General features: G+C 39.1%; 4 protein-coding genes across 9 annotated transcripts in view; 3 read left to right on the top strand and 1 right to left on the bottom strand.

The window, feature by feature from the left end:
* Nucleotides 1–4,838: 4,838 nt before the first annotated feature.
* LOC132148871 (MHC class II regulatory factor RFX1-like) lies at nucleotides 4,839–31,544 on the bottom strand. Of its 6 annotated transcripts, none has more exons than XM_059557625.1 (18): nucleotides 31,204–31,544; nucleotides 30,905–31,014; nucleotides 27,160–27,255; nucleotides 26,553–26,888; nucleotides 25,891–25,988; nucleotides 24,524–24,920; nucleotides 15,956–16,137; nucleotides 15,086–15,205; nucleotides 14,873–14,997; nucleotides 14,599–14,717; nucleotides 14,366–14,475; nucleotides 12,401–12,552; nucleotides 12,118–12,215; nucleotides 11,365–11,514; nucleotides 10,045–10,253; nucleotides 9,505–9,658; nucleotides 8,887–8,932; nucleotides 4,839–5,599 (listed from the first exon to the last, which is right to left on the bottom strand). In XM_059557625.1, exons 1-18 carry the CDS (start codon nucleotides 31,538–31,540, stop codon nucleotides 5,439–5,441), a joined length of 3,000 nt encoding a protein of 999 aa, XP_059413608.1. In that variant the 5' UTR covers nucleotides 31,541–31,544; the 3' UTR covers nucleotides 4,839–5,438. The 6 variants fall into 6 exon arrangements, with proteins under 6 accessions (XP_059413608.1, XP_059413607.1, XP_059413606.1 ...); XM_059557624.1 differs by having other exon boundaries at nucleotides 15,956–16,155; XM_059557623.1 differs by having other exon boundaries at nucleotides 15,956–16,155; nucleotides 24,473–24,920.
* A 4,320-nt stretch (nucleotides 31,545–35,864) lies between these two features.
* LOC132148519 (relaxin-3-like) lies at nucleotides 35,865–37,656 on the top strand. The gene is made up of 2 exons (XM_059557211.1): nucleotides 35,865–36,164; nucleotides 37,145–37,656. Exons 1-2 carry the CDS (start codon nucleotides 36,002–36,004, stop codon nucleotides 37,432–37,434), a joined length of 453 nt encoding a protein of 150 aa, XP_059413194.1. The 5' UTR covers nucleotides 35,865–36,001; the 3' UTR covers nucleotides 37,435–37,656.
* A 1,088-nt stretch (nucleotides 37,657–38,744) lies between these two features.
* il12rb2l (interleukin 12 receptor, beta 2a, like) lies at nucleotides 38,745–49,080 on the top strand. The gene is made up of 15 exons (XM_059557630.1): nucleotides 38,745–39,118; nucleotides 39,262–39,543; nucleotides 40,588–40,723; nucleotides 40,822–40,973; nucleotides 41,196–41,338; nucleotides 41,786–41,930; nucleotides 42,366–42,442; nucleotides 42,547–42,781; nucleotides 43,094–43,282; nucleotides 43,382–43,483; nucleotides 43,861–43,992; nucleotides 46,952–47,095; nucleotides 47,252–47,330; nucleotides 47,983–48,058; nucleotides 48,139–49,080. The coding sequence occupies exons 1-15, from the start codon at nucleotides 39,055–39,057 to the stop codon at nucleotides 48,505–48,507; spliced, it is 2,325 nt and encodes a 774-aa protein (XP_059413613.1). The 5' UTR covers nucleotides 38,745–39,054; the 3' UTR covers nucleotides 48,508–49,080.
* A 13,629-nt stretch (nucleotides 49,081–62,709) lies between these two features.
* The window catches only part of LOC132148873 (transcription activator BRG1-like), a 24,851-nt gene continuing 15,471 nt past the window's right edge, over nucleotides 62,710–72,089 (top strand). The window contains exons 1-7 of the mRNA XM_059557631.1: nucleotides 62,710–62,867; nucleotides 65,449–65,735; nucleotides 68,679–68,811; nucleotides 70,379–70,837; nucleotides 71,105–71,203; nucleotides 71,343–71,595; nucleotides 71,720–71,846. Coding sequence (XP_059413614.1) covers nucleotides 65,514–65,735; nucleotides 68,679–68,811; nucleotides 70,379–70,837; nucleotides 71,105–71,203; nucleotides 71,343–71,595; nucleotides 71,720–71,846 — 1,293 coding nt within the window. The 5' untranslated portion in view covers nucleotides 62,710–62,867; nucleotides 65,449–65,513. The remainder of the gene's footprint in view (nucleotides 62,868–65,448; nucleotides 65,736–68,678; nucleotides 68,812–70,378; nucleotides 70,838–71,104; nucleotides 71,204–71,342; nucleotides 71,596–71,719; nucleotides 71,847–72,089) is intronic.

A 72,089-nucleotide genomic window follows, 5' to 3' on the forward strand; every position in this document is an offset into this window, starting at 1 on the left:
GATCAAGAGGAGGCAGAGAAGCACGTGCGTGTGAAATCCGCACACGAAAAGCGCGTGTTCTTCCGCGTCGTGTGGAAAAGTTGGTATTATATTGAAAATGTGACTTGTCTTATCTAAAGTAACTTCTTGTAATTGCTCTTTGTCAGGTGATACCTGTGCAGATGAACACCTGTGCTTCTAGGTCATGTGACCACATGTCCTTTTTGAAGCGATACGCTTCTGACGCTGTCTGTTGTTCAAGAGTGGCTTGACACAAGGAATCCGACAGCTCATATCAAAACTCTACAGGTTGACCCTGCTCTTTGTGTGTGATCCCCTTATCTCTCCCCACATCTATCACCAGTCTAGATGTTGATACTAATTTTGTATTGCCTGGCCAGTACACTGCTATGTTAACTGGTACTGTATGTGATTGTATTGTACTCTAATTTATTTATTTTATTTTATTTGTTTTGAGGGGAAAATAATTCTCAGTGCATCTTCTTTCTGTAATGTTTTGTGTATTTTCATCTTCCCCTTTTTCTGTAAATGTTGTATTTTTTATTTATTTTTTATTACCAATTTTGTTTTATTTTTTTTGTAATTGTTTAAAGTATATAAATAAATCATAAAAAAAGGAATGCGACAGCTGAAACCCATGTCTTGCATACGTCTGTGCGTAGTGGTTCTTGAAGTACTGACTCCAGCTGCAGTGCACTCTTTGTGAATCTCCCCCACATTTTTGAATGGGTTTTGTTTCACAATCCTCTCCAGGGTTCAGTTATCCCTATTGCTTGTACACTTTCTTTCCACCACATCTTTTCCTTCCCTTCGCCTCTCTATTAATGTGCTTGGACACAGAGCTCTGTGAACAGCCAGTCTCTTTTGCAAAGACCTTTTGTGTCTTGCCCTCCTTGTGCAAGGTGTCAATATTCGTCTTTTGGACAACTGTCAAGTTAGCAGTCTTGCCCATGATGGTGTAGCCTACAGAACTAGACTGAGAGATCATTTAAAGGCTTTGCAGGTGTTTTGTGTTAATTAGCTAATTAGAGTGTGGCACCAGTCTTCAGTATTGAACCTTTTCACAATATTCTAATTTTCTGAGATACTGAATTTGGGATTTTCTTTAGTTATCAGTTATAAACATCAAAATAAAAAGGAATTAAATTGTGAAATATATCAGTCTGTGTGTAATGAATGAATATAATATACAAGTTTCACTTTTTGAATGGAATTAGTGAAATAAATCAACTTTGTGATGCTATTCTAATTATATGACCAGCACCTGTATAGCATTCAGTCTACAGACTGCCATTTTGAATTTGCCCTGAAGAAGGCCACAGAGGCTGTAACATGTTGGCATATTTTTAATGGATAGCCAAGCTTAAATAAAGGCTTTTTAATTTATATTCCTTGTGAGTGCCTCAGAACTATTGTTTATTTGGGAAACATTTTGGATCTCCTAGCTGAAGAGCACCAGAGGAATACATCTCTCAATACCCAAGTGGCACTCCTGGTAACTAGTTTGTGGATTATTAGTCAGGGATTGATGGAAAACGAGAAAAGGAGGGGGGGGAGTGAACTTGGCACGGACCAGATCTCAGGGGAGACATCCAAATATAGGCAGAAGTCTCGGAGTATTGAACAGCAGCTCAGTTTACGTCCTCAAACCTGCCCCTTCCTCTCTCCGATGCCCTCTTCCTCTATTCTGCAACTCATCTTTGTTTTTCCTCAACATTTAACATTTGTTGAGCTGCATCTACAGTACCACTTTTCATCCAGGTTTATCAATTTAGTTATTGATAATAACCCTGAAGTACAGCTATAATAAAAGACACTGGTTCAGAAGCTGTCTGGTGTACTGTTCTCTTCAAGATGATTAACATCTACTATCTGCAGGTGTTGTGACAGAGACTGTTGGTCAGTGTCACGTTTCTCAGGTTCAAGCACTTTCATCCAGTCCTGAGGAATAGAAATCAGTTATGTTATTAAACAGCTGTGCGAACAGCTGCAGCCAAGCACTGGAGCTGTTTGATGGTGCCAGACCAGATGATACTTCATCTGTGCACTTCTTTAAACTTGGTGTACACTCTCAAGGGCTGGCCACACTACACTTTTCATTCCAGTGACTTGCATTCATATGCACGCGAATACAGGAGACCTGAAACGCAAGCTCATGCAAAGAAGTTGCACTTTGCACCAAGTGAAGTCAAATAAAAAAAATTTAAAAAATCCCCATTCCACAATTCCAAAACGAAAAAGTGCACTTCAGATCCCTGGATAGTGCACCAGTTTAACTGGGTAAACAAATTGTGGAATGTTGGACCCTTTAGTCAACTGTTTTATCTTGATTCATACACTAGACAGCTGATTACATATAGTACAGAATAAGTGCATAGTGTATAGTGCTTCATTTGGGAACTTTAGTGTGAAGAATATTTAATAAAATAAAATGACACCACTATAAAGAATGTTTTATGCAATGAAAGAGTTCAAGGTTCTTCATTGATGCCAATAAAGAACCTTTATTTTTATGAGTGTACAATTCAAATAAAATACACCAGCTCACTGTGGTGTCTGCTGTCTGATAATAATGTCCTGCTACTCGCTGATGTGCGTGCCAACGTTGAAAACAAAACAAAAAGCAGTATTATTCTGCCCCCTATTGATGGCACATTGAAGCTCCCCTGAGTACCTGTGCCAAACGTGTATGGATGAAAAATGAGTTTTTAGATTCCAGAACACCTTCCTCCTAACAACTATTAAGAACCTTAAGTTGACCGGCCTGGGAAATATACAGGCGAGCAAACAGCGAAGGAAACCACTAATGTCAGGGTGAACTGTTTGGAAGACTGCAGATTTTCAAAGCAAGCTCTTTGTGGTCTGACTGAAAGTTTCCACCTGACCTTCTGAACATCTGTCTATACTGCAATCATTCCTGCAGTCCTAACCACAAAGGTATCTAGAGGGAACAAGTCCCTTTGCATTGCAAACTGAGTTGCATCTTTGTTACTTTCCTTTTTAATACCATCAAGCTGCTTAGAAACTGTTTCTGTTGTATAAAGTGCTATAAAAATAAAGATGATGCTGTTTTTTTTTAAATCTTTGTTCTTTCTTTTCATCAATGAATCCTGAAGAGAAAAAAAAACAATTGCATCCATAAATATATTAAGCAGCACAACTGTTTTCAATATTTAAAATAAGATAACGTTTCTTGAGCTCCACATCAGCACATCAGAATGATTTCTGAAGGATCATGTGACACACAGAAGACTGAAGTAATGATGCTGAAAATTCAGCTTTGTATCACAGGAATAAATTACATTTTATTTAGTTATTTTAAATTGTAATGCTTCCTTATATTACTGTTTTACTGTAATTTGAATCAAATAAATGCAACCAAACTTTTGGAGTAGTAGTAGTATATATGCAACACATAATTCATAAATATATATAAACATACATTTAATTCATTTCTGAAAGGAAGTCACTTTTCTTTTTGTCGGTTCTTTGTACCATCAAGGGTACAAAGGCTTTGCCTTTTCTCGATATTGATGAGCTGCTTTTCTCAGAAATGTCTAAGAGGTACATAATGTGACAGTCTGACAGGAAAGTACCTTGGCAAGTAAATGCATAAACCTCTCATTACCACATGTGCTGTCTCCTCGTCACTTTTGATGGTTTTCAACAGGATGTCACACACCAAGGTTAAGAAACTGCAGTTAGTATGGCACCGACAACTCATCACAATGAGGTGTGAAACCCCACAGGTTTCAGTAGTTCACACACACACACACACAAATGCAACTAGATCCAACTACATATATGAAACAATTCACAATTTTAGAAATGATTAATTTATTTTAAATTAAAAACATCTGGATTTTATTTGATAACTGCAAAGGCACAACTATTCTGGTGGTTCAGATTACTCAAAACACTGCCACACTTGTTTTTGTTTTGCTTTTCTTTCTTTTTTTTTTGAGCAGGAAATGGAAACGATTTCAAAAAAATGTGAACAGGGAAATTCATTTTGTTATGAAAATGGCTGTCATAAAGAGAGCATCTCCAGATCTTCTGATATGTTTCCTGTGGGAAAGAAAATCATCATGCTGGTCTGAGATCAGTCAGCATCTTGTGCAATGCTCAGATATACAGCAGAAATAATCATAGTTTATATATGTTTATAGATGAGATTATTAATGTACTGTAGGTCTCTCAAATTGATCATTGAATACGCCACAAAACAAGTAACTAATTCAACCAAAGAGTCTTGAGAAGGAAATGGCTGAAAGTTCGTTTCACTCTCTACTTTTTACATCTTCTAGCTACCATGGGCAGTGGTGTCAGGTTTGTCTGAAGGGTTCTAGTAAAACATCTTGACCCAAATCTCAAATACACAGCAAACCATCAAATATGCACTATACAGTGTGAGACAACGCAACACATCAAGATTGTCACTTTGTGACCATAGAAAAAAGTATGTAAGCACAGAAACATTTAATGTCTTGTACCAATCTCAGGACGACATTTGGCAAGAGGAAAAAGTGCAACAAAATAGGTCAATTAATGTTAGAAAAACCATTAAAAAAAGAGAGAGGAAAAACATACTGGAAAAAAACCTCCCCTCTTATTTCTGGCAAACTGCTGTCATTTGCAGAGGTATGTATAGACTAGCCCTAAAAATCAACAATATACAGCCCAGCTGCGTACACCTATAGACTCAAGGGAAAGAGCCGGGCTATAATATGCTTAAAACAATTAATGATATGGCAGTCGCTGAAGGCATCAAGAACTAAAAAAGGTACCACTGACGAAAACAACTATCAACACTTCTTGAGAGCCACAGACGGTCGTTCACACATAAAAACGGTAAGGTCCCGGGTCACTGACAATCACACAAACATCACACAGATAGGCAGAAAAGTATACATCAACACACAACAAACACACTTACAGTCCATCTTTTCTCACTAACAACCCTTTTAGTTAAAAAAAAAACCTTGACAGATATTTTCGTTCAGGTTTCAGTAGCCAATCAGAGTTCAGTCCATCGCGAACGACTCTTAGGATCCAGTTGCAGCAGGTTTCATTCATGTTCCTGGGTCTTAATAGCTATTAGAGACAGAATCAGATCCAAGAGCTATTCTTAGTGGTCTCTACACCCAGTCTAAGATCTTGATATGATACGAGTGTGTGAGGGCGAGGGCAGCTATATTAGTGTCTCTGTGTTTCAGTGAGCACTTGTGTATCTCTGCATTTGAGACATCGACAGGCTTGGAAATGTACATACAAACATCTGAAATGTTGTGATAATGTAAGCTGCAGCATTTGTTTTTTAGATGCATGTGTTGGTTTAAGTGCATGAATGATAGATGAGTATTATGTGGAGTGTGTGCTTGTATGTGCAAATGTGTGTTTGTGTGTGTGTGTTTATGTGCGTGTATGTATTTAAGTTCTTAGTTATCCATGCTTCCTGTGGTGAACAGCACTCTCTGGTCGGTTCGAGCCAGCTTAGCGGGTGGTTCTAGAGATTCATCCCCAATAGCGCCCCCATCAGACTGCAGAGACAACTCCTGACACTCATCGTCGCTGTCTTCTTCTTCCTCCTCTTCCTCTTCTGAGAAACAAAGACAAATAGAGACTGTCAGTTATAAACAGTGTAGGGGAAAGTTACTTTTAAAAGTAATGCACTACAATATTGTGTAACTCCCTGATAAAGTAACTAATTATGTTACTTAGTTTAATTTTATGGAAAGTAATGCGTTACGTAATTTTTTTCGTTACCTTCACATTACTTTTTAAATATGAGCAGGGCTTGATTGTTTTTAATGTAAGAAGTTCTGTTTATAGCAAATGTAAAAGCCCTTTCACACTGAAAAGTGTAATGAATAAACCTCAGGCTGAAGGAAAAGTACTGTACTTTCAGGTCTGTACAGTAGAACGCAGTAGAAGAAGGTTCAACACTCTTCAGCAATAAAAAAAAAACAATGAAGCACAATTGTTAGTTTATCTAAAGTGATTTTTGCTTATTAGTATGGTTGAACTGGATCATCAAGGGTAAGCAGGAAAGACATTAGTTCAGGAAATGGGATTAGATACATTTGTGTTATTTAACATATTTAATTACTGCATGTGTGCGTCATAGTTTTAATTTATTTTGATGAATACAAAATCTTTTTTTTTTTTTTTTGTGAGTGGGATGAATAAATGTACATTCACATTTAGAGCTACATCATGTTCACACAGTGCACACAATGCCTCTGTACTTCCCATTTCTTCCAACATGAGGACAGGAGACTTGTCAGTCAATAAATGGGAGAACAAAGATATTTTCTTCTAAATTAAAAAGTAATGCGTTACTTTACTAGTTACTTGAAAAAGTAATCTGATTACATAACTCAAGTTACTTGTAATGCGTTACCCCCAACACTGGTTATAAAAATACAGATTTTTCAGTAGTGAAACAACATTTGTGACCTGTGTTGGCAAAATGAGTCACAATGAGCAAAATTTGAAAAATGTGTTATTTTTATCTAATTTGTATACTACACCCATTTGAAGTTGACAGAGTCCGCAAAGTTAAATTTTAGAAAAATCGAGTTTTCTAATATAATGTAATGTTACATAATTGATTTTTTCTGTTTTTCTCCAACAGTTCCCCAAATGTTCACTTAAGACGTAACATATTATGTTTGCGCGAATAGTCAAATTATATAAGTAGGGGAGAGCAGGGGCCAAAGTACCATTTTTCAGAAAAACATCATTTTAAAAGATAATGTTGTAGACAGATATATATTTCTGCTGTGACCAGTAACTCAGAAGTGTGGTCTATCAATACCAGGTGGTATTTTGTAGAAATGTAAAAAGGCTTCAGTATAATTTCAATTTGAACATAAGTTGCACATTGTTACTTTTGACCCCATCGGTTGGGACGAAAGTAACACACAGGTGGGTTAAAAGTAACACAACAATATAAGCTAGATTTATTTTCTGTTACTCTTATTTTTATTAAGTATACCTGACTATGACCTTGTTAATATGTAACTGCAAACATATTCTGTCTTTTATTTTTGCAAAAAGAAAATTTAAATTACATATTTATATTTATATTTTTATTTTAAATTTAAGTTTCATCAAATGTCTCAAAACCCGACTGTACAAACGTTATTTTTTTATTTTTTATTTCAGTGTATTTTTATAAAACATTTTTTTCAACAGAATGAACAATATAATAATTAAATTACATTGGCATAATATACATTCTAAACGTAACAGTAGGCCTATTCATGTTTCCTTCCAGTTGTTTTTATGCATAAATTCGAAATGTGCATTAAAACATCTGGAAACACTGCAAATTCATAGCTGGAGGTGTAAAAGCTAAGGTATGGCTAAAACCTAAATATAACTAAGGTAAATGCGAGGTAGGAGCTGCCCAGATGTTCCTCTATGTCCAGAAACGCTCTCTCATAAACATCTGGATAAAACCAGACCACTGTTTGTCTTTCTGACCCTCACTCAGACATATTCATTTGGTATAATATGACATAAACATTTTAATAAATGATGCAAGAGACAGAAATTCACAGAATAGCATGTACCGTAACAACTGTTACTTTCGTCCCGACAGGAACTCCTGGCATTTAAACCTGATTTACTTTTATACTAAAAAACTTTGATAATGCAAACTTAAGGATGTGTTAAAGCACTAAATAACCTGTAGATTGATCATTACTGTGACACATGAAACAAAAAAACAACACAACTAATTAAAAAAAATTACCGCTTCAATAATTTACTTTTTGTTCTCGAAAACAGTTTTACCGACCTAACTGCGGGAAATGATGAGGAAATCACGTGATATTTCTCAGCTCCATCAAGGATTGAATGCTGAATATACCGTCATAGCTGGGAATGCAAATGCAGTAATAGGCTCTGAGAAAATCGCTTTGTTACTTTCGTCCCGCGTTACTTTCGCCCCGGTTCTCCCCTATATATGAATATTTATCGGAATCGCACGCGCTTCTGATGACAGTCTGAAAAGCGAGTGGAGAAAATGTACAAATAAAGGTAATTTAAAATCTAAAATTATTACCTGGAGCATTGGGATTGCTAGACGAGGGCTCAATGAATTCATTTTTGTAGAAACCTTAAAATAAAAATAAAAACTTTAAAAAATCTACTTTTTTGCCTGTAGCTCAAAAGCCTGTGCGCATTCTGACTCATTTTCCAGCACTGGTCACATTAATAATCCACGTGATATTTTTTAATTATTTTAAAATGAACAATAAAGTTAAAATGACATTATACATTAGTGAAAATAATAATTACTTCAAAAATATATATATTTATTACTATTACCAAATCAATGTATTTTTGTACACAATATATTTTTTTATATTGATAATACATTTGATATTTTTTATTATTACATTAAAATTTAACTTAAATTATTAATTTCTGTAAATAAATCACTTAATTTTAAATACACTTATTATTTTGTATTATTATATTCTAAATTAAATGTATTTTTTTTTATATTTTTTTATCTTCCTTAAAAAATATTGATAATCCATTTGATATTTTCTAATTTATTTTAAAATTACAGTAAAAATTACTGAAAATAATTATTACTTCATTTTAAACATGTGTACATTTTATTATTACAAATTCAATGCGTTTTTATATTTACTTTTACTTATATTTATTTACATTTTTTTACATTTAATTTAATTTAAATTTTTAATTGGTTGGTTAAATTGTGGTTAGTTTCTCGTCTGTTTGTGTGTGGATTTCTTAGTTTTTAGTGCATTCCTATGTGGGTTCTAGGGTGCCTTAGGTGCCTTTTTTTTGAATGAAGAAGAAACCATTATTATGTATTTGGTGTTTGTGTGCAAAATGACTTACCTTTATCAGGATCTAGTGGATTCAAACTCCGACCAAGACTTGCAAACTTAGAGAGCAAAAGAGATAATTTATGCAGAAAGTGACGTTTAACCCATTTAACCCATCTGAAGTGCACACACACAGAGCAGTGAACACACACACACTGTGAGTGTGAACACACACCCAGAGCAGTGGGCAGCCATTTATGCTGCGGCGCCCGGGGAGCAGTTGAGGGTTCGATGCCTTGCTCAAGGGCACCCAAGTCGTGGTATTGAAGGTGGAGAGAGAACTGTACATGCACTCCCCCCACCCACAATTCCTGCCGGCCCGAGACTCGAACTCACAACCTTTCGATTGCCAATCCGACTCTCTAACCATTAGGCCACGACTTCCCCATCCCCTATGACGTTTAAGACACTACAGTCAGAATCTGTCTTTCACAGTTCCTCAGTTTAATATCCTGTTATGAGAAGAGTGATGCACTTCTGTGTGTCTCACTCACTAAAGGGAGAAGTGTGTCTGAGATTAGGTAAAGAATTGTGTGTGTGTGTGTGTGTGTGTGTGTGTGTGTGTGTGTGTGTGTGTGTGTGTGTGTGTGTGTGTGTGTGTGTGTGTGTGTGTGTGTGTGTGTGTTTGTACCTCTCCCATGACAGCAATGGGAGTTTCGCCCTTGGCCTGGGCAACTCTGTGCTCTATCAGATAGTACATGTACTCATCATAAAGCAGCCGGATTAGGTGAAATGAGCCGAAGCTTGCAGCACTGCGGAGAGTCAGGTCTCTGATCACCATAGAACTAGAGAGAGAACCAAGAAAAGATACAGGAAGTGTAAGAACGAAGAGAGCAGTGGGGTGGGTGAGACGCAGAAAAGGATGAGTAAAAGAGAGAAACATATTTGACATTACAGTTACTGGCTCCATCAGTCATTACAACTTTTGTAAAACCTAGCACGCAATGTGAAGACGGTTACAGCAAACAGCAAAATTAACTAAACACTCAGTATTGTGCTATGCATCATGTTGTTAGCTTAGCGACATGCTAAGATCAGACTCTACTGGAATCAACTGTAGATAGTAGATGTTGTAGACTGCTGTGTCACATCATGCTCTAGTCTTTCCCAAAGAACAAATCCCATGTGGTGTCCACAAACCTAGTGTTAGTACAACCTTTTCGAGACTCACCTGTAAAAGCTCCATTTCAGCAGGAAGAGTTTAGCTGCTTTTGGAAAGGCAGTGCTAGACTGGTATGGCTTTAAGAGCTGCGAGACCACGCCGTCCAGCCAGGCTGCCCACTGCTCCAGAGAGTTCTGCTGCTGGAGGGTCAGTTTGAAGTCCTGCTCCAGCCGCTGCACCACCCGATCCTCACACCGGCACACCCAGGACGCCTGCTCCTAAAGTGAGAGTGCATGGGGATTCACAAACAAATACCCATTAACCTGTGTGCTGTGCTGAGAATCCTCTACCTAATCAAGTGTCCCCAGTCAAAAATCAACAGCCTTTTAAAAATGGCTTGTGCTACATTATTACCAAATCTCGGATTTAATCATTTTGTCAATTTGTTTTCTTTCAATTAGCACAGGTTTTGTATTTCTTTTTGGAAGTGATTGGTCGTTTTTAGGGGGAAGCTGTTATACCCCGTGTGAGCAAAGTCAGTAAGTTTGAGACCAATGCAATGACATTAACTAGCATTTTTTTGGGAAAAGAAAATCCTCTGACTGGAAGACAACATACAGTAAAATAATCTAGACTTTTTACATTACTCCCATATCTTCATGATATTCTGGCCTTTAGATATGGCTCAATATGGCCCCTTTTTTGGTACGGCCAAGCGGTTAAAGCTATGACTAAAATTTAACCAAAAAATATTTTGAATCCCACAAGGGTTGATCCAAATCTAAGACACCTTACCTAGAATTGTTCCCTTATAAACAGGGATATTCCAGCCAAATTAAAAAATCATTTTAGCATTTTACTCACTCCCATGTTGTTCCAAACCTGTGTATGAATTACTTTTTAGTGTGGAAAATGAAAAAATATATTGTAAATCAATGCTGGTAACCGAACAGTTTCAGTTCTAATTGACTTTCAGTGGAAATCAATGGGAAATCAATGGGAACAGAAATGGTTTGGAACAACATTCTTCAAAATATTTTTATGTTGTGCAGGCAAAAAGTCATACAGGTCTGAACAACATGAGGGTGAGTAAATGATAAAAATAATTTTCATTTTTGGGTGGACTATCCCTTTATCATCTACTAAATGACTACTGACATACTCAGCATAAACCTTTTAAATGACTTTCAAGGAAACAAATTGCTGGTTATGCTAAACCCTTACATGTTTTTTACCGTTCCCCTGACAGCTGCACAGACCACAAACACCTACATGCATGCTAAAATGTGAGTTCATCTCAGAGGGTGACAGATGAAAGCTCTAGTTCAGCCCTCGTTAATACAGTGTTCTGACTGGGGATGTGAGGGATTCGTCCAGTCACACACACACCTGCACATTGGCAAAATCCACTCTGTTGAGGTCGCTGAGCATCTGGTTGATCTGTGCCGTGTTTTGCAGTACAGCACGAGCTGCCTGGGCCAGATGGTTTAGAGAGGTGTACCTGCGCAGGGTCTGAGCAAACGCACTTGCAGACGTCACCTAAACACAGACCAGAGAAAGGAGGCAATTAGAAGCAGATTAAATATTCAAATCTTTAATATTCTAAGATGTATCTAACTAGGGATTTTGTGTTGCTATTAAAAATGATTTAAAAGATAGCAGTAAAAAAGAACTTTCTTAATGCAGATGATATGACCTTTGCATTTATTCCAAACAAAATTAATTAGGGAAAGTTTTCAAGTCTATAAACACTCTCAAACTCCCCTAGTTGAGTACTGAGCACCTGACTGTATGTCACAAGCACACTTTTAGCTTTCAGTCAGCACTAACTATCATTAGTCATTCATAAAACAGAAGTTTTGTGGTATTGACTGTAGTGGTTGAGTAATGTAGAAAATGCAGTGCAGATGGTGTAGATAACCAGAATTAAAGGTGGTTGATCAGTGATATAATGTAACATACTGTAACATTTTTTTTTTAATGAAAACAAATGAGGCATACACTACCATTGCTAAGTTTAGGGTAGTAAGATATATATATATATCGGTATATATATATCGGTATATATACATTTTCAGCAGACTTTCATTTTTGGATGAACTATTCGTTGCTAAACGTTAATAATTTGTTGTGATCACTGACCTTCACGCGAACCATCTCTTCAGGAATGTTCATCATGGCGTTAGTCAACCAGCTCTCAAGACTTTTCGCAAAGTTTCGGATGGCTTGTGTTAAGGCACCTGGAGAAACAATTAAGATACTTCAGCAAAATATATGGACGATTCACCCCAGCAGCCTGAATGTTAACCCACATCCAAAATAGACCACTCTTGGGAAAATGTGACTCACCCGATGGATCACCACCAGTGGTCTCTGGCACATACTGCTGCATAGTAATAAGTAAATCTGTATTGAAAGAACTCACTGGGAATAGGTCTCAGGACGTCTGGGATGAGCATCTCCACCAGGCCCTGGTACAGTGTGTTGTCGCAGTCACGACTCCAGCGGAGCACTGGATCATATTTACAGAGTACTACCAAACATGACTTGGGCAGCCTCTTCTCAGACTCATCATGCCTAAGATAGCCAAAGAAAACAGATCAAGTGTGTTGTTTTATTATTCATTAACCCTATAAAGCACACTCTATCAAATTTGATAAGCAAATTTATAAGGCCTCTAAATTATCAACATGATCAAACCATGAGAAACCAAATTTTTCTTGATCTTTTGACATAGAAGAGGCCTTTCCTGCTTATACATCCTGCAAGTTTCATCACTTAAAATGTCCTCATCATCAATAAAAAAACATTTATGTAATAAGTCTCAGAAAGCGGCTTGTTTTGGATCAGAGGGACGAGGTGATGTCACCTGGTCGTTTGCATATGACCACCTCCAGAGCAAGACAAATACGCCTATTTTTTACGCCTATTTTATTTCCGTGTTTGTAGATACTGCAGAAGGATCCCGATATCAGAAAAAAAATGCTGGCTTGGAAAAAATACTTTTGCTCAAAGATCAGGCTATGCCAACTGTTCTGGACCCAACAACGACGACACAAACTGTAATTAACATATTTAATGTAAAAACTATTTCTAAAACAGTAATGGCAGTAATGGATGTTAATAAATCATAAAAGTAGGTGGCTACACTGACCTCCTAAAGGGAAAACACCCAAAACAGATTGTTTCAGTCAGCGGATGAGTAACAGAGTCGGAAAAGGTCACAAATCACTCAAATTTGAATGTTTTTCATCCAAAAAACTTAATAGTATATTATTATTACAATTCAGGGAACAGAATAAATTGAAAAACCTCATGGACCCTTTAAATATCATCTTACTAAGGGAGATATACTGATATACAACTGATACTGATATGCATTTTATGTAAAAATTGTGCTATACCATTATAAAGATCTCAATGATTTAACATGACAGTCTATCAGAATTTTCTTGTGTTTCAGCTATAAAAATAACAGCAACTGTACCAAAATGCTTTTTTCCCCCTTCTTGAATATGAGCTCCATATTCACCTAAATCATACTATATGAGCCATATGCATAAAAACACCTTTTTTAGATTTCTTAATTTTTCATATAAAGTTCAATAAACTCTTACATTAAAAAAAAAATAATAATAAAAAAAAAATACATATATACAGTACAGACCAAAAGTTTGGACACACCTTCTCATTCAAAGAGTTTTCTTTATTTTCATGACTATGAAAATTGTAGATTCACACTGAAGGCATCAAAACTATGAATTAACACATGTGGAATTATATACATAACAAAAAAAGTGTGAAACAACTGAAAATATGTCATATTCTAGGTTCTTCAAAGTAGCCACCTTTTGCTTTGATTACTGCTTTGCACACTCTTGGCATTCTCTTGATGAGCTTCAAGAGGTAGTCATCTGAAATGGTCTTCCAACAGTCTTGAAGGAGTTCCCCGAGAGATGCTTAGCACTTGTTGGCCCTTTTGCCTTCTGTCTGCGGTCCAGCTCACCCCTAAACCATCTCGATTGGGTTCAGGTCCGGTGACTGTGGAGGCCAGGTCATCTGGCGCAGCCCCCCATCACTCTCCTTCTTGGTCAAATAGCCCTTGATGCCTTCAGTGTGACTCTACAATTTTCATAGTCATGAAAATAAAGAAAACTCTTTGAATGAGAAGGTGTGTCCAAACCTTTGGTCTCTACTGTATATACATACATACGTAGGACAATTATTTCATATGTTTGGCTTTACAGGTTTACTTGATGCTCTATTGCTCAGTAGAAACAACCGAGAACCATCTTGATAAAATCCTCCTGAAAGCACAAAACTGTGAAAACCTTGATATGTACTGTAGTGCTGGTCTAAAGGAGTTTGTTGCGCTGACAAGCAAACATACACAGCTAGTGTTGTTGAGTCTCCTGCCTGACTTTCACTGAACCTCCAAAATGTTTTCCAAAGAGTCTCCACCAAAGGGAACTGAAGGTTGACCATCACATCCAGAATGGCCTGCAGATAAACACAAGACCAGTAAAAAAAAAATCAACCTGAAAGGATATTTAGCTTCTACACAGATATTCATTGTGATGCCGACAGTCTGGTTTTTAAACAAGAAAAAGGGAGAAGACTTACTTCGCAGTGTTCTCTGTAGAGCAACTGAAAGCTTTTAAGATGTTCCAGCTCAATGCCCTCTGGTAAAGCTCTACCCTGCAGGTCAACATCAGGGAATTCTGGGAGAGCGCGGGACGCATCTAAACATCAATGATAACAGCAACCATATAAGTTAAACCCACATTGTGGTGGCAAACAAAGCGCACTTGAATGGTACACATTAGCGTTTCCTTTAGAACATGCATTTCAGGTTACGCTTCTGACATTAAAGGTTCAAACTGATGTCATGACTCACCTAGAAACTGCTGGTACTGCTGGACCTGGGTGCTGATGTCCGACAGACCCGAGCTCTGCTGCTGCTGTCCGGATCCGGACGACATGCCGTTCGTGATTCCCTCCACCTTATGTACTGGCTTCAACCTGCAGGGAGACGGAACCAGTCAGACTGAGAAACACAGGAACCGGAGTGACTGACAGAGCAAGATATGAAAGAGAGCACGTGTGTCACCTCTGTTTCTGGGAGAAGGGCTGCTGCCTCATGGCCAGGTGTTGCTGGTCCTCCATCAGACGGAGCAGAGATGAGCTCGCTTTGATCCGCAGTCCATAGTAGTGATATTTGGAATTCCCTCTGGAACAAACACCACACAAAAGCTTTAGTGCACCTGCGTGACCTGAACCAGAGGATTACGGAGGCATCTAACCACATATGCATGAATATGATTCTCAACATTACCATTCAAATGTTTGGAGTCATTAGGGTTTTTATAAGATTTTTTTATGTTTCTTATGCTCACCAAGGTTGCATTTATTTGATCAAAAATGACACTTAAAATACAGTAATATAGTAAAATATATCACCTATTCCTGTGAATTTTGAGCATCATTCCTCCAGCACAGTGTCACATGATCCTTCAGAAATCATTTTAATATGCTGATTAGCTGCTCAAGAAACAATATTAATATTTTGGAAGGTATTATAGTTGTTTAATATTTTTGTGGAACCCATTATACTTTTTTAGGATTTTTTTGAATATAAAGTTGTTTATTTAAAAACAAAAAAGACCGAAATGTTTTATAAAAGTCACTTTTGATCAATTTAATGCATCCTTGCTTAATAAAAGTATCGATTTCTTTTAAGAAAAAGCCAAAGTAATTTACTGTCACTTGATGTTTGTGAGTGAATTATTCATATGAACCAACACTTTTTAAACGATTCAGTCCATATGATTTGAACATATAATCAATAAAACATCTGACAATCTATTTAACTTGGACAAAAATGCTAAAATACATTTCTTTTCTGAATGAACTGATTCATTAAAATAAAATGCGAACTCCCAGTTAGAGAGTACATGTCATGTGACCTGCTTTCTCTCACCGTGTGCCCAGGCGTCTGGTCCTTAACCCCATGAACACCGAGCGGATGAGTTTTCCGAAGGACGCCGCGTTGACTGGTTCCAGCTTTTGCTCCTGACAGTGCAGCAGGTAGTGACAGTAGAGAGTAGATCGGGGCAAACTCACCCCTTCCGCTGTCTCATAATTATCCAACAACCACTGCACCTGAGGGCCAGAGGACAGCTGCCGGGATAAGACACACACACAGCCACACACACACACTCTCAGACAGAGAGTCCAAGCTAAAAGATGCCCTAAAATAGACAGCACGCAAACACCCAAATGCAAACCCATGCATATGCTTTTGCATGCATACACTGTAATTATACACTCTTGCATGGTGTAAATCATTTAAAGTCAACAGCAAACTCCATTCACTAACCCATTTTACTTCATTTAAAAGTGGAAAAAAATGTTGGACAGTGCTTGATTTTATTATCATTAATTGACTGGATAAGTAGAAGTAGTTTTGGACCTGAAATGGGGGTTTGCATTGACTTTAAATGTGAAACTGTGTACTAAAATTTGCAACAAATGGCACAATTTAGCAATGTGTACACATATGGATATTGTCATTTTGACAGCTCAGAAAACATACAATGCTGTGAACAGGTCTTTTTTAATATTGTATGTAGATTGTGTTAGCGTATTTTTTAGAGGTAAAATGATAAGTTTCTGGTCTTGCATTTCTTTGGAGTTCAAGGTTTCAGTTATGTTCAGGTTGGCAGAAAACGTCTAAGGTTACGTATGTAACCCTGGTTCCTCGAAGGAACGAGACGCTGCGTCGAGAACGTTTGGGGAACGCATCCAGCGTGACGTTTCTGAATAATGTGTATAATCAGTCCAAAGGAAGGGCGAGACGTCATAGGCAGTGTTGGGGAGTAACTAGTTACATGTAACGGCGTTACGTAATTTAATTTCTACGAAAAAATTAGTAATTAAATTACAGTTACTTATGAAATTTTTAACGATTACAAAAGGGATCACATTTGAATATTTACACACATCCACATACAGATTTAACTGATTTATTTCCCAAATTGCACTGACTATTCTGAGACATACCGCCCTAATAATTTCCGGGATGCGGAAACACAGTCTGGTTCGTAGAATCCAGTCATAAAAACGAAATGCCTAACGCGGACGGAATATGCCACATTTTGGATGACTAAATCAAAAGTAGGTCAGTACACTTGAATCAAAACATGACATCGACTAGTGTCTGTGAATATAAAGCCCCAAAAATGCAATATATGACTTCCACATTCTGCGTGTCTGTGGAAATCAGGCGCGAACTGGACACCGGGAGAACCGGGACAATTCCCGGTGGCCTGGCAGCCGATTTTGCCCCACTATTTAATATCATTATTGTATAATTGCCTGCCGAATGTACTAAAGCGATCATTTGCGAATCCGCCATTTGATAATTAAATCTCTAATAAATCATGAATTGTTTTTAGTCATGACTCGCGCGCTCTCCGCGCCTCCACCAAACGGTTTGGATCAGACTCAGAGTAATCAATGCGAGAGAGAGAGAGAGAGAGAGAGAATAGAGAGAGAATAGAGAGAGAGAGAGAGAGAGAGAGAGAGAGAGAGAGAGAGAAAATAAGACTGCTGGAGCAGAGAAGCAGAACTACTGTTCAGGGTTTCAGGTCAGTTTCATCTGTAAAGATGCTTTTTTTTGTCTTTGTTTTTTATTTATTTAATCAAGCAGCAGCACGTTGCTCATCAGTCATCACTCAAAATACTATATAAAGGACATCATTATTATCTGTTGTAATGTTAACAGTAGTAATTTAGCTGAAAAAAATTCAGATTTTTTTTATAGGTTTAGGGGGAGCTACGACAGACAACAACACAACCCTTACGAAAATTAACATTTTAATATTTAACTATAAATCCAGAGAACATGGTTACTATTGTTTAACTGTGGTAACCAAAAATGTAAAATTATTTAATTATTTAATTATAAAATAATTAATTTATATATTTAATTATTTAAAAATAAATACAAATCCATTTGCAAAAAAAACAACAAAAAAAACAAGGTTATTTTACTTTTATATAGGCTAATAAAAGCAAGGTTAATTTTTGTAAGGGAAAAACATGACTCGTGTACAGTATTAGGTTTTTCTATAAAGATATTGTAGTATTGTAGAGTATTGTATTTTAAAGTATAGTTTTGTTCAATCTTGAGTATTAAAGTCCTGAGAAAGATGGATAACAGGGCAAAATAAAGAGACTGAAGAGAAAAATGGAAGTGAAGGTGCAGTTCAGGAGAGAACTTTTAATTATTTTGCATGTCCCCAAATTAAAGATTTAAACCTTTTTTATGTCAGGTCCATACAAAAAAATAGTTTTGTCCATGAATTTGTTTGTATGAGTTTGAATTTTCCAGTCTGATTTTTTTTTCCCAGACCGCCCCTCCTGTAAATTAATGGCAAAGACATGGTTTCATTTACTACACATAGGTCTACTGAAGCCCGCAGTGTTTTCAACCTCTGCCATCTCAATATAGGAGTACACGAGCACATAAACATAATTTCTAGAACTGCTTTGTGTCACTTCATGTGCATTTTACTTATTTTGAGAAAACTATCATCATATACAGAGACAGCAGTTTAAAAAAAACACCAATGTTTCATGAGTTTAGTACACAGAATACGTCACATGCTTATTAGATAACTGTATTTAAGTTGATGTATATGCTTTTATTTATTATTCTTTAATTTTCACAAATTTAGAAAAGTAATCAAAAAGTACTCAAAAGTAATTAGTTACATTCCTTAATAAAGTAATTGAAAAAGTTACACTACTATTACATTTTAAACAGGGTAACTTGTAATCTGTAACCTATTACATTTCCAAAGTAACCTTCCCAACACTGGCCATAGGCGGGTGACGTCAGAGACCAGGAAGCATAAAGCATGAGCGGCAAAGCCGGAAATCAGCCTCAAAGGATGAAGCAAGCGCCAGCCAGAGATGCCGGAAGTGTGGCACTGCGACGCAGCGTCTCGTTCCTTCGAGGAACCAGGGTTACATACGTAACCTTAGATGTTCCTCTTCAGGAACTTGAGCTGCGTCGAGAACGTTTAGGGAACGAGAATGCCCACGCCGCCAGACTTTCAAATCTCTGCCTAGTGTGGAAGAGCACAGCTAAAGCAAGAGAAGGAGCCTGACAGAATTAGGGGACAACCCGTCCAATGGCCAAACTTCAGAAGGAGTGAGTCTTGACCCCCAGGAGAGGGGAGATCAGAGGACTCGAGACTTAGGATAACATCCTGATCACCGCTTAGCATAAGCTTCTTCTGGCCGGAGGCCTCAGCCTCAGCGCACCATGGAGGAAACATGTAACCAGAGGGTTTCTGCCCACTGACTGGCCACCGAGAGGGGCGCGGTAGGCCACCATGGCCGCCACATAGACCTTCATGGTGGAGTGGGTCAACCCTGCGGAGAGCCTGCAGGAACTCCAGCACTGTACCATACGGGCAGTTAACTGGGTAGAGATGGCGGTCTCCGCACCAAGAAGTGAAAAGCTTCCACTTCAAGGCATACAGTTTCCTCATTGAGGGAGCTCTGGATTGGAGAACGGTCTTACAACCTTGGTTGAGAGACCGGAAGCTAAGAGTTGTGCCTCCTCAGAGACAGCACCTACAGCCTCTAAGCTCCATGCGGGGGCGCACCCTCCGCCTGCGAGAGGAGATCTCTCCTGACGGGAACCTTCCATGGAGTGCCGTCAAAAAGAGAAATCAGGCCCAGGAACCATACCCGGCCTGTTCAGAACGGGCTACTAACAGCAGCCGGACTCCGTCCCGGCGCACTCTCTCCAGAACTCCCGAGAGCAGAGCAATCGGGGGGAAAATGTACAGATGAAGCCTCGGTCATGTCTGTACCATGGCGTCCAGCCCCAGTGGAGCTGGATGAGTCAGAGGAAGCCAGAGGGGACAGTGCGATGTGTCTCGAGTCGCAAACAGATCCACCCGAGTCTGACCCAACTCTGCTTCATCACCTTGGTGTGAAGCCGCCATTCCCCGGGCCTTGGCCCCTGCTTCAACAGGATGTCTGCTCCCATATTAAGATGCCCAGGAATGTGAACTGCTCTGAGCGAGAGCAATTAGTCCTGGGCCCACAAAAGGATCTGGTACGCTATTTGTATAAACGGTGTGAGTGAAGACCTCCTTGGTGGTTGATGTAAGAGACCACCGCTGTGTTGTCGGTGCGCACCAACACATGGTGACCTCTTAGGTCTGGGAGAAAATAACGAAGTGCACAAAGCACGGCCAGCATCTCCAGGCAGTTGATGTGCCATGTCAGATGGCGACCACTCCACAGACCACGGGCAGGGTGGCCACTCATGACCGCACCCCAGCCGGTGAGGGACGTGTCTGTCACTAGCATCCCGCGGCGACAAGGAGCTCCCAGCACCGGGCCCTGAGACAAGAACCAAGGCTTCCTCCACATATCCAAGGCACGTAGGCAGCGCCGCGTGACCTTTAGCATGCGAAGTGGGTTTCCCTTCAGGGAGAACCCCTTGGTCTCGAGCCACCACTGTAGGGGTTTCATGTACAGCAGGCCAATAGTATTCACTTTGGACGCAGCTGCCATCAGACCCAGCAATCTCCATGACTGCTTGACAGTGAGTGACCGGCTTTCTCTCACTCTCGCGACTGCAGTGAGGATCGACTCGATCCGAGCAGGTGACATACGTGCCTGCATCGTGGTCGAATCCCACACCATGCCCAGATAAGTGGTTCTCTGAACTGGAGAAAGCACACTTTTCTTGGCGTTAAGTCTTAACCCCAGCTCTTTCATGTGAGCGAGAACGACATCTCGGTGCAGAACCGTCATCTGCTCAGATTGAGCTGATATCAACCAATCGTCAATGTGGTTGAGTCGTGAAAGTGTGGGGTGAGAGTGCAAGGCCAGAGGAAGATCCGTATTGGTAGGCTTTTGCCCCCAAAAGCAAACCTCAGGAACTTCAGATGAAGAAGGATGGAGATAAGTGCATCTTTTGATAGATCGTGACACACCAGTCCTTGGACTTGGCCTGTGCAGGCGTGCTAAACTTCAGTCCTCTGACTGAGAGGTTCAAAAAGCACAGATCTAGAAAAGGACACAACACCTCATCCTTCCTTGGAACAGTGAAGTAGCGGCTGTAGGACCGGACTCTGCAACCCAAGGAGGGACCACATCGATGGTCTCCGTCCTCAGAGAGAGTCTACTTCTGTTCCATTACCAGAGCCTGCTTGGGGCTCACCAGAACTGGATTCTGTGGCCTCTCACTACAGTGTGCAGGACCCACTGAGACAGCCAAGGTAGCTGCTCTGGAAACCTCCCAGGAGGTCACGAGCCTCTTAGCACCGCTACGTTTCCGGGCGGTAACTGAGAGAAGCGCTCGCTGGAGACCGCTGCGCCCTGGAACACCGGCAGGGTTGGCAGATCGATCTCCTGAGGGCACTGAGGAGAGACGGGCACCGTGTAATGCGGTGTATACCGCTCTTCCCCAGAGGGGCCTGCCCTCCGAGGTCCTGAGCCGCAGCCTCAGGACTCTCGTAGCTGAAGTCTCCTAAAAACGACGTGCCTCAGACCCACGTCGTCTGCTAGGAAGACTAGAACAGAGCCTGCTCGGGGCAGGACCCCATGAAGTACACTTGGCAGGGGCTCCCACACTGCCATGTGACCTCCTAAGGGAACCAGTCTCGCGAGACTGGCCTCTGGTGTGCCTAGAGTCACTAGCTCGGTGTTCTGAAGCGGCGGACCAGCAGGGGACGACCATACTAGCTGCTCTAGATACCTCCGTAGAGGTAGCGAGACTCTCAGCACCGCTACGTTTCCGGGCGGTAACTGAGAGAAGCGCTCGCTGGAGACCGCTGCGCCCTGGAACACCGGCAGGGTTGGCAGATCGATCTCCTGAGGGCACTGAGGAGAGACGGGCACCGTGTAATGCGGTGTACACCACTATTCCCCAGAGGGAGCTGGCCCTCAAAACGTCCTAGGCCTTACGCGTCAGGACGTTATGATAAAGGCTATCCAGCGAAAACAACGGTCGTAGAACTGCTTTCCACTAGAAGCCTTCGGCCTGGGAGCGCCACTCTGACTCTAGCGTCTGCGGAGTACAAAAGTGACACCCCCGGCACGAGGGGCTGGAACATGGTTGGGACTGCTCCGCCTAGCAGCCCCTGACCGCCTCAACCTCCTCAGAGGAAGAGCGGTACACACGTGTTCTCACATAAGAAATTACATCCCTAGAGCCCCTGCACATCTAACTTCACATAGTCAGATAAATATTAATATATAGCAGTCAACAACCAGACGAGTCAACACTGTCTGGTGTAAAAAAAAAAAAAAAAAACTCACATAAAGATGAAACAATGTAATACACGCGTTGCCTCGGCAGCGTGCATGTTCTATTTTTATATATATATATATATATATGCTACTCAGTCACACAGACAGCATCAATCTCCTCAGAGAAAGACGAATGCTGCAGCGAGCTCTGCCTCCGAGGACGAAGAAACCACAGCATGGGTTTTCAAGCCTCGAGACCGAGCTCTAGATCTAGTGAACACGGGTGGAGATATGACGAGCTGTCTCCAACCCGTTCGCCAGGTCATGTGCGATTCCCGCTATCGCGGCCGCCGCCGTGCATCAGCCCCAGCGCGACCGCAACCGCAAGATCGCATGCACGGATACACTCCTCATAGCGTGCCCGACGAGAGAGCATGCAGCAGCAGCGAGCTGTCTCAGAAGGCGAAAAACCGCAGCGCTGGTTTCCAAGCCTCGCTGGTTTCCAAGCCTCGAGAACGAGCTCTAGATCTAGTAAACACGGGTGGAGATAGGACGAGCCGTCTCCAACCCATTCACCAGATCATGTGCGATTCCCGCCATCGCGGTCGCCGCTGTGCATCAGCCCCAGCGCAACCGCAACTGCAAGATCGCATGCACGGACACACTCCTCGGAGCGTGCCCGGTGAGAGCGGAGCGCTTAACAGCGAGAAAAGCACAATCAGCCCCCCCGAGAGCCGACTGCGCGAGCTCCACTCCTCATTAATGCTGCTTATTATAATATTAGGCATAATATGCGTGTGTAACTGGTGCTTGTGTGACTGGTGCTTGAACAACTGGCGAGCTCATCGACGCCTTTCCATATCAATCACTTCTGAGAAAGACAGGCAGTGCGTCGCGTGCGTGCGCCGGATCTGGTGGCTAAGAAAGAAGATAGGGACTTGAAAAGACCCGTCTTACATTCCTTCCAGCAGATCCGAAAGCGAATCCCGCGAGCACAACCACCGCTCCGTTTTTTCCTCGACAAAAGCGGGGCTGGCACCGCGAGAAATGCCAGTGAAAGCTCTCTCCTCAAAGAGAGCCTTCTGAGAGTGAAGCAAAGGCTCGCATCGCAGCCGTCAACTCCCTCGAGAGCTGACACTGCGCGCTTCACTCTCAAGCAGACAACACACGAGCTGCGTGTGTCCCTACCTTTTTTTTTTTTTTTTTTTGGCAGGGAAAACACACAGCCTGAACGCTGCCTGCTCTCGCCCAAAACTTCTCTTGATTGAAGCTTTGACAATGGAGTTTATCAGTGGTCAAACGACACTAAATAAGACTCACAAACAGATAGTGACTGACACACACACACAGAGCGCTTGCTAAAGACACAAGGCTGATTTCCGGCTTTGCCGCTCATGATTTATGCTTCATGGTCTCTGACGTCACCCGCCTATGACGTCTCGCACTTCCTTTGGACTGATTATACACATTATTCAGAGATGTCACGCTGGATGCGTTCCCCAAACGTTCTCGACGCAGCTCGAGTTCCTGAAGAGGAACTGCATACCAAGATTTATTTTTTTTATTAAAAGTTTTTTGTTTTCATGTTTTTGAAAGTCTCTTATCTTAGTAAGACTACAAGAAAGTAAAATAACATAATTGACATAACATATACATTTTAATTCTACAGACTCCAAACTCCAAGCAAGTGTAGGCATTCATGTTTTTCTCATAAGTCTGCAAAAATACAGATTGCACTTTTTCACAGCTCTGTATGCCTCTCGACAGCTGTTTCTGCGTGCCGTGGCATACAAGACAAGTATGCATGAATGCCTCAATCCTTAACTAAAAGTATTCTGTAATAGAATGTGCAGCAAATCTGGAAGGCTGCTGCATATAGGACCATGTTGAACAAAAGGCCATCTGTCTCTCATGGATATTATGAATATGGTTATGACTGAATTTAAATGTTTCACCAATGAATACGACAGCACAGTGAAAGCTTTAGCAAGCACCACTGACAAGCTACATGTCAACTAGACATGTGTCGTCATAAAATGGAATGCTTTCTTCATAGAATAAAACTGGAAATGATTTGGACTTGGCAGTATCACTGTGCTCTCTGACATGTGGAACAGAGCAATGAGATCACCATGCGTTTAAATTCATTTGGGTGGCGGGAAGAGGGGTGGAGATGAGTGACGACTAAGCCCCGCCCCTGCTGTCCTCATACCTTTTTGTCTGCCGACGGCACACTATTGTCCTCGCCTTCGTTTATACTCACGGTGGCTGGAGAGGCACGGGTGGGGTGGGGATAACCGTGACCGTTTCCGCTGCTGCCGGTCCCGCTACCAGTCAGCATGTAGCCGCCCTGAATCACATAGCTCCCACTGCTACCGTTAGCCTCGCCTCCGGAGTCTCCAGAACCATTGGCCACCGTCCCAGTGGTTGCCACTACAGCTGTGACTCCGCCCCCTGCCGCTGTCGTAGGATTGGCCACGATCTGCCCTGTCCCCGCCACAAACATGGACACGCCGGGGGATCCAGTGGTCACAGAGACGGTGAGAGGTGTGCCGGGGGACGTGGCCTCAGACCCAGAGGCAGGGGTGGTCTCATAGTACTGTCCAGCAGTGGTCTGGGTATACAGAGGGGCCTCGGTGTATGGGAAACTGCTGGAACGACTGGAGGAATATTAAAAGGGTTAGGAATCTGAATTGTAATCAAATATAACAACTTTTACTACCTTTGGATTTTAAACTTTGCAAACATATTTCAAAATATGTCTTGTTCCATGTTGATATTTCACCTTGGGTTAGTAATTAGTAGTTCTGAGATTTCAAATTGTACATTGGCAAAAACCAATGTGACAATAAATAACTTTATATTTTATATTGTTTTCTGAAGTATACTACAAAAACACGTTCAAAGGTATGGCGTTCAGTGTCACATAATCCTTCAGAAATCATATTTATATGCTGATTTGCTTCTCTATAAATGTTTCTCATTATTATCAATGTTGAAAATAGTCGTGCTGGATACATTTATTTGCAGAAACTGTCACACTTTTATTTTCAGGATCCTTTGATAAATACAAATTTCAAAAGAACAGCATTTATTTGAGATTTGAAATCATTTGCAACTCTCACTTTTAATCAGTTTAATGCATCCTTCCTGAATTAAAGTATTGATTTCTTTTAAACAATCATACTGACCCCAGCTCTTAAACAATAGTGTGCAATAATAAATTAGGAAAATGTAGAGGAGCATCTGTTTGATTTTGATTTGATTTAATTAATTATTTTAAATAAACAATATGGCTTTATCTATTTGTTTATTAATTTATTTCATTTAAATTTACTTGAAATGTATTTATTTAATCACAGTTTATGTTTTGCTGTCTGTTTCTAAACAAGCACAACATTGTTTCACACTGTATATCTTTGGTAACACAATTGATATTCATATTCTACAGTAAAAAGCATTGCGAATCCTTTCTTAAAATACAAGTTTGAAGCTTTGCTTAACCTATGGTTAACAGTGGTTTAAAAAAAAAAAGCGAACTGTTAATTCAGGAAGTATGTATAGCACGGAAAGTCTTGTAGCAGATGTGCACAGTGCCTGGCCTGAGTGTTGGTTCCAGTAAATACTCACATGGTGCTGGTGGTGTAGTTAGCGTCTGCTCCATCCACATACTGCACCTGGTTAGTATACACATGCTGGATGGGCACCTGTTGGAGCTGCTGCTGTACCTGTAGAAAACATACACCCATACAATAATCAAGAAGGTAAAATTGACATGATCACAGTTCTGCAACAAACGTAATTTGCAATAAAAATAATAGATAAGTTGAAAAAAGAAAACCCAACATACAGTACACTAAATCAGTGTTTCCCAACCTTTTAGTCTTATACACAATACAAAAAAATATTATTAATATAATGGAAAATAACTTTTTAACTAGAAACAATCAATACTGCAGGTGAAAAATATACTTTTGAGAAATTAAGTATCAGCAAACTGCATATTTGATATCGGTTCAGTTGAGATGGGATATTTTTGATGGAATGAAAACAGCTAATAGTTTATTAAGAGGTTATTTAGCTTTTATATTTAATATAAAAATATATTACTGATAAAATAAATATTTTTTGAACAAGTTTGTGTATATTATATCGACTTTTTTTTTAATATAGACTCCCCACAGACCCTTGGTTGGAAATCACTGCACTAAATTATCTAACACAGTCAACTCACTCTCACTGACTGACCACAGCTTTACCTACAACTCTGTATTTTAACTAAAGTCACCTACGCTATGGGCAGAGGGCATCTCATAGAGGTAAGACTGCACATCTGGCACAGGAACAGAGGTGTAGGAGACCCTGTCTCTCTCCCAGCCCACTGACATGACAGGTACTGAGAAGGTGACGGGTGAAAAGGTGACAGGTAGAGATGGGGCAAAACAGGATGAGCAATCCAGCAAACCTCCATTAACAGATGCATAAGATAAACTGTCTCCGGACGGGTTAATGCTTTTCTCTAGTAGTACTACTGCTGCCCTATGCTCCAACCAGTCTTCTATCTGTCTCTTTCTCTTCAATTCACCCTCTCTCTGTGCATCACTTCCTCTCTGTGTGATAAAAGGGCTCTGAAAGCAACCGTCAGAGGGTTAGATGACTGTCTGCTTAATGAATTTGGCATTTAAGGAATAGTTAAGCCACGTTTCTGCATGAACTATTCCTTAAATGCATTACATTCAAGATGACGTGATTGTGAACATTAGAAAATGAAATGTGAGTAACATAAAATGCATTTTAGAGAGAGAGAGAAAGAACTTTGAAATCATAGGCATCAATTTAACTGCAAAGCCAGTCTTTACTGACATGATAACACATATTTAAATAAGTGAGAGAGCTCACCTCCTGTGTCAGGTGCACAGATTGTAGGCTGGTGACATTCAGCTGGGTGCCCGGCTCTGTTTTCGTTGTCTGAGATGTAGCTTGAACTACTGACCTCTGTTAATAGATTACAGGGAAAATGAAAAACATTAGCTTGCCGAACAAGCTACTGCTTCTCACCATAGACAGTAAAAGAAAGCTTCTCACAGAATAATGGAAGTTACAGAACAAAGCTTCTCAGACACTCAAATTAGTATGAAGAAATGAATAGCACTTATGTTTAAAATAAAAGAAAGTCTCATCTCAGTCATATCAGTGGCCTAATAAAATTTTAAATTTTAGTTTTATTTTTTTATTCAGCATGTGGTGCGGGCCACATTTGAATTCATTTTAACGGATTAATCACCTATTTTCGTTTGCTGCATGTTTTTTTTTTTAAACACAGTAAAAAAAAAAACTGAGTTTGTGAGAGGAAAAAAATAGGCTATAAGAAAATATTTTACAACAAATCCTTTAAATTTAACAAATTTATCAGAACAAAACAATAATTAAAAATATATAATTCTAATGGATAAATATAATTGCAGTAGCTATATAATAATATAGGCTTAGTAAAAAAAAAAAAAATAATAATAATAATTTAAAGCTAAGCATAAGGTAAGGTAGGGCTTTCTCAATCGGGAGAAATCCAAACGTTTCCATATTCGTGATGTTGCCCATTGGAAGCTTAACTATTATTCATGAGGTAAATAGGCTGTGTGCGTTTCAGTATCGATGAAAAAAAAATCATAATTATCAATATGTCAAAGTGCTCATGCCAAATGTCTGGTGAACGACTGCTGTTTCCAGTGAATATGTGCGCGAGGCACCAGCGCGATCAAACAGCTGAAACAAATAATACTTAATTTTTGGTCACACATAAGGCATAATTCAAAAATGCAAAGTGTTGGTAGTTTGAAAAATCAAGAATAATAACAGAGTTAATACTAATTATTGCTAAATGCTGGACCGTTCCCATTTCGCTCTGCATATGGAACCTGAAGATTTTTTTAAACCAAGAATGAACCGAGATGAAAATGAAATTAAAACATTTAGCTTATATATACATATATATGTATATGTATATGTATATATATATATGTATATATATATATATATATATATATATATATATATATATATATATATATATATATATATATATATATATATATATATATATACATAGGCCTTATATTTATTTACTGTTTAATAAAAATAGCATGCATATGATACTTTGTGTAAAGGTCTTTTAATTTTTGTTTAGTAGACTGTAGCCTAAGACTATCCTACATTTTAAAAATTAACAAATTGTAAACTTTTTTATGTTTTTTTTTTAAATGTTACAATGTTATATCATAATGTTATTGTTGTTTTACTTCCTTCTTTTATCTCATTTTACAATTACATTCATTACGCAATCCGTCCCTTTGTGCCACCTGGCAGTAGTTTCGCGAATGATTTTAACACGCGACTGAATTACAGTGGCGTGTGGTAAGGCCCAGATAGGCTGGCCACCTACTGTACGCTTTACCTCCGTAACCCTCCTGTTTTCAGAACCTTCTCTTTAAGGATAAATAAACCACAGCTCGCTGTGAATAGGGTACTTCTCTAATGCTATTTGTAAGCGTAAACGTCCTTACCAAGACACAAGCACCATAATACTGAATGAACCTTGAAGTATGTTTTAGGTGCCCTACCATTCCAAAATTAGTCAATAAGACTTTTTGATGTTTTTAAGTCTCTTATGCTCACCAAGACTGAATTTATTTGACCAAAAATACAGTAAAAACTGCAAAATTATTACAATTTAAAATAAAAAAAATTATGTATTATTGTTTACTAAAATGTAATTTATTCCTGTGATAGCAAACTACATTTTCAGTTCCATTTTTGTGAAAAATGTAATGAATTTTCTTCTAGATTCTTTGATAAATAGAAAGTTCAAAACATATTTTCATTTGAAATAGAAATCTTTTATAATACATATATGTTTTTATTTTGTTAATAAAATGAATGCATCCTTACTGAATAAATTAATTTATTTTTAAATCTAAGAAAAATAAACCTTATATGTCTTTGCGTGATGTGGATCATTACAAGGTCTGCATCAGTGGTCTCCCTGTGGATGTCCAGTTGTTAACTTGCAGAAAAGGTTATCTTTAGTGGTCGACCGATATAACACCAAGGCCGATAATATCTATTATAGATAATATATTATATCTGCAGATATTTGCCGTTTTTCAAATATCGGCATCGGCCGATAAGTTTTTCTTTTTGAAAGATGCGGGACTTTTATTTTGATGGCACTGAGAACAGTAGCACCTGAACACACAGTGTTGTCGTTAACAGTTTTGTCCATACCTCAGACAGAAGTCTGTCTATAATCAGATAGAACTGTTAAAGCAGGGGTGTCAAACTCAATTTCTGGAGGGCCGCAGCCCTGCAGAGTTTAGCTTCAACCTAATTAAACATACCTGATCCAACTAATCAAGTCCTCCAGGCTTATTTGAAAGCTACATGGTATGTGTGCTGCAGCAGTGTTGGAACAAAACTCTGCAGGGCTCCAGCCCTCCAGGAATTGAGTTTGACACCCGTGTTAACAAAGAAATTAAAATGTATACAAAATAACATTATAACGATTGCTTTTATATTATTAGTAATACAAAGGAAAGCATTATAACACTTTCTCATTTGCCAACAGCATTCAGGAAATATGCATTAATATAATTTAAACAAATCTTTAAATGACTAATGAACATCTAGTTTTAAAAATCTTGTAAACTTAGTCGAAACGACTAAGTGAAAATAATCAACATTTATTTTTTAACCCATTTTCAAATTATTTCAAATTTCTTAAATATTAAATACAATTATCAGCTTTATATAAGCCATCAGCCATCCTGCTTTCCAAAATATGGGCATCAGCTCTTAAAAAACCAATATCGGTCGACCACTAGTTATCTAGCTCTGTGTATATTTACCAGAATCTTTGGGACATTCTAGCAAATCACTACCAATTTGTTTTTAACACATTTAAAATGACTCATGTTTTTTGAGAGCAGTGGTTTTCTCTGTGGTGACCTCCCATTAACGCTAGTGTTGTTCAGGGTTTTTGTAAAAAATCCCTCAATCATCATGTTTCATTCGTTTGAGGACTGCAGGGCAAGCCTTTTTCTAAGAACTGCTCTTCTACAAAATTCAAACATGCTCAAACAACAAGCAGAGCTGAATTTCCTCCATCTGTGGACTGACTGAGGCCCAGGTGTTTAAAAATCCTCTCCCAGTTTTCTGATCTGATGAAACCTAATTCAGTTAGAACACGTTAAAGAAAAAACAAAAAAAATTCATTCAGCGTTACACTTGGACATAGAGTTGCTCCCTGTGGATGTACAGTTGTTAACCTGCAGAAAACGCTTTCTATAGTGGTCGACCGATATAAAGCCTAGGCCGATATATCGGCAGATATTTGGCATTTTTCAAATATCGGCATTTTTTATATTTTTAAACACCTATTCATGTGATAATAAAGCTGAATTATGCAGTAACTTTTGATCAGACCAGTGCATCCGTGCTGAATACAACAGTAGTCTAAATGTTCAGTTATTTCTTTATTTAACCCTTGATGCTATTGCACTGCACTCTTAAGTTGTTTAGGTGAGTGGTGGTGCGGGCGGCTTTACTGTGTGTGTGGGAGTTCAGCTTTAGGGTTTAGGGTTAATGTTACCTGTTGGGCGGTCTGCACCTGCTGCACCACCTGTGTGGGAACTCCAGTTTGGACTACAGTAGCAGGAGGACTAGAATCTGACACAGAGTCACTGGAATGAAGAGAACCCTCTACAGGAAGGAACAGAGGGGGTAAAATGGAGAAAAAGAAGTATATTAACATTTGACAGATGTTTTATCCGACGTGACCTACGTTTCTTTGAAGGTTTATGCTTTTTGAGCTACAGGAATAATATGTAACTTTTTTCTGAGCAGAGACTATATCATGTCATTAATTCTTAGATGTTTACTGACTCTTACCTGTAACTGTGACAACGATGTACTGTGGTGTATTCTGACTGCTGGACTGCATAGGTGAGCTCTGAATCTCAGCTGTGACATATTGAGTCTGAGTGGGCGGGGCTTGTGTGGGTGGTGCCTGGGCAATTGCCTGGCTCTTCTGTGGTTGCGAGGGAGGGGGCGTGGTCTGGCCGGTGGGTGGAGCCGCTGAAGACGTGGCCCCTGTAGTCTGAAGTTCAGCCAGGAATTGTTGGGGAGCTGCTGTCACGGTGGAAGTCTGGCCTGATGTGGGAGCAACACCGCCTCCCTGAGGCTGGGAGGTCTGCTGCAGCTCCCTCACATATGCTGGAGTTGCCATTGGGTTACCCTGGACTCAATACAATAAAAGGGGAAATTAATCAGAGCTTCATATGATAATATATACAATATAATAAACAAAAGAAAATAGAAAACTACATTTCAATGCAGTTGTATGATTGGAGAAGGTGAATTTTGGTGTATTGCCACGGCAATAGGTGCCTTTAATATAAGTCAATATATACAGTAAGACTTTGCGACAGGGTCCTGATCACCATTTCGGGGGGTTTTCTGCAATAACAACTGGCTCAATGCGTATTATCTCAATTATTACAAGGTGACTTGACTTAATTAAATGGACACGAAAATGTTGATTCTATTAGCGCAAAGCTTCTGTCAAAAAAAAAAAGTTCCCAGCAAATAAATTCTAACAAGATGCATATTTTAAGTAGTAATGCAGAGTCAAGCCAATTATTACACAGATTTTCACCAAATAAATAACTATGTTGATATGAAGCACTGATTTGAGTGGAAGCAGTTTTAAAATATAATCGGTTTCTCCAAGTTCATTTTCAATACAGTCAAGGACTTTTGGATTTTGAGGCACACGATGGTACCAGCGGCATTTATATGAAACAAGAGAGAGCAAGTTAGTGGTGTGATACGAGAGACAAGGAAAAAATTTCAGCCTCAGATAACTGGATGAGCAATCTCTTATTCAACATTGCTATTGAAGACAGTAATTACTAGGGGACTATTAAACATCCAATGATGCAAACGACCAGTCAGAAACAAGCATTTTAGAGACTCATGCAATACTGTTTTTATTTCATCATTCGCTAGGTTTAATGAATCGCCATCGCCATCGCCATCAAATCGCCAATAGTGTAGGATGAGATCTGAACTGGGGGAAAAGGTCTAAGTATGACCAATAATGAAGGTGCTTGTCATAGCTAATAGGCTAACACCACCAAAGTTAGTTGGGTTTTCGTTATTATCACTAATCACTTCTGTAAAGTACCGCCTTGGCACAGCCATATGGCTCCAGAAAAGCCCTAAAGACTACAACCATTGTTGGGCCAGCAAAAGTGGAGTGGAGGGAAGGTTAGGGCAGAGCGTTTGGTGTCCTATTACCAGTAACCTGATGACTGCTGGCAAATGAATAAGGGCACACACCATTGTCAAGAACACAAACTTGGGACTTGGACACACACACACCCACACACACAAAAATTCATAGATTTTTTTTTTCTAATCCAATCATATTGTTAGTAAAACCTTTAAGTACCAATGCCAATTTTAAAAAAAATCGATATCAATGTCAAAATGTCATGTATCAATAATAATTTACTTCATTACTGTTACTCTAATCAGGCAAATGTTTGATTCAGTTATGCTATAATCTCCACATCAAGCCTGTATACATGTAACTTCCTTTTATGTTCTTCTGTCTACTGAATTTCATGTAGCACTTCTTGTTTTGTCATGCATCACTTGTTCATATAAACAAAAAAGCGCACTTATATGAATATAAATATGTATATAATAGCATAATAATTTTAATAAAGACATATAATTATATTTTATATATATATATATATATATATATATATATATATATATATGAAGAGTTCAGATGCAAAAGCCTCTAAGTGCCATCTGAAATCTTCATCTAAAATTAGGATTTTTATCAGCCTCCTATATTTATGTTCAGTTATTTCACTTTAATAGCCTGGAAAAGGACCTGCACATTGCCATTAAAGTAAAATGACTCAACCTAAGCATAGGAGCTTGAAAAAAAATCCTAATTTTATTTTATTTATATATATATATAATTGATAGCCTGACTGTAAGTCGCTTTGGATAAAAGCGTCTGCTAAATGCATACATTTTTTTAAGTTAATTTAAATTTAATATAATGATCAAATATGTAATAAAATGCAATAGAAATGCATTATTTACATCACCTTACATGCATTCATCAATAGACTTCTATAATATACGCATATGCACCTATTATGTAAATCATTAGAAATGTCAATAAATAAACCCAGTTGAACCTAGTTAGTATATGCACAAGGTAGACACAGAGAGTAACACAGGATTACTCTGTAACGTTATATATAAAGCACAAAAGGATCTAGCGTTACTCATGGACGTGCGAGCTGCGCAGTCAATGTCCCGCTTTGCATCGCAAATATACAAAGCACTGACTCACATGAATGCGATGTCGGCGCATTATACTACATATTATTTCATATCCCATAAGCATGGACTGGTCAGAAAGGTTAAGAACAGGGGGCAGTTATCTGGAGGTTAAGAACAGGGGGGTAGTTATCTGGTTTATCCAGCATTAACTGCAGGTTTGTCAACGTGGTCGTCGGTGTAACTATGCCAACAGCGTTTGTAACAGCTGGCTCCATAGCAACGCTAAGCAGCACGCTGTGGATGGGTGCCGAGTCTCCAGCGGTGTGTGATTATTGCAAACAACACCCGCCATTTTGTACAGTCTTATCTCGTATATGGTCATAACAACGAGCAGCTTGAGCTAATAATGTCTATTCTGAGAGAGTTAAATGTTATCTAGCGCGACACGATCGCTTAGCAAAGCCGCACTAACAATTATTCTCGGACATCGATAGACGCGACAAATATCAGCATCCTCGCACCTGTTTCTATTTTCTACATAGTGTGGCTTCATATGAAAAACAAGAAACGGAATCACCTCTTATTCCGAGTGACTTTTCCAGCCGTATTTTGATTTAATATGTTTTTTTGTCAGTGAATCGGGTTGTTGTTGTTGTTGTTGATTCTCGTTGCTGGGTTCTTGTCACCACGACTACCGTGGCTATGGCGCTTCGTCCTCACCCGGGCAACTGTTGCTACCCACTCGCTGCGTTCCCGCACCTTTTCTTTGCTCTGATTGGCCCGAGGACAATAACTATAACGCCGCTTCTTCCTATTGGTGGAGCCAGGGAGCCAGTATGACGCGCGGCACCTTATTGGTCAGACGTGTGTCAATCAGAGGCTCGCGCCCAGATCGTGTGCACTGATCTGAAATCAGTCGTGTTGTGAGGTTTACGTTCGCTATTACAGAACAACTGATAGAAAGCTGATCCAAGAGAGCTTTTAACACACGATACAACCGGCTCTTCTTCCAAATGAAGCAACATGTATTTAATAAATATATGCAATTTTGATATATAACAAAATAGAAGATGTATTCCAATTATTATAATTTTCTTGTATTAATTGCATACATTTAGAAAAGTAAATGAGTGTCATTCATGAATGTGATGGACCTGTAATTTGTGCTTCTTTATAAGATTGAATATATGCTATTAAATTATATATGTTAAATATTTATCTATAGTTATATATATATATATATATATTTTTTTTTTCCTCCATGGCCACCATCCCCAAAGGCAAAGATGTACGTCAAATATTGTGGTTAATGTCTCTCGAAATGTCATGCTGTTGTCATTGTTATCATCACATTCATTAAAAAGTAATTATTCTGTTGTCATTTTGGAAATTGGTGACCTTTGTCAGTGTGGTTGCAAAGATCACTTGTGTGCAATGGACTGTGTTATCACACTTTGAAAATGCCATGCTCGCTTCACCTCTTTCTCTCTTAACCTCCACACCTCACAGTCATCATCTGAAAAAAATGAAAAAATAAGTAAATAAAAAATGTGCACTGAAGTGCAAAGAAGGTAAAACAAGTAATCGGGTGAACTGATTTTTGAGAGATGGGCCGTTGCTTTCAAATGTGATTCAACTAAAATATTTGTGGTATATCATGTGGTATGATAAAACAGGTGTAAAGTGACAATAACCATCCAGAACAACCTGGCAACATGCACATGATGAAACATTTAACAGTCCTATTATACATGATTGGATTCCTGTAGCCCACACAAGAGAGCATGATAGTAACACCATGGACATGGGTTCGATTCCCAGGGAGTTTATAATGCTGATAAAATGTGTACCTCGAATGCAATGCAAGATTTGGGATAAAACCATAATATATGCAATGTAGGCTTAAAACAATATACATATTTATAGTTTGATTCCCAAGAAATGATCAAATGTATGTCTTGAATGCAACAATGTAAAAAAAAAAGTAAATAAAAAGAATAACTGCAATGAATTTAATGGAAAAACTGTTTGTAACAAGCAATCACTGCAATATCCTGACATGAGTCGTATGGCAAATATGATTCATCAATTCAAATGAAGAAAGAGAGTTTAGTGTCAAAGAATGCCCTCATAATTACACATCCACCTTTCCTGCTCATGCTTTTGTTAGTGGAAAGGTCTTTGCCACTATCTTACAGGGTTATCTGTGACTCCTGCCTGCATGTGTGCCCCTCACCTCTTTATAAGGAGAAACAGGGACCTGGTAGAAATCACACAACATCAAACAGGCACCTAGATCCCAACCAAAGAGAGCCCAGCAGGAAAGCAGCTTCTGAACATCATCTTCAGCAGTCAGTGAATATCTGCTCTCAGCATGATGCGGAAAACCACCGTGCTTGCAGTGTGTCTGCTGCTGGCTGGAGTACAGGCACTGGACGGCCCCTCGTACGGAGTCAAATTATGTGGCCGGGAGTTCATCCGAGCTGTTATCTTCACCTGCGGAGGCTCTCGATGGAAGCGCTCCTTGACAAGCACAGGTTAGTATTAAAGAGCAGGTTTGTAAAACTTTCTGTTTTTTATTTGATAATATAGTAAATAAAAAATTCTGGGTGCAACAATATTACGAAATACAGTAGCAGCTGAATATTTTTTATACACCTATTTAATCTCTATTTTAGAGTAGAGTTCATCACCAAAATAAATTTTAATACCGAATAAAATTCCTGTAAGTCAGAATTTTAACATAATGAATTAAAAAATTCCATGTTGCAACAATATTACCTATACGCTACCAGTAAAACATTTGGATATGCATCTATCATATATCTCTGTTTTTACTGTGTTATAAAGTGTTATAATCAAAATTGTGGACTAAAATCATGAAATAACACAAAATGGAAGTATAGGAATTATGTACACTACTATTCAATTTTTTTGAGAGAAAGAAATGTATACTTTTATTCAGCAAAGACACTTTACAGTAAATTGATCAAAAGCAGTATCACACACATTCTTATTGCAGAAAATTCTATCTCAAATAAATGCAATTCTTTTGAACTTTCTATTCATCAAATAACCCTGAACAGAAATCTGAGCTTCCACAAAAGTATGAATCAACACAAGAGCAGCCAATCAGCATATCAGAATGATTTCTGAAGGATCATGTGACACCGAAGACTGGAGTACTGATGCTGGAAATTCAGCTTTAACACCACAGGAATAAATAGTTTTATGTTGATAAATTAACACATTTTAAAATGCACTACAACAGAAAACAGTTGTTTTAAATTGTAATGATATTTCACAATATTACAGTTTTTAGAACACACAAAAAAACACAAATCTTATCAACGGCAAAACCTTTGAACATTAAATATTATATATTTGAGATTCTTTAAAATATACAGACTTGTAATGTACCTATACTTGTTTGGAGTGGTAAATAAAACAAGGATTATTGGATGATTTGTGTATTGTTCTACAACTATTACATTAATCAACATATCTTATTTCACAGATGAAATACTGGACTTATTCAGCTCGTATGACAATAATGTTCCAGACAGTTCAGTGCTGTATGGTGCTGCCCCGTCCTCCCAGCATGCCCCTGACTCAAATCTTCCGTCACTGGCACAAGGTGAACAGGAAGGTGACTTGTTCAGCAGGCCAGCGCGCTCTCTCATTTCACAGGAGGTGCTGGAAGCGTTGCGCACCGTGGACAGAAAGGGACGAGATGTAGTGGTGGGACTGTCCAACGCCTGCTGCAAGTGGGGCTGCAGCAAAGGAGAAATCAGCTCCCTTTGCTAAGAGACTAACCTTCTGTGTGGCATGCATGAGTGAATAAAAAAAGTGTGTTTGTGTGTGTGCTTCTCCGTCACATCCTGTGTTTCATTTTTCTGTCTCCATGTTGTGCTTGAGACTTGTAAATGATTTGCATTGAGCTGCCATGTTGCAGTTAATTTAAATAATGCTTTTATAATGTTTGATGTTGTAATGTAACAAGGTACTTTTTGGATTCAGTGTGTTCGCTTTTTATCTTTATCAGCATATTTCACTTTTGAATAAACGTGATTATTTGCATTAATCGCATATGAATCCGTGTGTGGTTATTTGTATATTTGATCATAACAATTTCTGAAAATTTTGTAATTAAAAACAATAGTTTTAATAAAATGTGATTAATCAACTTTGGAGTTGATATGTATTTATATGTACATTACACTTAGTCATTTAGCAGACGCTTTTATCCAAATCGACTTACAAATGGAAGCAATCAAAATCAATATGATATATAAGTGCTATAACAAGTCTCAGTTAGTTTATATATATATGCTCTCTTTATATATATAATTATGAAATTTTCACTCATCTTTGGAAGCATGGTGAAATATAATATATTAGACAATTTCAATGACTAATCATAAATGAGCCAATCTGCACATTAACATTTTTTTTACACATTAAAGTCTAGAGATAAAGTCCTACCTTAAAGAGCAATTCTGCATCTGATGCTGAAAAGTTAGTTCAAGTTAAGTTAATTTACAAGTTACAATATGAAGCATTTTTTTATGTTTGTACAGTGTGAGCTCAGGTGTTCACGCCCCAGAAACTAGGAGCTTGTCTATGTACTTGCATGAATTTCTTGTATTTGGCCCAAGTTTTCACAGGAGCGTGAATACCACAAGTGTGCACAAAACTTTTCATTTCCTGATGCAACACATTTATAATGTTGTAAAAATGCAAGTGTTTACAGAGCTTTTTCTTATTTTCAATTATTTGCATTTTAAAATATACCTCTGTTCAGTAGTCTCTATAACAGATGACACAATTTAGTAATTGTGGTGCTTCTCTAAGTAGTTAATTCTTGTTGCGTGCACGCGCTCTCAGGAGGCCAGGACCTCAAATAGTGGGTATTTGACAAGTTCTAAATAATCAGTTTCCCCTAAAGGTCATTGCACTTATAGAATCTAGTGAAAATAAATAGGTTTTATTTTGATGGTTGGTTAAGCGCAGGCGGGGTCTGGGCGGAGTCTTGTGATGCGCGTTCTGTAGTCATAGACAGTAAAGTCTGTGAAACAGGCGTGACTAGAGCTGCTGTATGTTTACACGTGAAGAGAGATGAATTTTGTCATTTGAAGGGGGTTTGTGCACGCTGACTGCAACTTAATCGACGAAAATTAAACAAAAAAGGAGCAAGATCACAGCAAATGGAAAATGCTCGTTTCAGGATGTAGAGACGGATGGTAGCCTACTGTTTTTAATTGATTCGTGAAAATAAGATTGACGACTGAGAAAAACGCGGATTTGGGTCAACGATGTGACTCTGGAGCGTAACAATCAAATCTCTGACCGTGGACTTTCCGTGACTCCGTAATTCGGACGTTGCGTCACACTGGACTTTTTTTGCTTGCCCGAGTGCCATGAGCGATGGCATGGAGGAATGTCAAAGTGCATTTTGTTATAATACTTTACCTGTGGATATTCTATCAAGGTGAGCAAAAGTATTTCGTTTTCATTATTTCATTCTATCATATACATGTAAGTAACAATATATTGTTATTTATGCAATAAAATGGTTGTTTCATAAGCTCTGTTGCCTCAACTTGCTATTCTTGTCTTTTTTTATTTGTTCAGCCTCATGTGAAGTGGTTTTAAACTGCTGGTGGAATCAAGCTCTTCCTGTGGCACGTAATGTGTCAGTCGTGTGCCACATGAGTACACTGGCAAGAGCAAACAGTTGTGATCTCTGCCAGCTTAATGTTATCACCCAGGGCCACAGACATCAGTTTCCCAGCACATGTGCCAGTACCAAAGAAACTTTCAGCTTATCTATAGCAACAGAAGACATAGAGAATATTCGCTGCATGTGCAATGGAAATACAGCAGAGATCTGCAACGTTACAGTGAGAGGAGGCTGTGAGTATTACAGAATTGACCATTTATCTGGAATGACTTCATTACTAGCTCTGGAAATGTTTTGTTCACTTGATGCACACAATGAAGGGATTTGTTTGATCACAATCACTACAGCATTTGGGTGTTCATAAACAATTAAGATGGTACAAAACCATCCTATTCAGGTCAGTGTGATGAACAAGTTAGGGGAAAAAGTACTCGAAAAGTAGTCGGATTATATTACCTAAAATGTGTAACGTAACAGATTATGTTACTAACTACAGTTTTCATAATGTAATTGTTATCCGTGTTCAGAAATAGACTACAGTAGACTTTAGTCAGGTTAGACACCATATTGAAATGAACACGGATGAAAACGAGGCTGTGAAGGATAGACTTGCAGTCAATGGCACGCAATGTGGAAAGGTCCCACATCATGCAATTTTCACAACTTTCGAAACTCTTTTATGACGTTTTTGACTACCAAAAGCTTTTATCCGAGAGACATTTCGTCAGCTAAACAATTGGTTTGTTGTTAAACAACAATATATTTCACTGAATGCACTGTACTTCTATCCCTCACAGCCTCATTTTCATTCATGACAGAAATGAAACATGGCGTCACGCTGACTAAGGTCTATTTATAAGTAATCCACCCAGCACTGTAAGCGCATGACTGAAAGTTGTGTTGCTGTAGCTCAAACAGTAGAGCATGGATTGATTCCCAGGAAATGCACGAATTGATAAAATGCATACTTTAATGCAATGTGAGTCATTTTGAATAAAGGCAACTGCTGAATAGGGAACTCTTATTTGGTAACAGAGCTTAATTTGTTTTGAACCTGGAACAGTCTTTGAGAAATGCTTATGTGCTGAGATGGTGTCCAAAAATATACAAGGATGTAATGTGTGCGACACCCAGGTGGCTTTCCTTTGCAGATTTCCCCACATGACTTATGTTTTCTCAGTCTAAACAGTAATGGGGCTCTTGCAGAACACTGTCTTGTTTTTTTTCTTTTTGTTGGCTTCCCTCAACAAAGTTTGACAATCTTCCATCTTTTAAAGATCCACCTTCTCCCCCGTCCCGCCCTGTTTGTGCTGTTGAAGACTTGGAAGTAGAAGACATTTACTGCTCTTGGACCACATCCAATGAGCCAATGATTCCTACTGTTTACATCCTTCACTGGAAAGATCATGATGGGTGTGTGTTTTCTTATTAACACCACCATTGCATTATACATGGACTTTGTGTTTGAGCATCTGACAATGTTTTTTTTTGTTGTCTGTGTTTATATAAAGGAATATTAAATACAGGGAAAGCAGTAGTGAGAGTGCAGTCATAAAGCGGACTGAGTATATGAAAAGCACTTCCACTACAGCATGGGTCACTGCCAAAAACGTGCTGGGTTCTGCACAGTCCGAAAAGTCTGACTTCAACACGGGTCATATCAGTAAGTCATGTTTAATCTATTATAAACCATCACTTGCTTTCTTGAAGCACTGTAAAGTAGCCAGTGTACACACAATTCTGATGATTATTATTAATAAATATAAAGAAAGAGTGCGTCACCTCCAGAGTCTCTGATATTCTACTCCATAGATATATACAAGAGGTCAGAAGTTTGGTAACTTTGTGCTACATTTTTTTTTATTATTATTATTATTTTTTTAAGAACGGCCAGACCCCCCATACAATATTAACCTCACCTCTGTGCCGCTGGAGTTGATCTGGGACATGGACTGTGATGGAGTGGGCCCCTTAGACAAGAGCTGTCAAGTGCAGTACCATAAGAACAATCACATGGACTGGATAGAGGTGAGAGGAGAGAGAGAAACCAGATCGATTTGACTCTATTCTGATTTGGAAGAATATTTCTACATTTTCCTTTAAGCTTTGACGTCACTGGCTTCAGCGGTGCAGTTCATTTGTTCAAAAGTGCTTTTGTAAACTGAGTTTCTATAATGAAGAAAATCCATCTGCAATTTAATGGCATCCATCAAAATTTTGGGGATTCAAGAATCAATATTGGATTGTTCAAACATAAAAGTCTCAATAAAATCCAAATTATAAACTAGTTCCAGGAGAAGAAGCACAACAGCGTTTTGTATTTACTACCTACTTTTTTAACATTGTTTGCTTCTTTAATGTAAATGTATTCTTGTTCAAGACGTTAAGACCACAATCAAAGATTACTCATTCATTTTATAGTGTCAGAGGTTTGTTCCAAACAAATTGTGTCTCTGTTGAATTCTCATTGTGCAGGTGGATGATCGCCAGGTCATGTATGTGTTGGAGGACCCCCAGCCATTCACAAAGTACAGTTTTCGTGTTCGATGCCACTGTGGACATGAAGAGAAAGTCATGAGTTCCTGGAGTTCAGTGTATTCAGTCAGAACGCCTCCTGCAGGTCAGAGAACGACCCCTCATTATGGAAGACGCTGATGCACTCATTCATCGTTTTATTGAAGATGTTCTTAATGCACATTCACACAGCAGGAGAATATGGATGTCTCTCCTGTTTTAGAGTCCTATATACAAAAGCAGTTTGGATTAAAACAAGAGCCACCACCTATTGTGTATCCAGAATGACTCCCTCTAATGTTTTGGATCATTTGGCTCTCTCCAAGGCTACATTTATTAGATCAAAAATACAGTAACAACAATGAAATGTTATTACAGTTTATAATAACTGAATATATATTTAAAATGACATTTATTCAGTACATTTAGTCTGCATCTTACAGTCGTTTAGTATTCCTTTCATTCCTTTTTGTCTTAATATTGTGGCATATAACAAAATCAGTGATAATGACTCTGTGTCTGTAATATTCTCTCTTTTCAGCACCAGTTGGACAGCTGGATGTTTGGAGTGACTGTGCCCCTAATTCTGACAAATCTTCCTGTAACATCTACTGGAAGGTAGACTGTACTCCCATAATGCATCAATCCGTTTAGTGGTACAGTAGATCATGCATGAGCAGTCAACATTTGACTGTGTCTCGCTGTCATTTGCTGTCTCTCAGGAAATGCCTCTGTCTCAGGCTAGAGGGGAAGTTATCAGCTATATTGTAACGCTGCAGCTTGAAAATGGCACGCAGTTCACCAGGCAACGGAGAGACACTGAAAGTCAACATCCTGCTGAACAGAGCTGCCTGCAGTTGAGTGTGCCACTCAAGCCGGGTGTTATGGGAGTTTTTGTGTCAGCCAACACCTCAATGGGCCCATCAGACCCCACATTCATGCCGTTTGCTGTGAGGGGTATGTCAATGCGAAATTCTGATCGAAAGCAGCAAATCAGTATCTTAATATGATTTCTGAAAGATCATGTGACACTGAAGACTGGAGTAACGATGCTGAAAATTCAGCTTTGATATCAAAGGAAGAAATAAAATTTTAAAATACAAAAAAATACTGAATTTTGAATTGTAATAATATCTCACAGTATTACTGTTTTTACTGTATTTGTGATCAAATGAATGCAGTCTTAACATTCAAATCTTACCGACCACAAACTTTTTGAAAGGTAGTGTATAATTATATCTTCTGTTATATGATTTTTATGCCCTGTAGGACAGACAACGCCTGAGGTGAATCTGAGTGTAATAGGTGAGAACCAGATGCTGCTGGTCTCATGGGCCATACACCCACCGTTCTCTGAGAGCGTCCTGGAGTATGTGGTACAGCACGTGTCTGTAGTACCTCACTCGTGCCTGAACTGGGTCAGAGTAAACAGAACCCAGAGATCTGTCACACTCAAAGGTGTGTGTGTGTGTGTGTGTGTGTGTGTGTGTGAGAGAGAGTGAAAGCTGTAGTTCGGCCTGATGCTGACAGTGATTTTGTGTTTGCCTCCATCCACAGGTGACCTCAGGAACTACACAGCGTATAATGTGTCACTGTTTGCTGTCTTCAACAACCACAGCACCTTCCTCAGTTCAGAGATTGCATACACACTTGAAGGAGGTATGCCATTTCTTAAATCACTGAATGCACTTTTATTTAATTGACAATAGTCCACAAGATAGCATATAAAATGGGGCTTCTCCAGTTTTATTTGCAAATGGTACAATACAGCACAAGGTCAAAATTATTTAAATTATCATTACCATGAATTAATACTGGCATCCTTTTACAACCGCTCTGACAAAAGGTTACATCAGCCGTCTTATTTGTTAAAAGATGCATTCATTTTAAAAGTATATTGCATTGTAAATAATTAGCTTGGGTATTGCGGCAGTACCATTCACTTGGATTTAGAAAAATTGTAATGCATTCCATTGAGCATGTTTTAGGGCTCAAAGAACTTCATGTTTGTATCATCTCTTCATCTCCCCCACCAGTTCCTCCTGAAGTCCCACAGATCAGTGTGAATAACATCTCTCACTCCTCTGCCACTTTGATATGGAGCCCCATCCCTGTAAATGAGAGCAAAGGCGTCATCCTGCATTACTTAGTGGGCATCAAAGAAACAGGTAACCCATGGTCCCTCCTTTAAAAGGGAGATCTAATGCAATTTCATGCATTCTGACTTATGTACACTGTTAAAAAAAGTTTGATTCTCATGCTAAACATGGCCAAAGTAAAAAAAAACAAAAAAAACAATTTGGATGCATGACGGAGTATTTCTGTGCCAAATACACTCCTTCGGGGTACGGGTGTGCGATATGACGATTTTTGATCGTGGACGATAATAAAATGTCTCCACGATCTGCTTTTGAAGAAATATCGTAGTATGGTGCTACAGTGCACATTCTATCAGCTGTAGTTCTGGGACGTCATATACAACACCACATGCATTCACAGCAGTGTTAACTCAGTGGTACATTTACTCTCTCATTATTTGCATGTGCTTTTAAATGTTTCATTCGCGCGCTGGTCTGTCTCTGCACCCGAAGCACGCACGCTAAAGCCTGTCAAACAGCGCCTGATTATTGACCTAAGTTATCGTTTGTGCTAATACTGTAAAAACACACAAGTTTTACATGTAGACCCAGTTGGTTATGTCTAAAATGAAAGTAAACAGTTGAGAGAAAAACGTATACGTGCCTGTATATTATATGTGTGCAGGTCTTAAAGGGACAGTAGGACTATTTTAACATGCAGCTTACTGTCATTACTGTCAAGGGATTGATCATCCTAAAATTTCATTTCTGTCATTATTTACTCACTGTCACGTTGTCCCAAACCTGTATTAATTTCTTTCTTGTACTGAACACAAAAGAAGATATTTTAAAGAATTTTGGTAAACACATTTGAATTTAATAGTAGCAAAAAATACTATGTAAGTCACTGTAGACCAGTAACTGTTTGATTTTCCACGTTCCTAAAAATAGCATTTATGTTTAGAAGAAGAAAGAAATGTCATCATTCATGTTTAAAACCACTTTTGAGTGAGTAAATGGTGGTATAAATTAGAGCTGAAACAACTAATCGATTTAATCGATTAAAATCGATTATTAAAATAGTTGTCAACTAATTTAGTCATCGATTCGTTGCTAAATAACTTTTATTTGCCGTAAGCGGCTCATTTCGTGCATATTTCAAATCTGCGGTGACCAAAGTGTGGCAGTAATGAGCCACCGGAGGTTTTACTCAGCCAGTACAACAGGAGAAGTAGCGAATAGCCAATAGCTGGCCTTGTTTTATGTCACGTGCTTATGATGACATCATATGATGTCTATGTCTGCAGCATTCAGCGTGATGTGGGAGTACTTTACATTGAGCCTTTAAAAAAGAAGAGTAACCTGTAAACTCTGCACTACTGCACTGTTTAAGGGGACGTTCACATATCGCGTCTTTTGCACGCTCAAGTTCGTTATTTCCAACACCGCACCGCATCGAGTTAAAAACATTTAAACTTTTCAGAATGCCGCAACCGCACCGCGGGTCATGTGACAAGAACTAACCAATCAGCTTCATCCTTTCCCGTAACAACGTTAAAAGCTCAGTCAAGATGAAAGGAACAGCTGATCATAGTTGTATATGGATTTCCATTTTGAAATAAATTTAGTAGCAGAGCTACTGCAAGCGATTTTTTTTGAGCTACAAATCCATTTATCCTTTGCTGAAATTTCCGCGTCTTCAAGGAGAGAGCAAGGAGGTTGCTTAGCAAAGGCAGACGCCTCAGGGGCGCTTCTGCGCGAGCGCTTTGGAAAGAAGCGTTTTAGGCGCGATATGTGAACGGCCCCTAAGACTTTCATTTGTGCAGATTCTCCAGTACAATGTTGTTTGCAAATGTTTAGTCGTAAAAGCTGATAACATTGCTTTTTAACAGTTAACATTTAAAGCTTTACAAACATGTTCTGTGATCAGTTTGTCGTTTACCAGTTCAAAATTCAGTCGTGCAGCCTAATTATGACTGAATGAGAGAGGTAAATGTAGATATTTGAAATGCACTTTTTTTTCTAAGTATTCACTGCTCTTTTTCACACAGCAGGTTTTTTGTGTGTGTCCCATTTTTTTTCTGGACAACCTTCTGATGGATTTTACTTTAAATTGTGAGTTCCATTCAGGTTTCATGCCATTGGCACTTTTTTTGAAGGATTGTTTACAATTTCACAGCAAAAGCTATAAAGCTGTTTCCCAGTAAATAATAAAATACAATGCACTGCAATTTTATTCTGTTTTATCCTTATTCTTCGTGAAGATATGTTCTGAAAGATTCCTTAATAAGCTTTGTTCAGGATGTTAAACTACTTTAGGAGCTCTAAGGACTGCCATGGTGAAAACATTATTTGAAATCTCCTTGTGAAATTTGCTAGAGTATGGGTCAGTGTTCTGATTGCAGAAGAGTTCAACAAAGGATTACTAACACAATAAAACAACTCCAGGTATATTTTTGATGAGGATATGACATATATAATCTCTTAAATCTATGCTGAATGATAAAGACCATTTATTAATAATTTACTTGGGGAAAAAATGGAAAAAACTAAAATATAAGTGCATAAACCGATTAATCGATTAATCGTAAAAATAATCGACAGATTAATCGATTATCAAAATAATCGTTAGTTGCAGCCCTAGTATAAATATAAAACACTATAGCAGAATTGACAGACAGCTGACAGAATTTTTATTTTTTTATGTGAACTATTTAACGTTAATAAAACAACAAAACACAAAGAGAAAAATCACTGACCCTGTATGATCACATAAAGGCCGGAATTCCTTGTATGGGCACTTCTCCCAGAAGATCGCGGGCAGCAAGCCAGCATATCAGAATGATTTCTGAAGGATCATGTGACACTGAAGACTAGAGTGATGGATAATGCTGAAAATACAGCTTTGCAAACAGCTTAGCTTTTGCAAAAAATTTTATAATATTGCACAATATTGATGTTTTTACTATATTTTTGGTGAGCATGTACTTGTACTGACTATAAACTTTGAATTGTAGTATATATCTGTGTCCTATGGCCTGTGTAACAGGGTCTAAGATAAGGAGTGACAGAACCAGTGCGCTGTTGTCAGAACTGCAGCCGGCCCAGCAGTACCAGGTCTGGGTAAGCGCTGTGAGCGCTGCTGGGGAAGGCAACAGGAGATTCACCACTTTCTCCACCAATGAGAAAGACAGTAAGTATGGGGAAGACTGGCCGTTTCTCTCTTCCTTTGGGATTTACATTGCATGCATTATCCAAAATACTAGTAGGTCCTTGTTTTGCATACATTATGTAGATTAATTTAGCTTTAGGTAGTAAACCAATCATTTCTATCTATCTCATCTCTTAGGTGATGTTAACACAATACTGTTTGCTGTATTCATCCCATTATTGATGTTCCTGGTATTAGTTTGGGTTTTTACATTGGTGTAAGTATTGCCTTTCACCATAATTCCATCTATATGGTCGAAAGTACATGGACACCCCCTTGTAAAAGCTGGTTCACACAGAATGCGTTTTTCCATTACGCTGTGCTCTATAGTTTTTCTACATAAATACGTGTTAGATGTACACATTCCACTGTCCACGTCTCACTTTTTTCAAAGGCATTCTGTGTGAGTGTCCCATAAATAGTGACCTTGGCTAGTCCAGTGAAGATAAATCCTAATTCTACCATAGTGGTTCCCAACCTGGGGAACTAGAATGCTTTGAGGTCAAATATGGATGCAAAAACTTTAGTTTCTATGAATGCTCCAATAGATCAGCCACTGATTTGGATCCAGCTGATGTTCACTTCCATTAATTCCATACGTGGTCATAATGCGGTCACATCACATTATGACACAGAAGATGTGAGTGTGTGTGGCGAATATAAATAGCTCAATGGCAGCTGTCAGATTTTACAAAAAATCCACCTATTTTAAGATATGCAGATCCATTATTAGTTATTATGAGTAGGTGATTATATTCTGAAAACAAGCATTGTATGCATAGGATTATCATCTTGAATACGGTGTACAAAATTAGTGGAACTGATGAACTCAACATTTTGTGATAAATGAATTTATATCTGCTCTCTAGGTGCAAAACAACTCTGTGTTGTGTGAAGATCCCAGATCCAATAAACAGTAAAACGTTTAAACATATGAACATTCAGGTGAGAATCTAAAGTCTTTTGAGTGTTCCATATGAAAGAGACATCACATATATTTGTTCGCGTCTTGGCTTTTCTTCCAGCATGTGTGGCCACGGCTCTGTTCTCCTTCTGAGTTGCCTCTAAAGATCTCGGAGCTGGAGATTGTGGAGAACCTGGATCCTAACACACCTACTCCTCCATCAGAGACTGAATCAGAGAATGTTTTAATCGATGTGGAACCCCAAAATTTTCAGGTGCCAGATGAACTGGGCAAAACAAATGAAGGTGGAAATGAGCCTGAGGAATCTAACAGAGGAAACATTTCAAAGCCTGACACTTGGGCAAAGGAGTATAGCGAGATGGTCGACACTGATGAAGAGAAGGATGATGGTGATGATGAAGAGTGGTGGCGCCAGCAATGTGTCTCGGACTACGAAAGACATTTTTTGCCTTCTTTTAAAGCGAATTAACTTTTCATACCTCAGGATGTTTAATCTGTACTGTAGTGCCTTAAATGGAACAATCAGAAAAGGACAGTTTTACTGAAGAACAATGTGTACTTTTTAATAAGACACGGAAGGAAGAGTTATAGGAAAAGTGTTATTCATGAAATGACACAAATGTATCCATGAGAGGTCTTGCAGAACTACACACAGATTTTTACATTTACAGTCCTTCACACTAGCTGCAACTTTTAAAGTTGACTTATATTTTTTTTGTCACTAGCCTCATCAAAGGACTATATGGGTCTCCAGAATACTTTCCCCTTTTGCCATTGGTCGGCCAAATGAATGTTCCTGCCACAAACTCAAACCATTGGTTGAGCTAATGATAGGCAGGTCAGAATGCTCAGATAAACAAGAGCACAGTTTTGATAGATCCCCAGTGACACGTGGCTTACACTTTTCAGGGAATTCAGCCTAAAATGTTTTATAGGTATCTCTGCACATTAAACCTTATATTTTAACATGGAAAACATTGCACATGTTGACACAAATGATATAGTATTACTAATAAATACACAACTGAATGTACATAAATAATTTTATATAAGAATATGCTTCTTATTTGTGTCCATTATATCTGTAAGATTAAATTAAATTTAAGTTTATTTATATAGCCCTTTTTACGATGCAATCTGTAAGAACGCTGCATTTTGGACAACCTGTAGCTTGTTTATTAAAGATGCAGGACAACCACCTACTGTAGCAGTGCATTACAATAGTCCAGTCTAGAGGTCATGAATGCATGAACTAGCTTTTCTGCATCAGAAACAGGTAAAGTTTCGTATATTGGCAATGTTTCTAAGATAGAAGAATGCTGTTTTTTGTAACATGGGAAATATGGTTTTCAAAAGAGAAGTTGCTGTCTAATATAACACCCATATTTTTGACAGTAGATGAAGTAACAGTACATCTGTCTAGTTGAAAATTGTAATCAACTAGATTCTGTGTACTGTTTTTTGGTCCAATAAGTAATATCTCTGTCTTATCCTTATTTAATAAGAAAAAAATATTGGTCATCCAATCTTTTACATTTTAACACACACTGTTAGTTTAGATAATTTAGAAGTTTCATCTGGTCTAGTTGAGATATATAGATGAGTATCATCAGCATAACAGTGGGAACTAATCCCGTATTTTCTAATAATATTACCAAGGGGCAACATGTATATTGAAAATAGAAGGGGACCTAGTACAGATCCTTGTGGCGCTCCATATTTTACTGGTGATAAATGAGATGACTCCCCATTTAAATAAACAAAATGGTAGCAATCAGACAGGTAGGATCTAAACCATCATAGAGCCTGTCCTTGAATACCTGTATAGTTTTGTAATCGATCTATGAGTATGTCATGATCTATAGTGACGAATGCAGCACTAAGATCAAGTAAAACTAGCAATGAGATGCAGCCTTTATCTGACGCAAGAAGCAAGTAATTTGTAATTTTAAAAGTGCAGTTTCTGTGCTATGTTGGGTCCTGAAACCTGACTGAAATTCATCAAGAGACCTTTTTTTTGCAGGAAGGAGCACAATTGATCAGATTTAGTTGGTCTACGATTTAGTAGTTGTGGTTTATTAAGAGCCTTAATAACTGCCAACTTGAATGGCCTTTGGACGTGACAAGATAACAGCGAGTTAACAATATTGAAAAGCGTTTCTTCTGCTACAACTCTTTCAGTAATTTAGTGGGTACAGGATCTAATAAAAATGTTGTTGGTGTAGAGTAGACTATTTAGAAGTGAGTTTCTCATCAATTTTCTCATACAGTTTTTACATTTTAAATAAAGATTTCAATTCAAATTTATTTGTATAGGGCATTGTACTGCTGCATTGTAATTTAGAGTGATCTGTTATCAGAAGTGAATGTGTCCAAGTAATGTTCATTTCACAATGTTCATTTCTGTGCTTCCATTTCATTATCTCAATGTTTTCAGCTTAAAGGAACTGCTTTTCCTGTTTTGCAGTGTGACTTAAAAATTGTCTTGCTTGAAAATTGCACACTGATTGTGAGATGCTTGCAGGGAAGGAACTGCATGTTACTGAAGGAGGTTCTGATAAACATTTGCATTCATCTGCCATGTGTCTGTACCAAAGGCCCAACTCCTGCCCCTTTCAAACCATGACACTTCCTCCTCCACATTTTACTGACTTCTTTACACATTTGGGCTTCAGTCTTTCCTCTGTGTGATGCCGAACAAAACGTTTCCCATCAGACCCAAGTAAGTTAAACTTTCTCTCATCATTAAAGTGAACTTTGGACCAGCTCTCCTCTCTCCACACAACATGACCCTCAGCAAACTGAGCTGACTCTAGCCTTTTGATTCTTTCTGCTGATGAGAGGCTCGGTTACTTTCAGTTCGACTTCTCTTAAGCTTGTAGAGACAGATCCTAACCTAGATCAACGCTGAACAGCCGTTTTGGGGGACTTGAATGAATTAAGCTGCAATACTTGAGAAGTCACAGATTTGGAATGACAAACCTCTTGTTAAGTATGTTTCTTGAACTGATTTGGTTTAGATGGGATCGTCACGGGACATCGGTAAGAATCCACATAAGTCCATGAGTCCAATCACTCCTTTTAATAAAGTTTCAAGCTAGCTGACATACACACTGTAGTTATGATTGTGTATGGGTTTACAAACGTGTGTGTGGTTTTTCTATAATTAAAACAGAAATATAATAATCAATTCACAGCACTGTGAGACACCAATGTGAAGACACTTAACCCCTAGTTTCTCCAGAGGCGTGCGACCTCTGACATGTGTGCGTAGCAATTGTAAGTCGCTTTGGATAAAAGCGTCAGCTAAATGAATAAATGTAAATGTAATGTAAATGTCACAGCAATAAATGACAAATATACACCCATATCAAATGTACAAACACGTGAGGACACGTGACTACACACCTATGTATACATAATCGATTAGTGATGCATGCGATCATCGTCTTGTAACGGCTTCTCAGTTATAAATTGTCTTATCAATCCACATATTATGGGTCACTGACCTTTCTACGATGTATACATTAAAGTAAAATGTAAATTATTATTCGTCATCACACTTATACGACGCACATTGAAGCGCACATGCAGAGACAGTGAACATTTATGCTAGCATTAACTTCACGGAGATATGGATACAATATATATCAGCACGGTTAAATACAGCAACAACAATCTTAAAGAACATGTATAAATATATGTAGGAAATAAACTTACTTTCAAAGTTACGTACACTCATCTATGGCTTGAATACACGCGAGACCTTCATCGCGTTAAAGCGGTACATGAAATGTTGCGTCAAACTCTGGGGGCGGGACTAGACTACACTGTCAATAATTCACAGTCCACCAATAAGAATAAAACAAACTAGCAAATATAATAAGCCTTTTCAACAGCTGCTCCAATTTAGTAAATTATACTTTAGAAAAGGCTTAAGGGTCCTTGTCATCATCAGGTAATGGTGGCAAACAGACCAGTTTACTCACTGGTCGGATATCCGACCCTGTACTTGCATTTGGATTTTGGTACTGTGGCTGAGACCTTACCAACTGGCCAGAGGGCTCGAGGCAACTGGTGATCCACTATCATCACTACTGTCCCAGTCTTTAGGTCTTTGTCAGTTTCAGTCATCCACTTGTTCTGAGTTTGCAGCTCAGGTAAGTATCTCCTGATATAGTGTGCCCAAAAATGGTCGCCAAGGACCTGACTGTGTCTCCAGCATTTTCTGCCAAGTAATTCTAAGGAAACACTTAGCTTGGGCCTTCTTTAGGAGTGAGATCTCAGCCGCTACATAGTCTTGGGCAGATACATATTTTTTCTGATTTGCTTGTATTAACAGTTCTTGGGCTTCATGTTCTACCAATTGATTAAAACTGCAGTAGGGCAAGAAATCTAGTGTTAGGTCAGAGAAGTCTACTGTGGTCAGACTGCAGAAGGTTAGCTTTTTCTCTTCATCTGTACTGTCTGGGACTGATTTCTCAGAGTCATCAGGCCAGGTACTTGGGTCTTGCCACAAAACATGTGGTCCTCGATTCCACTGACTTGGTATTGCTAGTTGCTGAAGTGTCTTGCCATGGGTAATGGCAGCTGCAGGATTATTCTCAGACTTCACATAATGCCTTGCTCGAGGAGAAGTCAATTCCTGAATTTCTGAAATCCTTGTGCCCACAAACACTTTATATCTGCATGAATATGACTGGATCCAAGCTAAGACTGTCTTTGAGTCACTACACAAAGTCAAACTTTGAATGTTCAAGGTGAGTTCCTTTTTAAGAACTCTTGCCAGTTGAGCTCCACTAAGCGCTGCACAAAGTTCTAACCTAGGTACAGATACAGTTTTGGTGCCAACCTCGATTTTGCGGTAACAAATGCAACCTCAACACGGCCTTGAAGACTCTGTGTTCTCAGGTATACCACCAACCCATAAGCATGATTTGAAGCATCACAAAATATGTGGATGTCTCTTATGCAGGACACAGAATCTAATTCTGTGCTAGTGTAGCACCGGGGTATGGCAATACGATTTATGTACTGCAGTTCCTCTTCCCATTCATGCCAGGCTTGCGAGAGATCATTTGGTAGTAATGGGTCATTCCACTCACGTTTTTATCCCACAGCCTTTGATACAGTACCTTAGCTCTTGTTGTGTAGGGGATAATAAAGCCCAGTGGGTAGTACTGACTAGCTAAGACCTGGTAAACATACCTCATTGTGGGCACTCGTGGTTCCCTCTGTCGAGTTTTGTAGCCAATTGTGTCTGCTTGGCAAGTCCAACGGAGACCCAGTGTAGACTCAGAGATATCCCATTGCCTTTCTGAAAGCCAAAGCAAATTTTTCTCTGATCTGGCTTCCACAGGAAGGTGAGCAACGACAGAAGGAATGTTACTAGCCCATTGTCTTAACTCGAACCCATCAGAAGCCAGAAGAACATGCAGCTTGTTCACTAGTTCTGTTGCCTTGTCAGCAAAACTCACACTCTGCAGATAATTGTCCACATAGAAATGTTTCTCTACAGTCACACTTGTCTCTTCTCCTGGATCAGAGTTCTCTTGGACATGTTTGAGTACAGCAAATGTTGTGCAGCATGCTGCACGTAGTCCCAAATGGCAAAACCTGCCACTCATAAACACTGACTGGAGTATCACGCAGCATGTTTCGCCATAGAAACCTGAGAAGTGGCTTGTCCTCTGGGAGCAGACGAATCTGATGAAACATGCCTCTGATATCACTCATGAATGCAATAGCATGCTCTCTAAAGCGAAGCAACACTCCTAGTAAGATGGAAGTAAGAGAAGGCCCAGGCAACAGGGAATCATTAAGGTTGTGGCCTTGATATAGAAAGGAACAGTTGTACACTACTCTATGCTTATTATTATGGTGTACCATGTGGTGTGGAATGTACCATGATTCAGCAGTTTGATCAACTGCTTCAGCTGCCAGTTTAATGACATACCCACATTGCTCCAGCCTTTAAATTTCTTGGTTAGACACCTGTGTGAGATTTGGACTCTTACTAAGATGTCTTTCCAATGCTTTGAGTTGGGGAAGGACAGATTCTTTGGGCGCTTTCCGTTGAGGCATATCTGATTTTCTCAAAAAGGGGGGTAGCATAGCGGAGCACTCCATCTATATTAAACCTTGCTGTCTTTGCTTCAAGAAGAGTTATAGCCTCTTGATCGCAACGTGAGCAAGTCACCTCTTTCTCATTGCGGTATGGTAATACATCAAGCTGCCAAAGCCTTTCCACGTGTTGTCATAGCTCTGATGAAGCAGAAGTCACAAATGTAAGAAGGCATTGTTGTTCTGGGATTTGATGCTGGACTACATTAGCTGGCCCTTGGAGTGTCCAGCCTAATCTGGTCCTGATAGCAGCTGGCCCGCCTGGTGGGCCGAAACGCATTGGCTCCATGGGGGTGATCAAGTGGTGATGATCAGAGCCTATAAGCAGCAATGGCTGGACCTGAGAAAAGGCATGAAGGGGTAGTCCTCTGAGATGTTGCATCATGAAGCAGGATGGTACATTCTGAGCCATCATCCAAAACTGCATAAGCCATCAATGAATGCTTGCCATTATGCAACAGAACTTTACTAATTTTCAGAAGGACTTGGCTACCACCTACTGGCCGATCTAGGTATAGTGTTTGACTTGAGCTCCCTCAGAATCTTTCATCTCAATTGTTCTGCTGTTGATGTCATGCAAGACAGTCAGGTGTTTGCCCTTGCAAGTTTTGCATGTGGCTTTCAATCTGCATTGAGCCACCTGATGTTTCCGCCCACACCTCCAACATCTCTTATTCACCTTAATCCAGTTAGTCTTGAGTTCACTGGTTAACTGAGTGATGTTGGTGCATTGATTAAGATAGTGGTGATTATTGTCGCAGTAATGACAGTAAACATTCTTGTCAGGGCTTTGAAATTGTGAGGGTTTGGCAGCTGGAGTGTTGATATACTGATCTACACCATGGAGAATGGCTGTTGTCTGAAAGGTATGTTTACGCTGTCATGGAGCCTCTTTCTGCTGAACAGCACGTCCCCTCATCTCGCTTGTGTTTAGTTTACTGTCTGTGGATTGCACCTGTACTCAAGCCAGTGTGAAAAATCAAGGCGATTTGGAATGGGATTTTTAAGGGGGTGAACATATCTTTTGAAGTTAGCCTTGAGATTGTGGGGGAGTTTGGACATGAGTCTTGCCACATGTGAGCCACATTGCAATTCAATTGCTCCCTTGTCATCCAACTGATCAAGCATACCCACCAATGCTTGGACTCTGAGGGCAAACCTTCGAAAGGCCTGAGTGTCTCCACTTCGAATATTTGGCCCATCCATAAAAACCATCAATTTTCTGTAATGCCAACTGATGAGGCTGTCTATAATGCTCAATTAGTGAGTGCATTGTCTGGGTGAATGGATAACGGGAGTTGCTGTAAGAGTCTGCTATTAATAAGGCTCTTCAAATTTCAAATGCTCGAGCAGAATTTGATATTTAAATTGTTCAGTTGCATCAAGTGGCAGCAAATTGTCAAGAGATATTTTAAGTCTAGCAAACTGCCTTGGATCCTTTGACGTGAAGTCTGGTATTAACGGTGTAGGACCGCGATAGATGCTCTCTCTAATTAGAAGTTGTGGAGAGTGAGGAACATAGTCTTTTGACTAAAACTGCGGCCTTGGATAGTCTTCAGTTCATTCTCTGATATGGGAGTCAGGTGAAGGGTGAAGGCTGCGTATATATGACTTTGGTGGGATGTATCTCTGATCATGCGAATAACTTGGGCCCTGTGCTGTGTGTGCACTTGTCGTGTGCTGAGGTTGTGATGCACATGGGGGCTTTGGATGATATTGCATATGTCTGCTCCTTGGGGTGGACTGCAATCTCATTTTGGAAAGATCATCTGACAACTTAGCTCCATGTTCTAGCTCCTCAACTGCTGATATAGCCATTCCATCATCCAGGACTGACTTTTCTGAAGCCTCTTTGTAAGCCTGATTATTCATTTGAGCTATTATTGACTTGTTAGAATGTGGAGCTGAGACAGGAGGGACCCTTGTCTGCATCTTCTCTCCACCACATAATGAATGAATGCGAGGTAGAGGTGAAGGGCACTGAGACGAGTCCGTTTTATCCTTTTCAGAACTGCATTTCAAGTCCTTTATGGTTTCATGCAGACGTCTGTTCTCTTCTCAAAGCTTTTGAATCATAATTTGGGCATCTCTGTCTACATATGGCTCTCCTTTTTCTTCAACCACATCTCCACTATCTTTCTCACGCCACCTTATGAGGGGTGTCATCTTGGCAGCTCCCTCCATCTGATAAGAGGTCCTTCGACTTTCTTTATCACTTTGGCGAGGCTCTGGCGGTAACCTGGAAGAAGGTGGATATGTATGCTGTTAGCCTCTGTATTCCACTTCATAATCCTCTAAATGGCGAGGAGGACGTAAAAACCGCTTACTGCGGACATCAGACTCATGTCTCTGAACTGACTCTGAATATGCTCTGGACATCTACTTCCGTGACAATCACATCCGGCTCAAAGGACCATCAATGTTAAGCATGTTTCTTGAATTGGTTTGGTTTAGATGGGATCATCACGAGGCATCTGTAAGAATGCACTTAAGTCCATGAGTTCAATCACTCCTTTTAATAAAGTTTTAAGCCCGCTGACATACACACTGTAGTTATGATTGTGCATGGGTTTACAAACGTGTGTGTGGTTTTTCTATAATTAAAACAGAAATACAATAATCAATTCACAGCAATAAATGACAAATATACACCCATATCAAATGTACAAACACGTGAGGACACGTGACTACACATGCCTATGTATACATAATCGATTAGTGATGCATGTGATCATCGTCATGTAACGGCTTCTCAGTTATAAATTGTCTTATCAATCCACATATGGGTCACTGACATTTCTACTATGTATACATTAAAGTAAAATGTAAATTATTCATCATCACACTTATACGGCGCACATTGGAGCGCACATGCAGAGGCAGTGAAAATTTGTGCTAGCATTAACTTCATGGAGATATGTATACAATATATATCAGCACGGTTAAATACAGCATACAGTAATATAAACAAGCTTAAAGAACATGTATAAATATATATAGGAAATAAACTTACTTTCAAAGTTATTTACACTCATCTATGGCTTGAATACATGCGAACCCTTCATCCCGTTAAAGCCAGGGGGGCAGGGTTTCATATTTTATTGAAGCTTCCCTGGGCGCCGCCATTGATTAGCGGACCTCCACCTCCTGTTAGCATTCCATTGACTTTTTTTCCACTTTGACAGCGAATAACTTTACAACCCGAATTCCGGAAAAGTTGGGACGTTTTTTAAATTTTAATAAAATGAAAACTAAAGGAATTTCTAATCACATGAGCCAATATTTTATTCACAATAGAACATAGATAAAGTAGCAAATGTTTAAACTGAGAAATTTTACACTTTTATCCACTTAACTAGCTCATTTAAAATTTAATTCCTGCTACAGGTCTCAAAAAAGTTGGCACGGGGGCAACAAATGGCTAAAAAAGCAAGCAGTTTTGAAAAGATTCAGCTGGGAGAACATCTAGTGATTAATTAAGTTAATTGATATCAGGTCTGTAACATGATTAGCTATAAAAGCTTTGTCTTAGAGAAGCAGAGTCTCTCAGAAGTAAAAATGGGCAGAGGCTCTCCAATCTGTGAAAGACTGCGTAAAAAAATTGTGGAAAACTTTAAAAACAATGTTCCTCAATGTCAAATTGCAAAGGCTTTGCAAATCTCATCATCTACAGTGCATAACATCATCAAAAGATTCAGAGAAACTGGAGAAATCTCTGTGCGTAAGGGACAAGGCCGGAGACCTTTATTGGATGCCCGTGGTCTTCGGGCTCTCAGACGACACTGCATCACTCATCGGCATGATTGTGTCAATGACATTACTAAATGGGCCCAGAAATACTTTCAGAAACCACTGTCGGTAAACACAATCCGCCGTGCCATCAGCAGATGCCAACTAAAGCTCTATCATACAAAAAGGAAGCCATATGTGAACATGGTCCAGAAGCGCCGTCGTGTCCTGTGGGCCAAGGCTCATTTAAAATGGACTATTTCAAAGCGGAATAGTGTTTTATGGTCAGACGAGTCCAAATTTGACATTCTTGTTGGAAATCACGGACGCCGTGTCCTCCGGGCTAAAGAGGAGGGAGACCTTCCAGCATGTTATCAGCGTTCAGTTCAAAAGCCAGCATCTCTGATGGTATGGGGGTGCATAAGTGCATACGGTATGGGCAGCTTGCATGTTTTGGAAGGCTCTGTGAATGCTGAAAGGTATATAAAGGTTTTAGAGCAACATATGCTTCCCTCCAAACAATGTCTATTTCAGGGAAGGCCTTGTTTATTTCAGCAGGACAATGCAAAACCACATACTGCAGCTATAACAACAGCATGGCTTCGTCGTAGAAGAGTCCGGGTGCTAACCTGGCCTGCCTGCAGTCCAGATCTTTCACCTATAGAGAACATTTGGCGCATCATTAAACGAAAAATATGTCAAAGACGACCACGAACTCTTCAGCAGCTGGAAATCTATATAAGGCAAGAATGGGACCAAATTCCAACAGCAAAACTCCAGCAACTCATAGCCTCAATGCCCAGACGTCTTCAAACTGTTTTGAAAAGAAAAGGAGATGCTACACCATGGTAAACATGCCCCGTCCCAACTATTTTGAGACCTGTAGCAGAAATCAAAATTGAAATGAGCTCATTTTGTGCATAAAATTGTAAACTTTCTCAGTTTAAACATTTGCTATGTTATCTATGTTCTATTGTGAATAAAATATTGGCTCATGTGATTTGAAAGTCTTTTAGTTTTCATTTTATTAAAATTTAAAAAACGTCCCAACTTTTCCGGAATTCGGGTTGTACATCTGAGGCGTTTAAAGACTCCATTTGTCCATTAATTATTTCTTAAGAAACACGAAAATGTATAAAAGGCCCCATTACCTTGTATATTATGGCCCCGTAGAATAAGTTTTTGTAAAAATAGGCTAATGATTGCGTCATAACCTGCGACTCTTTGTTGCACAGTAGAGAAATTACCGTATGGACAGGAGGAGAAGCTCGCAGGCAATCTTTTACTGTCTATGAGGCTATCAGAGGGAAGTGGAGGCATAAAGTCAAGGGAGAAGCCCATAGAGAGTCCATAAAACCAAGGGGCAAACTTTTTAACAATGTCTGCAAGATTCGGTGGGTGATTCAGATTTCTCTTGGCACAGCGATTAAAGGACTTACAATTGTCAGACAGGTTGCTCACCATAGACAGTAAAAGAAATGGACACAGCGACCCCATTGAAACTCAATTGAGACAAGTGAAGCCCATTTTTAGCGATTTTTTGCACTTCCGTTTCTGACGCGCAGACTCAAACTAAGCTTGATGACGTCAGCAACCTGTCTGACAGATGTAAATCTTCTAGTAGCTGTGCGTGAAAACTGCCATCGTTAATCTTGCAGAGACGGCGAGCTTGAGCGGGGAGTTCTTTGGCGTGAGTGAGCAGGAGTAAGTATTCTGATTTATTTTGTATAGTATTTTAAAATGTAACGCCAGTACGCCATACTACAATGCATACTATTAAGAAGTTGGGGTGGCAGTGGCTCAGTGGTTTATGTAGGTTGTCTACAAACCGGAAGGTTGGCGGTTCAATCCCCAGCTCCACCCATAGACTGTATAAAAACAGGCTCCACCTGACCAAGTGTCGAGTGGTCCTTGAGCAAGACACCTAACCCCAGCTGCTCCTGACGAGCTGGATGGCGCCTTGAATGGCTGACGCCGCAGTTGATGGGTGAATGTGAAATTATGTTCAAGAACTGATATGAATTCATACCCAATAGTTATTTAACCGCCCAGGGATCGAATATTTTAAATATAATTTAATTTCTGATGCACATGATGTTGTATAACGTTAATGGGCGCCGAATATAACCACAAAATGGCGTTAACTGTTATCTACACATCTACATTGCAAGAGAAATGGACGAATCAGTCATATAAAAAAGTTATTCAGTAAATCGCTTGGAAAAAAGCGTCTGCTTTGGCCTGTTAAATAACATATAGATAATAAATGGACAATAACGAATGTCACCAATAACATCTATAACTAATGGTTGGCCTTTTCATTTTTCTTTCCTCATAGGTAAAAATACAAACTTTTCTTCTGCTAACACCAGAAAAAGAAGAAAGAAAAAAAACTAAAACCATGGCTAACTACGCTACCAACAAAGGTAAGCCATATTAATATAGTATCATTCAGAATATATGGTATAAAATATGGAAATCATGGGGAAGAGAGACCATCGGGGCCAATCTTAGCCTAGCGGCCAAGGTTTCGCTGGGGTGGACTTCGATGGCACGGACTCCTTCCTTTCTTCTTCCGGTCCCTCAGAGGAAGAGCAGTCCCGGATGTCCTGCTGATTCACTGCGGCGGGAACGACTTGGGATGCAGGAAGAGCATCGATCTCGTCGCAGCGATGAAGCAGGATCTGCAACATCTCTATCGGCGTTTCCCTCAGATGACCATTGTGCTGTCTGACATGACCCAGAGACATCGGGCCTTCCAGGGAAAATTGACAAGTCCAGTAAATGGGTGAACAGTGTCATGGCTACCTTTGTCTTGGGAATGCAGGGGGGTATTGTGCATCACCCTCAAATTGTATTTAACAAGCCTCAACTGTTTCTAAGGGACGAAGTTCATTTATCACCAAGGGGTAATGATATTTTTTTTAAATAATTTAGCTGAAGGCTTAAGAGTCTTAATCCAGTAGAAGTGATGCTGGATTAAACCTCTCAGCATGTTTTTAACTTGAAACAGTTGAAGATTATTAAATTGTTTTGAGGTTGTGTATGTGCCTTTTGTCTTTAGTTTAATACATGTTCACATTGGTAGACATAACACTGTTCAATAGTCACTGCTCTTTCTCCCCCCACCCTTCTTTCTCCCCTCCGTGCCATTCATGTATCACCCTAGCCATCCACCCCATGGCCTCTCACTTTTCTTCCCCACGACGAATGTAGCTAGAGCCCCTTCAGGATTTAAAAAAAAAAGTATTACTTTTTTAAAATTGCTTTTGTGTTTCAATAAATAAATATTTATTAACGAAATGATTGAATATTTATTATCAAAACACACAGTAGACACTTCAAGTAGACTAGCTAGCAACGTTTGCTTCATAGGTTCATATCCGTGAGAGCAGCTTCCAGCGGAAGTGGTTGACTCTCTTTTATTCATGTCAATATATATATATATATATATATATATATATATATATATATATATATATATATATATATATATATATATATATATATATATATATGTTGACATGAATAAAAGAGAGATAAAAGCTACTTCATATGTATTCACTTGCCACATACCGAATTATTTCCAATTCCCCAAAAACGTTGTTAAAAATTTTGTCCCGTTGCTTTTATGGACTCTATATCTATGGGTTTCTCGCTTGATGTCTCCGCGATTACCTGCGAGCTTCTCCTCTTGTCTGTACAATAATTTCTCTACTGTGCAACAGAGAGTCGAGTGGTTATGACGCAATCGTTAGCCTATTTTTACAAAAACTGTTTCTACGGGGCCATAATGTAACCTAGAAGGTAATGGAGCCCTTTATACATTGTTGTATATCTTTATAAATAAATAATGGACAAATTGAGTCTTTAAACGCCTCAGATGTAAAGTTATTCGCTGTCAAAGTGACGCCAAAATGAATGGGATTCAATGGGATGCTAACGCAAGTGAAGTTCTGCTACAAGATGGCAGCACGCGGCCGACTTCAACTTCCGGTCGACTTCCTTCCCGCCTGTTGCTCACGTGACACCTACGTCATCAAGCTCAGTTTGAGTCTGCGCAGTACGCTCGACCCCCAGGAAGTGAGCACTTCTAATTGACTTCACTTGTCTCCATTGAATCCAATGGGGTCGCTGTGTCCATTTCTTTTACTGTCTATGGTTAAAGCAGAAATGAAAAGTTGCGTCAAACTCTGGGGGCGGGACTAGACTACGCTGTCAATAATTCCCAGTCCACCAATAAGAATAAAACAAACCAGTAAATATAATAAGCCTTTTCAACAAATAATAAAATGGGTCTGCAAATAATTTAAGGATTCACAAAGATCTAATAGGATTAAATTGTTTTATTTAATTAATAATTTAATTTATTTTATTTAATTCCCCATTCAACACTTCAGAGAAGCCATATTACTTGAAACATTCTAATTCAGAATCTGAAGCTGTTTAAAAGACACAGCAATTTCAGCTGGCTTTCATATAAAACATAAATTAAGTTTCTTGGGAATTTTCTGTAAAAAAGGTGCCTGGCTGCTTGTTTTGAACCTGATCTAAAATGCTACCCGAAAATGAAAACCCGAAAATATATCTATAAAACAAACACACACACACACACACACACACACCCACACACCCACACACACACACACACACACATATATATATATATATATATATATATACAAAGTAGGTTTCCAAAGGCATCCAGCAACACCCATCCCCCATTCAGCCAAGCAGCCTAATAACATTCCGCTCTGCGTGACGCCAGAGAAGGACTTTGGTGACGCTCAAACCAGCTTCCGGTCGTTGATGTTAGGGGGCGCTCGCGAGCCGCTGACTGATGAGTTTAGGCCGCTCTACACATACAATCAGACCAGAAGGGAGGGGGAAGTAAGAGGGAAAAGGAACTAGTCGAACTGCCCTTTGTTTCTAGGTTTGCCGAGGAGTACGGGGAAGAGACCGGCTCGAATCTATACTGTAAGTCACGCTTTAAACACACCACAATGAATGTAGAACGCATGACGTCATGGCGGGCTTTTAAACGGACCCATTTAGTGACCGTTACAGAACGCGGTTGAGTTGTTTATTTCGCCGGTTTGCTGTGCTCGGATCAGTCCTACGTCGCACGACACAACAGCAGCGGCACAATGAATGAACAAGTTTTGGGAATGTAAATCGAGCGGGGGACCGGGGTCAAGCGTACGGGAGGCGGGGAGGATCAATCATCTTTAAAAAGATGCTCGCGGTATTTACTTAGCTTTATAACGCAGATTATTTGGTTTTAAAAAGCACACACAGACACGGAAACACAGCATGGCCGACTGTAATCATACATTCACACAACCGGGTCCTTTACCGTTCTTTGTCTTCCCATTTAGGTCATGTTTGTGGTTTTTAAACTGATTTAAATTGCTTAAATACCGTTTGGACTCTCGGCCAACACAAGCAGGCAGGTAAAAAAAACACATCGGGAATGTTTTATCCGGTTAAAAGTCGTTATTTTTTGTCTTTGGCTTTAATGGAGCTCTAATCTAGCTCTTGTTTCCTAGTTGGGTCACGTCCTTAAAAATTACTCAAATAATTTTAGCTTTGCTATAATTTTGTACACATTACACAAATGACCTGCACCATTATGTTGTGTTTTATTATAATGTTGGAAAAAAAAGGTTTAATGAATGTGGGATATTTTTAGCTATTCAATTGCTAGCTGGCTGCCAATTCACGTTAGCCTTGAAAAAAATTTTTTTGGCGTTTATTCTTTTATCACTGCTCATTGAAACATTTATTTATTAATTTTATGAAAGATTGTTTTACACCATAACTAATTATACATGTTTGTAAATATTTAGTTATGATCAATAAACTCGTAAACCGTTTGTTAACCGGCATATGCATTTTTAGGAAGAAATTACATCATTAAAGTTAATTATTTTGTAATAATTAGAGTTTACATTCAGCATTTTCATGAATGAAGCATTACGTATGTTTGTGACCTATTGTTAAAAACAGTTACTTAGACTCATTATAGCTGCATTATATAATTTGCACCAGGGATATTTGTCACTTTTTTTTGCTCCGGTGAATATTTCTCAGGGTGATTTTGTTTGTGTCAGTGTTTATATACTTTTTCTTGTGTATAAAAATGTTTTCCATTGGCTGGGGAAAAAGTTGTAACTTGGCCCGATGGTGTAGCATGTTGTCACAATAAACCCTGACATTCTACATTATTTAAGACTAAAGCATGTTATGAAGATACTTTTTTCAGCATGTTGTTTTCAATGCTTGAAGAAAATACATTAGTGTAATTTAATGTTTTTATTCTGCCCTCTAATTGTTATAATCTGTAGTTTATGATATTCTAAAGATTTTAATATTTAAATTGTTTTTTAAATGTTTTAAATGCCAGAGTGTTTCAAATAGAGTGCAGTAGCCTTTCAATTTAGAGTTCACACTTCATACATACATACATACATATATATATATATATATATTACATGATGTGGTGATTAATCAAATTAATCGCACATCAAATTTGGAGAAATAACTGAAAAGATTAAAGCCATTGTTGTGCAAAGTATCAAACAGAGATTACAAAAAGTAGGTTCAGCAAGAAATATTTTGTTTGATAAAATTTATTACATATTCTCTTTTGGACTATGTGAATAAAGGATGAACTATATCTTTAATGAATTTTCTTAATTTTATTATTATCACTATGAAAATATTAAATTATTTATTTAAGGAAACCATACTCTAAATAATTAACTAAAACTGCCAGTAGGTGGTGGTAAATTTCTTAATGATTAAGTCATCCAGTCATTTATTCATCAAAGTACCACAAGATCTTAGATTAGGCTATTTATGCTTTTGAATCGCTCTCGCGTTACTTTGATGTCATACACTGATCGGTCTGTGCAGCGCCACTTCAAAGCCAACGCATATGCCAATAGTTCAACGCGCCAAAATGGTTCACTAAATTCGTTCGAAACGTGGATTAAGAAATGAAATGCCACTGTGGGTTGTTTGGAGATGAACAGTTCTGCTTTGTCTTTATCTTCTGGTTAGCAAAATTGAGCAAAACGGACAACATTGTGTCTAAAATAACTAAAATAACACAATATTATTAACTTCTTAATGAACTGTTGTATAAGATGAGTATCACATTTGCACAAGTGTGATATTGCACTTAGCCTATGTCTCATGATATTTCTTAACTGTTAAAAATTATATATTTTTAAATTATTAGAAATAATTTGAATTGTAATTATTTTAGGTTTTTTTTTCCTGCTTTTTTTTTTTTTAAAAACATGTTTCCTGTGTATGTCCGCATAATATTAAATTTTTGCAATTAGCAGACGCTTTTATTCAAAGCGACTTACAGTGCATTCAGGGTATCAATTTTTACCTATCATGTGCCCCCTGGGAATCGAACCCCCAACCTTGCGCTTGATAAGGCAATGCTCTACCACTTGAGCTACAGGAACACAATATATATAGGCACAACATATCTTGTTCTTCAAGGCTGCTGGATTAAAATAAATTTTATTTTCTTTTACAGCCTTTCTGAAAGCAGATACAGAACACTGTTTTTCTGCCTCTCACTTCTTCCGGCCCTGCTGAGAGATGTCCACTCCTGACCCAGCTATGGGCGGGACCCCTCGGCCGGGCCCTTCCCCAGGCCCCGGGCCATCTCCAGGGTCCATGTTAGGGCCTAGTCCTGGACCCTCACCTGGCTCTGCTCATGGAATGATGGGCCCCAGCCCTGGGCCCCCCTCCTCAGGACATCCACTACCTCCTCAGGGCCCCTCAGGTTACCCCCAGGACAACATGCTCCAGTTGCACAAGGTACTTTCTCTAGGCGATAAAACGGTATCGATATTTATCGACAGTACACCATCATCGACAACGATAACAAATGTTTGATATATTGCATGATAGTTTCACACTTTTTTAAAGGTAGATTAGATTAGGGCTGTGACGGTGGCTGATTTTTACCACCGCGGTAGTCATGGACCAACAACCGCCAGTGGCGCGGTGTTTGAAAAAAAAATAATAATAATATGTATATATATATATTAGTGTCAAAATTTGCTCATTAACCAAGGCGATAATTTTTTTCCAGTTTAACGTATTCAAATTATTTTACGTAGGGGCGGGGATGGCCACCCACTCACAACTGCTGCTTCTGTCACTTTTTCTCATGACAAGAAGTGAATTTATTCAGTCGCAGACTCGCAGAATGACTTTTGGAAACGTTTCAGACACGCGCTCCACTTCACTTTATTATCAGGTGCAAGTTAAGCGAGCGCGGACGGTCCTGTGCTCAAAGCGGTGCGTGCTTCCTTTGTGCATATCCTTTTATATCAAACTGCGAAATAAACTATATGCAAGCAGTGTCGTGGTCAGTTAATTCATGGAATTACCAAAAAAGGTGATTAAAGCTGACTTAAACTGTGCATGCATGTAATATATTTTATATATATTATATACAGGATATATTTATATGCACGTCTAGAAATCAGCCCAGCACTGTCTCACTCATCTAACACATCCTATTTAACTCGTCAGTTCGTGTTTATTTGAGCACTTCTGTCAGTGAACGCCGCCTGCAAAACACTAAAATAAGTATCAAAGAAATAATGTTTATTTAGGCTACAAGAAAGTAGCCTAAATAAGAAAGTTAAATACACCCTGTCTAACGGACGCGAGCAATGCAGCACAACAAAATACTCATTATAATCAGTGATGCTACACTGGATGTAGCACAACATGACATGATAAATCCCGTCCGGTCTGTGATGTAGGCTACTGACACAGAGTTCAAATGTCCTGTATAGATACTAGACAGACTAAACCTGTCGCAACGCGGTTGTGTTGCGTCCGGTTAACTTTTCCGCCACCAAGCAAGCTCAGTAACTCCTCATCTGTCCGCGCTCTCTTTGAAATAGGAATCGTTGCCATATTTCTTGTTACCATCTTTTATTTATCGCGGTCTCATTTGTATTTGGCCAGTTTGGAGAAAGCCTCACCAAACCTGACCAGCCAGCGTTTGCGATCACGAGAACTTGTGCAAACGCTGATGGGTGACATGAATGCAGATGACTCCAGATCGGCGATGTGGTATTTGCTTTCCCAACAAGATCCATCGCCCAACACTAAAATAATTTGCTGAATGTATAAACTGTATTTTCCCGCGCTCAAATCTGCCAATCTAAAGGAAACGCTGTGTTTGAGGTAATTTGTTAATTACCATAGACTTAGAATTTGCAACTATTACAGTTATTACACTTATATATAAAACTTTGTATTATGTTTGTGACGTCACGTGCACTACCGCCGGTGGCAGTAGACAACTGCGGTAGCAACCGACCACCGCGGTGACGTGGTTGTCACGGCAACCGTCACAGCCCTAGATTAGACTAGGTTGACTGTGAATCAAAAAAGAAATATTAGTCTAATTTAAAGATTTGCATTTGAATGCGAAATTTGTGTATTTGAATTTTAGGTGTGCATTAGGGAGCCTTATCAGTTGCATTAATGTTTTTGTTCATCTATCCAGTTGAACCCACAAGATGTGCCACTACTGCATTTTCATACAAAATATTAGAGAAATATAGAATGCAGAGAAGATATTGGTTTGGTTAAAATATTGCATATTACCGTATTTTTCGGACTATAATTCGCATCAGTCCAAAACTACGCCATGATGAGGAAAAAAACATATATAAGTCGCACTGGACTATAAGTCGCATTTATTTAGAACAAAGAACCAAGAGAAAACATTACCGTCTACAGCCGCGAGAGGGCGCTCCTTGTTTTCAGTGGTAGACTACAGGAGCACTGAGCAGCATAGAGCGCCCTCTGGCGGCTCTAGACGGTAATGTTTTCTCTTGGTTCATTTCTCTTGGTTCATGTCAAAGGAATTTGGATAAATACGTCGCACCTGACTATAAGTCGCAGGACCAGCCAAACTATGAAAAAAAGTGCGACTTATAGTCCGTAAAATATGGTACTATATTATTACAGAATGCATATTAATATGTATACATATTACACAAAACTATGACTGTAGCACTCGCGTCTCACACAAGAGATGAGTAGAAAGCCATGTAAAGATAAACTTTTAGAAATCTCGAGAATTTGTGGGGGGTTTGTTCCATTCCACTGCATTTTAAATGCGATCGTTTGATCATCGTTTGATCAGTGCTTTGGGTATTTATATTAAGCTATGCATAAATACATGATGCTGTTTTGTTCATAATTGTTTATTTTGCCAAAATTACATTTGATTTATAAATATTAGTTTGACAGTATACACTTTTTGTTTTAAAGACAAAGGCTGTTATTTCATAGCTTTGAGAATAAATAATTTAATGAGGTGCATTATTTAGCTCAGTGGGCCCTCCTGTGGCCTCAGCAGACAGGCCAAATGTTTCCTTAAAGCTTATTTAATCTGCATATCAAATGTAAGATAGGAGATATGTTTCAATTGAATTTGTTTGTTAAAATAATGTTAATAATAAATTGGGTGAATTAGAAATACAGTGGTTAAATGTAAAAAGTTGTTCTACTGCTCTTGGTTTAAGAAAAGTTATTAAAAAAAAGAAGGTCAATAATTATCGATACCGAATGATATGAAGCATTTTATCCTGATAATCTTTTAGCTATATTGCCCAGCCCTAGTTTTATGAATATTTTTTGGATTCATTGTGGTCTTGTTGCATGTGTTTCGTTTTGTGTTGTTTGGAGGGTTTTATTGAGTCATTCTTTATCTATATTGTTTTGAAGCCCATGGAAGGCATGCATGAGAAAGTCATTCCTGAAGATCAGCGCTATGCTCAAATGAAGGCTATGGGCATGAGACAGGGTGGGCACAGTGGCATGGGCCCTCCACCCAGTCCTTTGGACCAACACTCCCAAGGTATCTGTCTGTCTATCCTTCAACCTACTTTTCTTTTTATCTGGCTGTGACTCTTTCTGATGTTCTCACTCTCTCTGTCCCTCTATCTGTTTGTGTATGTCTGTGGCTCTATCCTTCTTTCTATCTATCTTTGAAAGCATAGTTAGCACTACAGTGGTACGTTCCATTAAACTCTATTGGTAATGACAGTACTTGCAACCATAGTTTTTGGGAATCGTTTGCCTTGTCTGTTTCTTTGTATTTGTTGCCCTTTGTTGTTCTGTCTATCCTTCTTTCTATTTGTTGTTCTATATCTGTCTGTTGTTCCACGTGTGTGTCTTTGTCACTCTGTTTCTGCTTCTATTTTTCTCTGTCCGTTTATTTTTCTACCTGACCATGTTTCTTTGTATCTGTCTGCTGCACTATCATTGTTTTTGTTCTGTCTGTGATTTTTTTTTTCATTCTATCATCTTTCTGTCTGTCTTCCTACCTCTTTGAATCTTTCTTTCTTTGTTTCTCTGTAGCTCTTTTTGCCACTCCCATCGCTTTTTCTGTCTCTTTTTTTCTGTCTGTTGTTCTATCATTCTGCCTGTCCATGTTTCTTTGTATCTGTCTGTTGATCGCACACTCTCTTTCTATCTATACCTTTCTACTTGTCTGTCTATTGTTCTTTGTATCTGTCTGTCATTCTGTTGTTCTGTCTATCATTCTTTCTATCATTCGTTCTTTTTGTCTGGTGCTCTCTGTTGTATCGCTCTCTGTCGTTTGTTCTGTCATTCTTTCTATCATTGTGTCTCTTTCTATATATGTCCTTCTCTTCTTCTAGCTGTATTTTATCATGAACACATGTGAAATATAAGATAAGCTGATGTTTTGTGAGCTCTGTGTCTGTTTTATGGAGCACAGATTGCACGCTCACTGCTAAACGGTTTACACTGAGTATAGAGAAGCCATCCAACCTGTTTGCTCACATTTAACTTTGATGTGCATTACTTTGTTCCTCCGCTGGGGCTGCTCGCACACTTGTTTTCCGTACAGAGAGAAGTGTTGGGTGAACAGGGTTACCCTTTTGAAACCGAAAGACCCACTGCTGTTGTAAAACCACAAAGTCATGACAGAAATAGAAACAAATATAAAAGTAGGATGCGTTTAAAGAGATGGAAACAACAGAAATGACTGTGTTTTATGCAGTTCTGTAAAACAACTAGTGAATTTTCACTTTCAATCATAAAATTAGACCATGTTTTGTAAGAATGGTTATTCTATAAGATTTTTTTATTAGATATATTAATCATATTTATAAGAATTATTTTTTTTTTACGTCATGATTTAGTTTTTTCCCCCTCTGATTTTCCTGCAACCCTTGCCTCCACTAAATGTGTAGATCATGCTCTAAGTATCAGACCCCAAGTATTACATTTTGCAGTGTAAACGATCCTGCATCATTCCTCAAACTTAAATGACACCTTATATTCAGAACACATTAGCAGTCACATTAGCAATGCATTGGATAGCATTCAGTGCTTGGCAGCATTTTTTTTTTTTTTTTAATGTACAAATCAAATGTTTTATGTCATAATTTTTATAGGTTACCCCTCTCCTCTGGGTGGTTCTGACCATGCCCCTAGTCCGGTACCTTCTAACGGCCCTCCCTCTGGCCCCATGATGCCTGCTGGTTCTGGTGCCATGGAGGGCGGTGACCCACAGGCCATTGGTCAGCAGAACCGGAGCGTTGGTGCCGGTGGTGTTGCAGGTCCAGGACCCAGCGGAGGACCTCCAAATGCAGGCGGACCTGGTGGAGCCGGCGGGCCCACTCCTTTTAACCAAAACCAGCTTCACCAACTGCGGGCACAGATCATGGCCTATAAGATGCTGGCACGTGGGCAAGCTCTACCTGACCACCTACAGATGGCGGTGCAGGGAAAACGGCCCATGCCAGGCATGCAGCAGGGGATGCCCAACATGCCCCCTGCCTCAGGACAAGGAGCAGGACCACCTGGACCAGGAGGACCCGTACCTGGGGGACCCAACTACAGTAGACCACACGGTGAGTAATAAATTCAAAGCTCTCCAAAATCCATAAATAAGCACCATATTAAATTAAGTTAAAGCTTGTTTTTATATAACTCCGTTTTTAAATGTACAGTGACCGTGTAACAAGTGCACCATAAAATCTAAAGTCTAACCAAATATTTTAATATAGTATTTTAATCATTTTAAATTGGCATAAATCTTTCAAAATGTAGAAAATCTCCTAAACCGTCCTAAAATATAATTATAATTTATATTTATAAAAATATCTTCCATGTTACAGGAATGGTTGGACCAAATATGCCGCTTCCAGGACCTTCTGGTGTTCCTCCAGGCCTGCAGGGGCAACCCATCAATGGACCACCTAAATCTTGGCCTGAAGGTGTGTAAACTGTGAAAACTATCCACAGGCTCTACCAATTATCAATTAAAAATTTAGCCTTCATATTGCATTCTATAAACCTGAAGAGACAGTCGTATCTCACATATCTCACATATTTACCATATCTTTGTAATCCTAGGGCCCATGGTGAATGCTGCCGCCCCTGCAAGTGCCCCGCAGAAGCTGATACCTCCTCAGCCCATGGGCCGCCCGTCTCCAGCACCACCTTCAGTTCCTCCCGCTGCCTCGCCCGTCATGCCCCCTCAGACCCAATCTCCAGGACAACCCACACAGCCGCCCATGGTGCTTCATCAGAAACAGAACCGCATCACTCCCATCCAGAAACCCCGGGGTCTGGACCCAGTGGAGATCCTCCAGGAGAGAGAGTACAGGTGAGATGAGGAAAAGAAATGGCAAATATTGATGTTTTAGAGTAAACACACTCTTCATATCCTGGAAACACTACATTTTTAACTGGCTTAACCAACATTTGATGATGTTGTTTCAATCTGTCAGGTTACAGGCTCGTATTGTTCATCGTATTCAAGAGCTGGAAAACCTTCCAGGCTCTCTGGCTGGAGACTTGAGAACCAAAGCTAATATTGAGCTTAAGGCACTTAGGCTCCTGAACTTTCAGAGACAGGTATGACTTGTATCTACTTAATACAGCGAATAGGTGACTTTCTTTTTTTGCAGAACATTTTCACCCAGTTCAAATTGATTCCACACAAAAAGAGACATTTTCACAAGTTCTGGCATGTTTTCCACCTCCTTTTGGAGGACAGGTCTCATCATCAGCTGTTTTTAAACAATTGTGGTTTATGGATAATTGCTTATAACAAATTATTATGCAAAATGCTCTGGATGGTGGTTGTAATTAACAGTC

The sequence above is a fragment of the Carassius carassius genome, chromosome 9, assembly GCF_963082965.1.
Source record: "Carassius carassius chromosome 9, fCarCar2.1, whole genome shotgun sequence".
In the NCBI taxonomy this organism is placed as follows: domain Eukaryota; kingdom Metazoa; phylum Chordata; class Actinopteri; order Cypriniformes; family Cyprinidae; genus Carassius; species Carassius carassius.

Excerpts from the sequence above, each read along its gene's own strand:
- il12rb2l (XM_059557630.1), top strand. The coding sequence starts at position 39,055 with ATGGCATGGAGGAATGTCAAAGTGCATTTTGTTATAATACTTTACCTG. Across the intron at positions 39,119-39,261 it reads CCTGTGGATATTCTATCAAG|CCTCATGTGAAGTGGTTTTA; the intron begins GTGAGCAAAAGT and ends TTATTTGTTCAG. Across the intron at positions 39,544-40,587 it reads CGTTACAGTGAGAGGAGGCT|ATCCACCTTCTCCCCCGTCC; the intron begins GTGAGTATTACA and ends CATCTTTTAAAG.
- LOC132148519 (XM_059557211.1), top strand. The coding sequence starts at position 36,002 with ATGATGCGGAAAACCACCGTGCTTGCAGTGTGTCTGCTGCTGGCTGGA. Across the intron at positions 36,165-37,144 it reads GCGCTCCTTGACAAGCACAG|ATGAAATACTGGACTTATTC; the intron begins GTTAGTATTAAA and ends CTTATTTCACAG.
- LOC132148871 (XM_059557623.1), bottom strand. The coding sequence starts at position 31,540 with ATGGCAACTCCAGCATATGTGAGGGAGCTGCAGCAGACCTCCCAGCCT. Across the intron at positions 25,989-26,552 it reads AGATGCCCTCTGCCCATAGC|GTACAGCAGCAGCTCCAACA; the intron begins GTAGGTGACTTT and ends TGTTTTCTACAG. Across the intron at positions 14,998-15,085 it reads CCCTTCTCCCAGAAACAGAG|GTTGAAGCCAGTACATAAGG; the intron begins GTGACACACGTG and ends GTCTCCCTGCAG.